This window comes from Electrophorus electricus, chromosome 1 (assembly GCF_013358815.1).
Source record: "Electrophorus electricus isolate fEleEle1 chromosome 1, fEleEle1.pri, whole genome shotgun sequence".
NCBI lineage: Eukaryota > Metazoa > Chordata > Actinopteri > Gymnotiformes > Gymnotidae > Electrophorus > Electrophorus electricus.
The window spans coordinates 17,639,770-17,708,988 of record NC_049535.1 but is presented as its reverse complement, the minus strand read 5'-3'; the positions used below and the strand labels follow the sequence as shown (position 1 = coordinate 17,708,988).

At 43.1% G+C, this 69,219-nt stretch overlaps 7 protein-coding genes and 1 long non-coding RNA gene across 10 annotated transcripts in view; 7 read left to right on the top strand and 1 right to left on the bottom strand.

Annotated features, from left to right (window-relative positions):
* The window catches only part of usp43a (ubiquitin specific peptidase 43a), a 32,952-nt gene extending 28,100 nt beyond the window's left edge, over positions 1 to 4,852 (top strand). Inside the window, exons 12-15 of the mRNA XM_027021929.2 lie at positions 117 to 447; positions 839 to 997; positions 2,955 to 3,116; positions 3,445 to 4,852. Of these exons, the coding sequence (XP_026877730.2) occupies positions 117 to 447; positions 839 to 997; positions 2,955 to 3,116; positions 3,445 to 4,394 (1,602 nt within the window). The 3' untranslated portion in view covers positions 4,395 to 4,852. The remainder of the gene's footprint in view (positions 1 to 116; positions 448 to 838; positions 998 to 2,954; positions 3,117 to 3,444) is intronic.
* A 5,735-nt stretch (positions 4,853 to 10,587) lies between these two features.
* Positions 10,588 to 21,810, top strand: grb2a (growth factor receptor-bound protein 2a). Its single transcript, XM_027021942.2, has 6 exons — positions 10,588 to 10,790; positions 11,223 to 11,456; positions 16,727 to 16,824; positions 17,735 to 17,857; positions 18,225 to 18,393; positions 18,798 to 21,810. The coding sequence occupies exons 2-6, from the start codon at positions 11,379 to 11,381 to the stop codon at positions 18,981 to 18,983; spliced, it is 654 nt and encodes a 217-aa protein (XP_026877743.1). The 5' UTR covers positions 10,588 to 10,790; positions 11,223 to 11,378; the 3' UTR covers positions 18,984 to 21,810.
* A 488-nt stretch (positions 21,811 to 22,298) lies between these two features.
* On the top strand, positions 22,299 to 25,616 carry mif4gda (MIF4G domain containing a). The gene is made up of 5 exons (XM_027021968.2): positions 22,299 to 22,808; positions 22,974 to 23,083; positions 23,364 to 23,519; positions 23,679 to 23,771; positions 24,734 to 25,616. Exons 1-5 carry the CDS (start codon positions 22,730 to 22,732, stop codon positions 24,959 to 24,961), a joined length of 666 nt encoding a protein of 221 aa, XP_026877769.1. The 5' UTR covers positions 22,299 to 22,729; the 3' UTR covers positions 24,962 to 25,616.
* A 23-nt stretch (positions 25,617 to 25,639) lies between these two features.
* Positions 25,640 to 33,537, top strand: gga3a (golgi associated, gamma adaptin ear containing, ARF binding protein 3a). 3 transcript variants are annotated; one of them, XM_027021943.2, is made up of 17 exons: positions 25,640 to 25,705; positions 26,267 to 26,351; positions 26,458 to 26,533; positions 26,627 to 26,725; positions 26,851 to 26,974; positions 27,070 to 27,173; positions 27,577 to 27,657; positions 27,862 to 27,999; positions 28,282 to 28,366; positions 28,549 to 28,659; positions 28,769 to 29,047; positions 29,160 to 29,242; positions 29,499 to 29,716; positions 30,138 to 30,391; positions 30,750 to 30,919; positions 31,744 to 31,854; positions 32,925 to 33,537. In XM_027021943.2, exons 1-17 carry the CDS (start codon positions 25,666 to 25,668, stop codon positions 33,033 to 33,035), a joined length of 2,169 nt encoding a protein of 722 aa, XP_026877744.2. In that variant the 5' UTR covers positions 25,640 to 25,665; the 3' UTR covers positions 33,036 to 33,537. The 3 variants fall into 3 exon arrangements, with proteins under 3 accessions (XP_026877744.2, XP_026877745.2, XP_026877746.2); XM_027021944.2 differs by having other exon boundaries at positions 30,750 to 30,923; positions 32,925 to 33,011; XM_027021945.2 differs by lacking the exons at positions 25,640 to 25,705; positions 26,267 to 26,351; positions 26,458 to 26,533 and having other exon boundaries at positions 26,696 to 26,725; positions 26,918 to 26,974.
* An 881-nt stretch (positions 33,538 to 34,418) lies between these two features.
* sumo2a (small ubiquitin like modifier 2a) lies at positions 34,419 to 36,557 on the top strand. Its single transcript, XM_027021946.2, has 4 exons — positions 34,419 to 34,525; positions 35,272 to 35,403; positions 35,847 to 35,918; positions 36,039 to 36,557. The coding sequence occupies exons 1-4, from the start codon at positions 34,505 to 34,507 to the stop codon at positions 36,099 to 36,101; spliced, it is 288 nt and encodes a 95-aa protein (XP_026877747.1). The 5' UTR covers positions 34,419 to 34,504; the 3' UTR covers positions 36,102 to 36,557.
* Positions 36,558 to 37,160: 603 nt separating this feature from the next.
* jpt1a (Jupiter microtubule associated homolog 1a) lies at positions 37,161 to 49,330 on the top strand. Its single transcript, XM_027021927.2, has 5 exons — positions 37,161 to 37,407; positions 39,055 to 39,197; positions 47,202 to 47,311; positions 47,439 to 47,466; positions 48,589 to 49,330. The coding sequence occupies exons 1-5, from the start codon at positions 37,352 to 37,354 to the stop codon at positions 48,726 to 48,728; spliced, it is 477 nt and encodes a 158-aa protein (XP_026877728.2). The 5' UTR covers positions 37,161 to 37,351; the 3' UTR covers positions 48,729 to 49,330.
* Positions 49,331 to 53,610: 4,280 nt separating this feature from the next.
* zgc:174863 (uncharacterized protein LOC100136852 homolog) lies at positions 53,611 to 60,144 on the bottom strand. The gene is made up of 7 exons (XM_027021970.2): positions 59,890 to 60,144; positions 57,780 to 57,852; positions 57,286 to 57,600; positions 56,654 to 56,959; positions 55,667 to 55,792; positions 55,101 to 55,136; positions 53,611 to 54,599 (listed from the first exon to the last, which is right to left on the bottom strand). The coding sequence occupies exons 2-7, from the start codon at positions 57,844 to 57,846 to the stop codon at positions 54,493 to 54,495; spliced, it is 957 nt and encodes a 318-aa protein (XP_026877771.2). The 5' UTR covers positions 57,847 to 57,852; positions 59,890 to 60,144; the 3' UTR covers positions 53,611 to 54,492.
* A 7,357-nt stretch (positions 60,145 to 67,501) lies between these two features.
* The window catches only part of LOC118242016, a 17,919-nt gene continuing 16,201 nt past the window's right edge, over positions 67,502 to 69,219 (top strand). Inside the window, exon 1 of the long non-coding RNA XR_004776496.1 lies at positions 67,502 to 67,790. This is a non-coding gene — a long non-coding RNA (uncharacterized LOC118242016). The remainder of the gene's footprint in view (positions 67,791 to 69,219) is intronic.

Here is a 69,219-nt window from a genome sequence, read left to right as displayed (position 1 = left end):
ATACTCAAAGGTAATGACCTCTGTGCTTGTTCAGATGTGTAGGACACTTAACTTAAATGAGTGGGTATATCCGTGGATGTGTGCGTGTGCGTGCGTGCCTGCGCATGCGTGTGCAGCTAGCTCCAGACGATGCATGGCGCTGCCCCCACTGTAAGCAGCTCCAGCAGGGCGTGCTGAAGCTGAGTCTGTGGACTCTGCCCGACATCCTCATCCTACACTTGAAGCGTTTTCGCCAGGTGGCCGACAGGAGGAACAAACTGTCCACGCTGGTGCGCTTCCCGCCACACGGCCTCGATATGGCACCCCATGTGGCCAAACGCGCTCACAGCAGCCAGCACAGCCTGGACCCCTGGCCCGCCGCCTGGGAACACGGAGACACAGACTTCCTGTATGACCTGTACGCGGTGTGTAACCACCACGGGGGCATGCATGGAGGACACTACACAGGTAAACACGACAGACTGGATGCAGATGACTGCTTTCCACTGCACTCAGAATGGCTGGAGTGTGCTGAGGTGGAGGTGAAGTAGTGTAGATGCACCTCCACCACCTCACACACATCTCCATCAGCAGTGCCAAAGAGCAGCTCCTTCTGAGGCTTGCACGCTTGCCGTTTTAAAACTACGCATGTTTCTGTGACGAGGACAAAGCGTGGGAATTATGTTAATAATGACCTGACCTGAGCACATGGGTGATAGTTTGTGTGATGCCTCAAAAGCAGGTAAATTGGCAGTGTTTTTACCGAGAGTCACTGTGGGTGGTGTGCTATGCTTATACATTTTATATATATGTGTGTGTGTGTGTGTGTGTGTGTGTGTGTGTGTGTGTGTGTCCACAGCGTACTGCAGGAATTCTGTGGATGGTCAGTGGTACAGTTATGACGACAGCAGCGTGGATCTGGTGCCGGAGGAGGAGTTGTGCACACGGGGCGCCTACATCCTGTTCTACCAACGACGGAATGCCATCCCTCCCTGGTCTGCCAGCAGCTCTCTCAGGGGTCAGACAGCACAACAGCACAGTACAGCACAACACAGCTGTAACGACTTCCTTTAGGAACACGCGAGAGGCAGAATACATGCGCAGGGAGGCAGTTTATTAAATGAGGGAAACAATCACGGAGGGCAAAATCAGCAGAGGCAAAGGGGAAAACACAGAGGCGAGGTAACACATGAACGAGGCAGACGACAAGACAAGGGTGACGACAGTAATAGCAGGCGTTATACTGACACGACGGACAAACCAGACTTACCAAAATAACCGACAACCTAGAAGACAAAACACAGGGTACAAATAACAAGGACAGTTAGGCAGTAAACCGACTCAGGTGAACAGCACAGCACAACACAACACAACAGGACAGTACAGCACAGCACAGAACAACACTACACAACAAACCATCACACAGCATAACACAACGCAACAGACCATCACACAGCACAGCACGACGCGGTGTAACACAATAGACTATCACACAACATAACACGATGCATCACAGCATAACAACACAGCATAACACAACAGACCATCACACAGCATAACACAACGCAACAGACCATCACACAGCATAACACAACGCAACAGACCATCACACAGCACAGCACGACGCGGTGTAACACAATAGACTATCACACAACATAACACGATGCATCACAGCATAACAACACAGCATAACACAACAGACCATCACACAGCATAACATAATACAACACAACACTGCACAACAGAGATCCAAACACAACACAACACAACACATCAGACCACCACTTAACACAACACAACAGACCATCACACAACACAGCACAACAGGACAGTACAGCACAGCACAGAACAACACTACACAACAAACCATCACACAGCATAACACAACGCAACAGACCATCACACAGCACAGCACGACGCGGTGTAACACAATAGACTATCACACAACATAACACGATGCATCACAGCATAACAACACAGCATAACACAACAGACCATCACACAGCATAACATAATACAACACAACACTGCACAACAGAGATCCAAACACAACACAACACAACACATCAGACCACCACTTAACACAACACAACAGACCATCACACAACACAGCACAACATAACACATCACAACAAACACACAACCACACAATGTAACACAACAAAACACAGCAGACCACACAACACGAAAAAAACCACAATACAACACACCTTAAAGCAAAACTGCACAACATATCACAACACAGTATAACACACCATCACCCAACACAGCAGAATACACCACACCATGTCACAAAGTAATACACCACACCACACACAACATATCACAACACATTATAAGGTACCGTGCAGTAGGCAATAATGTTGTTGCCTGTGTGGGGGACTTGGGTTCTGCCCCCTGTCTGGGCAAATGCACCATTAAGAGTCCCTGAACTACACTCCTAACACTAGACTCCCAACACTAGATTTGCCTCTGTAACTTTACAATCGTATGTTACTCTTGGTAATACTATCTGCCAAATGCAGTATAATAATACAGTCAGAGTCCCAGGGCACTACCATAAAGGTGCTTCGTTTAACCTGCTGCTACTGTCAGCCAAAGAACCACACATTTATATATACAGTGCATATTATTATCACATATTATTAATTTATAATATTTTTTATTAACTGCAATGAATTATTCAGTATGTTGAGAAGTAATATGAAAAGTACAAGTAAGGAATAGTCAACATTACCCCCCATGCTAAAACTCTCATCCTTGTTATCCTTCTGCCACTCTACTGAACTGAGACCGTACTGAGACAGTACTGAGATCATACTGAGACTGTACTGGGACTACTGAGACCATGCTGAGATCATACTGAGACTGTACTGGGACTACCAAGACCATGCTGAGATCATACTGAGACTGTACTGGGACTACCAAGACCATGCTGAGATCATACTGAGGCTGTACTGTCAAAACGTGTGCAGGTTCGATCAGCTCGTCCATGTCGGAGCACTGGCTCGTGCGCCTGACCGAGGACAGTAAGAGAGGCAGCATGGCGTCTCACATCTCCTCCTCCTACCCCTCACCGATCCCCAACTTGCCCGAGCTGCCCATCTTCTACGAGGACGCTCCGAGGAACGACAGCGGTAAGCTTTGGGATTTTCCGTTGCAGCCTTTGGAAAATTCCCAGCTGTTCTGCCCTGACGGACAGACCAGCACTCTGGCTATAACATTATGTTGGGATTTTGCCATGTGCTAATCAGTTTTAGTAAAAATGTACAATATCAGTGTGAGTATGTGTATTTGTGTTGTTCTACCTATTTTGTGTGTATGTGTTAGTGTTGTTATCTGTTTTGTATGTGTATTAGTGTTGTGTTACCTGTTTTGTGTGTAAATGTTGTGTTATCTGTTTTGCCTGTGTATGTGTGTGCGTGCGTGTGTGTGATTGGCTCTAAATGGTCTCATGTCTGGCAGTATCGTTGGGAGGGTTCGACGTGCGGCCCGTGGTGCGAGTTCTGCAAGGCCGCAGCGCCAGTGTGAGAAGCCCCTCCAAAGCCAGAGACACTCTGAGGAAAGTTCTGCCCCTGAAGTGGAGCTTCAGCTTCAAAAGCCGCCACAAACCTGCTCCTCCTGCCCCCGCCCCCGCCCCTGCTCCGGCTGCTACTCCTGCCCCTGCCCAGCTGGTGGAGTACCTGGAGTCAGGCAGGAGGCCCCGGTGCACAAATGACAACATCATCACTTTGATGACATCATCTTTGAATAAGGAAGCCCCAGAGGGTCAGAAAGCAACCATCTCGGGAAGCGTCGGGCACCCCGACCCCCCGCAGGTCGCCGAGGGCCAGCGGCGTCCCGCGTCTGAGCCGGCCATGACTCAGAGGGGCAGTGGCAGTGGAAGCCTTCCCCGAGGGAGCACCAGGAAACCCAAACCGGACCAGCGGAGTTCCGGCCCAGGTGTCCCGGGTCTTAGGAACGGCTGGGCGGCTTTGGACCAGGTAGAGAGCAGTGGGGACGACCCGAAGGCTCAGGACAGCATTGCGGTGTACCTGAGGGGTGGCTTCGTCAGGAGAGACGAGGCCCGGGTGTCAGGCCAAGGCGAGCCAGGCCCGGACGCGGCCCGCAGGGCCAGGAGTCTGCCCCGGGCCTCCAAGAGGACTAACGGCATGGCTCGAACCGAGACCTGTCCAAGGGCGGAGCCGACCAATGGCAGGGTGGTTGGGGGCCGAGCTGGCAATATAAAACGCTCCCAGAGCTCCTCCAGCATCCCCCACAGGGCAGAGGGCGACCTGCGGCGCTCTGGCGTCTCCGGGCTGCCGCCCCAGAGTGTGGGCGCAGGGAGGAGTCCCTCCGCAGCCCTGCAGGGAGCACGCTACAGCAGCAGCGCCTCCCTGGGCAGGAGGAGAATCGTGCCTGAATCCAGCTTCTGACACTCTCCTGCCACACACACAGAATGCCTCATACCAAACACCCACCCACCTGACACGCTCGCTCCAGGCATGCTCGAACCACACGCCCTCACACCACACACACACAGACAACACTCACGTACGCGTGCATCAGCATGCCAAACATGGCAAACACACTCGCACGGATAATATTATACACACCCTTCAAAAACATACCAAAAACACATCAACACAGTGCTCTGAAGACACAACACGCACACAAATAAGAACATCACATGCTCTCACTGAACACTACACCACGACTGAATGAGAGAATGGCAGTGGCCGTGACGTGGCACAGACTTAAGGGAGCGTTTAGCTTTCAGACGTGTAGTGTTTCCAGAAGGCCAGAGTGACAGGGTACGATTACCATATATGTACAAAGAACAAACCAATAGATGAAGCTAAGAAGAGTTTTTTATAGTTGAGGTGAAGTTTGTTTTTGTGTAGCTGAGATGAAGTTTTGACACCTGAAGGTGGCTAAGGGAACTGCAGGGACCACCTGCAGCTCTGCTGAACTAGACATTTAACATGAGAATCTTTTCCTTAAAGGTGCAGTCCATATTAAGGTATTCTGACCTCTGACAGGACGAGATGAACACACTGACCACAGGAAGCCCGTACTTAACATTCATGCGCCACCCACGCTGCTAGATTGACAGAGTACTTCATAGGTTTGTAGAAATGCCTCCTTCTAATCAAAACCAGTGTCAAATGAGGTGAATGCAGAACAGGCCGAGCAGAGGAGCTCAGGCTGCGGACATGTGGAGTCTGTGGGCAGGTGTTTCTGGTGAGGGCTTCCCCGAATGTCTCAGTAAACGTTGGCAATGTCAAGGTGGATTCTCAGGGGAGGGGTAAGGCCAAAGGCGGCGTCCTCCTCTCTGTGCGTGGAGATTCCTCCATCGCCACGTAGAAACGCAATAAAGGGCGCAGCCCTCCCTGGTACAGGCAGGAGTGCAGCTGTGTTTTCATCAGTCTAATCGGTGTTTTGGTGTAATGAACGCAATAACAATTTGGATAGACATTACTGATTAAACATCAGATCCAGTTGAGTTTTATCAACTTTTATAGATGCCTGCATTCCTGTGATGTCACTTTTTTCATGTCCTTCAGAGTGGCCTTATTCTCAATGTGAAGGTAATCCAAATGACCTGATGGTGGTTGCGCACTTGGTACATGTATCCTAGTATTTTACTGTATTGAGCTGTAGTTTCTTGTTGCCTGATTCAGTTGCCTTGGGAAATATTGATGGATTATTCCAAACATGTTCACTTGCTTCTGAGAGTTCTGCTGTAATAAGTAAGGAGTTCTTTAGAACTCACTAGATTCTGTGCCAAGACGGGCTACCTTATCTACTGGGTTCATGGGGGTCACTGTTGTGAATGCTGAGGTTGAAGTATAAACTGTATTTCAGGGTAGTTGTAGTCTTTCGCCTTTGATGGTTTCTGAAATTTTGATATATATGCAAGATAATAATGTATTGCATGAAGAATGCAGATTTAGTAATGAAGCCTTTACTGATAGACATCACCACCACCTGACATCACCACCATCTCACATCACCACCAGCTGACATCACCACCAGTTTTTTTAAATGCTGAGCCCACAGGCAAATATTTCAGACTCTGGTCAGATGGGCTCTGGTGGGCTCAGTGAGTGCTAAAGCTGCTACAGTTCAGCCTCCTTCACTAACTGCACTTCACTGTGTCTGTCTGTTAGGTTTTGTAGAGCAGTATTTGTAGCTTAACTGGGTTAATCAGGATGCAAATATCTGTGTAATTAAAGGGCATTTTTATCCCTTTTTCCTTTTTGCAATTTTTGTTGATTCACAAGAAACGTTCTCAATGTTTACCAAAAGACACAGTTCTTTTACAAATATAGATGAAGGATTTATTATTATTCTTCTGTTTGGTTCCTTGGATTTGTTTCTTTTATATACAACTTTTATATGCAATTTGTAATGTCTTTGTAAATACTATATATATATATATATATATATATATATATATATATATATATATATATATATATATATATATATATATATATATAAAAAGGTTTTAAAGAAAGAATAGTATATTGATGATTGGTAAATGTCGATATTGAAGACAGCTAGCTAGATATAGAAATCAAAGAAATCAGAGATTTGAGAAATCAGCCACACACATGTTTACCTGTTCTGAAGATAAGATGGTTATATATGTTGGATATGACCATGTGTCTGGTAAAATGTTCAACTGTTTTATTTTTGTAAGCCTCTATTAAAGACACACTGTTGCCCACAACAATCTTTGTCTTTTCGGGAACAGTAAATGCCAAAACTTGCATAGTGCATTAAACATGGGTCACTACAGGTCACGGTGGGCTATAGTAGGTCACAGTTTCATAATCAAAATCAGTCCAGGAAACAGTACATCAGTCAGATAAGGCTCAGGTTCCAGATCAGTGACAGCACCCAGCATGCACAATAAAAAGGCAGATAAAAAGCTCAATTCAAACGCAGAGCTCAAAACAAGAGTGGTGATGCAAACCACAAATGCGCACAGAATTGCTCACGGAAAACGTTGGAGCAGGACTTTGCGGGGGATTTAAGACTGACTCAAATAGACTAACTGCTCAATGTGGGCGTCACCAGGATCCCATGTGACATGCACGTCGTATTAGGAGCTACTGTTCCTCGTATTAGGTATGTGCAGCTAAGAGAAAGTTATGCTAAGCTATAACAAACTTACAGGCTGTCACAACCTGCCACATACAGACCCACAGGGTACATATCCAGCCATGGTATTCATGAATCACCCACTAAAGGCAAGAAAAACCTTCCAGTCCAGTTCCTCCTCAAAGCAGTATAGAGAGGGCTGGATACTATATCCTGGCTGTGATAAGTAGGTGTTCATCTGCTTCGTTTTAAATCTTAACCATTGCAAGGAGCTGGCTGTCCCTGTAAAATGTCCCTACAACATTCTGTTCATCTGTGGCCTTTCTAATTATTTTGTGCTATTAAGGAATTCTTTTCTTTATGGCTTCATACTGCTGGGAGGGGGAAAGTTTCACATTTGACCTTCACCTTCCAATATTCCTCACTATGAAGCTGTTACAAATAAATGAATAATTCCACTGCTGATGGAGATTTGGCTTCTGGACACTGAAGAGGGATTTTCCTCAGGTCAAATATAGGCAAAACCTCATACATTGTACATATTAGAAGTATTTATTTTAAGTGTATTGACATATTTTAAGTGTATCAACAGCTTTATTTATAAAATTTAATATTTAATTAAAGTCAAATGAACACACTTAAAAGCCATATGTGATATAAAAATTCAGCATAAAATATCCTATATGTTCCAGCTATTTTAATTTGGGTGTAACGTTGCGGCCTGAGTGCCCAAGGGCGTGGTCAGGACGCACAGACTTCCTCAACATGGACGAACATTTATTGAAGTAAAACACAAGGGATGAAAGTGGCAATCACGTGTAAACACAAACAAACACTAACATTTAACACGATATTAAACAAACATAGTCATGACTGATACATATAGTTACAAACAACATGCTACATCAACATTAACACGTCAACAGTGACCAACACTTTGCACACTTGGACACAGGTTTATATATATTTAGATAAACAAGGTGCAGATGTGTGCAGGTGTGGTTACAAACAACCCTCCCACTGCATGTGGCGGGCCAAACCAAGTGACTGTGAGAGACGAGCGTTCCATGATATTGGGTGTCATGGTCGCCTCCTGCTCGAGTCCTCACCATGTCGCTGTGCTGGTGTTGTGTGTGTTTGTGTGTGCTACACACCACTCCCTTGTTAGTCAGCTGTGTGTTACACCTGTCGCTTGTTATTCATCACTAACGTGTATATTTAAGTGCTTGTCCTGTGTTTGACCCCATGCAAGCTGTTAGTAGATGTTCTATTGTGTTTCGAGTCCTGTTTAGTACTTATGACCTGTTGTCTTGTTTACATGTAGTGTCGCTGTTCGTGTTCTGTTTTCGGTTTTGTTATGTATAAGAATAAACGTCTGCGCGTGTTGCCATGGCCTGTCTTTGCATCCTGCCGCACCAACCCTACACTGGGGAGCAAAAAAAGGTTCAGATTTTGTTGCCCAGTGTTATTGAAACACATAAGAGTAGGTCAGCGAGGGCAATGAGGTGGAGCAGCTCCAGATCACGTTCACATCTCCAGTAAACACGTCCTTCATTTAGAAACACCAAGGCCCTCTGCAGATATCCATCAGACAGTCCCTCCTGTGGGCCGCTGTCAGGCTGGGGAGTCCTTCAAACGCATTTTCACAGTTTACCTATGAAAGTAAACCCCACATTTGAATAAGATCGCCTTTATGTGGGCATTATATTGTGAATATTAAAATGGATTCGAGGTCTTGCTGGATTGAGTAAAGTATTGGAGACTGCAGGCCAGCATAGTTATACAGGAGCAGAAACTATGTGATTTAAGTTTTCCTAGACCCAATTCTCTAACACACCAGATTCAGCTTGTGGGCTGTAAATTGCAGAGGTTTCCGTAGTGTATTGTGTTTTTATTGTGTCCACAGGAACACCGCTCAGTACAAAAATCCAAAGGGCAAAGGAAAAAATAAATAAAACCCATGCTTTTAAATGAAATTCAGAATAGGATCAAAAATTCTTGAGCAGATCATCAGTCATGAAGTATTTAAAACAGCAGAGGGTGCATAGATAAGTCTATCTTAAGGAATACAACTACGAATTTATTTCCAAAAATACAATTTAATATAGAATTATCACCTATAATTAGAGTCACAGCAGGTAAGATAATAGCTTATATCCTAAGGAGCATGTTGGGTTGTAGTGGATGCGCTCATATTTAATAATGCAATGCTGACACCTATAGCTGGAAAGGGGGAAGTGCGTTCGTCTGCCTTTTTAAAACGGAAAAAAAGAAAACGATATAGATAGGCCTAATAAACAAACAAAAAAAGCCTTTAAAAGAAAGCGCCTCCGCACTTTATTCAACGACTAATCATAAGTTGCTTGACTGTTTGTAAGATGCAAATCCGAATTTCACGTCGTTCTGAAACTCTTCATTCGTTAACACCGGGTGTCATGCTCATTACTCCAGTTAAAGGAAGCTGACAAAAACCCAACAGAAGATCACATAGGCCTACTGCCTAAACAAAAATTCTAATGAAACATAAAAACCTGTTTTTTTTGTCTTATTTACTATCTTTACTGAAATAAAAACGGTCTAATCTCCTATAAAACTGGATTCATGCAAAAAGAAAAAAAAAAGGAAAAAGGCTTTACAATTAGCCCTGGTGACATCTGACATCTGAATTTTGCTTGAGGTGAAAATGAAGCATAAAATAATCAGATTATTAAAATAGCCTTCTACAGGGACTTCTGGAATTTCATTAACGACTCCTGTGTCGGAGTAGTGGGCGTTTCGAAGGTTTGCTGGGCGTATCCAAAGGACAGTGTGTGTGTGTGTGTGTGTGTGTGTGTGTGTCTAAAGGTGCGGGTGTTGACAGGAGGAGAGTGCCAGCAGTAAGTGGAAGCACGCACGTAATTGCTGAGTGAGTTCGGGTGTCGTATCTGCCGTTCTCCTACAGAAGGACCTAGACTCTGTCCAGTCAGCAGCTGGAGGGCGTAACTAGAGCAGGTCCTAACAAGGACACATTTAACTGATGCCACAAGTCGCCATTACCTCTCCACTGTATTAGCAAAGCATATTATTTTTCCACTTAAGTCAGATCTTTTAATGACCTAATTAGTTTACAAAGTGAGACCAATCCAACATTTAAAAATCAGAACTTCACTGAGATACTGTATGAAGTTCTGTTCTTCAGGTTAATTAAAGGTAAAGAGTCCTTGGGCGCTGAAAGTGAATGTAAGATTCAACCGCGGTGTCGGAATTCGGCACAACATCGACAACCTTTTTGTATCATTATGTGACACCATAACTGACACCATTTTTGGCCCATGGGAGTAACCTTTCGGCACGCCCACATCCCCGCTTGTGACACCCACACTCCCCCTTTGTCACGCCCTCGCTCCCGTGCCACGCCCATATCCCCCTGTACCACGCCCGCACCCCAATTCTGGCACGCCCACGCCTCCCGTCTGCAGAGCCCTGTTCCTGGCGTGCAGTGGGAGTTGCGCAGACATGCCGCCTCTCTCCAGGGATCCAAAGAAAAGGAAGCGGAAGTGCGCGCAGTCTCCCTGTGCTGTGTCCGGAGCGCTCAGAGTCAGTAACGGCGATCACGGCTTGTGGATCCCTGCAGTCTTACCGCTGGCTGCTTTGGGTCGTCAAATGAAGACGTAGGCTACAATGAATCGTTTAATACTACTTCTGTGATGTTTTTGTTTTTGTAAAGTACAGACCAGTGGGTGAGTAACCCTTTTGGTTCGTTCACTAATTTAGCTGCCTAGTTAAAGTGACATTTTGATGAATTATCATTTTTCCCGGCTGATAAAGAGTAGTTATTTGCGAATGTATAAGCGTTTGCGATGAACGCGGTTCCCATGAATCGCTATTTGCTGCAAAGTTATATTTAAGTGCTGTGCCAAGAAAGGAGTGTATCGGTGTTAAGTGTGCATGTCGCAGCGGACACACACACACAGCCCGTCACGAAATGAGATCTGATGCTCACTCTGGAGTATTAACCGAGCAAGAGCTCTAACCCAGTCATACGGACCCCGAGTCCGCTTAAGACCCGCACTACACAGCGGACGCCAACCCGCACACCATCCACACACCGTATGTGTGGCTCTACGCCGCTGCGGGTGGTGCCATCTCGCTGTAGTGTCTTCTGTCCCCAGGATAAAGGCGGCTGGCCTCCCCGCGGATACGGACACTGGAGACCCGACCGGAACTGGAGGAATTCTCCCGGTCTGACGTTGCGTTCTACAAAGAGTGACATCATACGCAATCGCAGCGGGACCGTGCAGCGCTCGAGCGTCTGTGCCGCCTTGACCATGGAGGCGATTGCCAAATACGACTTCAACGCCACTGCGGACGACGAGTTAAGTTTCAAACGCGGAGAGACGCTGAAGGTAAGCTGAAGGCGACGCGCTTTTGCGTGTTGGAACTGCGCGGAATAAAGCACGTCGTGTCGTACGAGTAGACCGTAAGCTTTTGTGCTGTCATTAACGATTCCTACAGTTACCAAAGTGGAACCGTAGTTATCGATTATCAGTAACGTAAATACTAACTGTAGGCAGCTGTACCTACACACCGCACAGCCCAACAGTGTGCCCGTACGCGTAGTGACCAACTCCTGGCACATTTGCAGTCACTCGTGAATCTGACTCGGTTCTTCATCGACAGCACACCGCGTACTGAATTTGATTAACTTTATCTCGATATACCAGCCTCCTTAAGTGGTGCACACACTCAACATCTCTGTAGCCTACTGTAGAAATACTGCGACGAAACGCCCGTTTGCCGACACACTCAGCTTTAATCGAGGAGTGTTGTACCAGTGTCCCCGTGTGCGCGAAGGCCCTGTTTTCTGAATTAAACGCACGTTCTTGTACCCCCCATCCTCCAGCTCGCCTCATTTGGCCGAGACTCCTCTGCTGTTTGAGGCTTCAACGTCTGCCATAGTCTTCCACCCCTGATTGAATTTAGACTGCAGAAAGCTGCGTTGCTATTCCGTCCCCCCTGTTCTCAATGGTCCAGTCCGGTTTGAATCTTTAGTCTCCATAAAGGCTTTTAATTCGTCCCTTTATCGGATCGGTCTCCCTGAGGAGAACATGAGCTCTCCTCTCCTCCTCTGCACTGGGGGACCAGCTGGCATGGCTGCAAGAGCTGATTCAGAGAGGTGCTGTTATTTGGGCTGTGTTTCTGTACTCAGCCTCGTGAGGTGAAGGTGGGAGTGGAGGAGCAGGTGGGTGTGGGGATCCCTGCAGTGAGACCTCTGAGCTTGCAGTTCTGGAATATGTTCAAGCCTGACACCGCCCTGCACTCCACGCCAAACCGCCTTAATTGCGTTTCAGAAGGAAAGTGCTCGTTGGAGCTCCAGACCAGTCCCCGCGCTTCCATACCCATCTTCCGAGAGCATTCCTAGAGTCCTCAAACTTTCTTGGGCAGTTCTCTGAGACTCTAGTAGGAGCAGGAGGGTTCTGAGGTGCATGAGCTCAGTGGCTCTGCCAAGCTGGCGTTTGGGTGCAGAAGGAAAGGGCTTTATAGGGAAAGATTAGAACCTAGAGCTTGGCGACTAGCAGCGGAGAGCAGCATTAATGGATCTTCTCTCTTCTCATGCTCTCTTCCATATGACCGAAGCATTTTTCTTTGTGTGTTGTTACTGGTTCAGTGGTTACCCATTTTCACTCGCCGTGTTTGTTTATGCAAAACTGTAGATGTGTGTCTCTCTTTTTTTTTTCTTCCCTGTCTGCTGGTCTTTCAGCTGATTCCAAGCAGATTTCTAGCCATGAATTGAACCCCAGGTCCAGACACACAGCAAAGGTTGCAATGGATTATGAATTAACTTGAGAACTGTTCTTCAGTCCAAGATTACATTTGGATATTTGAGTTTTATTACGCATGTCAGACTGTCGTATCCTAAAGTTGTTCTCGTCCAATTCAGTTCACTGCAAGATAATTGCAAAAGTATTTGTAGCACATCACCACAAATTTACATTGGATGAATGTTAGGCTTCACTCAGAACGCAATCTTTCTCTAACTTCTGCCCGTCAGAGGGGTGCGTGGGATGGGGGATAGGGGGTGTGGAGGTAAGAAGGAAGTGGTTTGGGTGTGTTGTTTTAGCTCTGTGTTCAAGCCTGCTAAAGAAAACCACCAGTACCAAATTGTCCATGTGGTTGCAGGGAATGTCTGCGCACGCAGGCGCGTGTGCGCATGCACGTCTCAGTGCGGTGTGGGTGTGTTTAATGCGTGTGTGCGCGTGGAGGTGCACACACGTCTGTGTGGTGTGGGTGTGTTTAATGCAGGTGCGTGCATGCATGTAAGTGCGCAGCGCAAGTGTGTGTGTGATGCATGTAGCAGAGCACTGTGTAGCAAGCCTGGCAGACTACATTTCAAGTGCTGAACTGAATGTCTACTGAACTATTAGCCTGACTGAAATTTGTAAAATTCCTGTTAAATGAGCATCCAGAAATTGGGACGAGGCCGGAGAGCTTTGATTTTTTGTGGGTAAGCCCCTCCCTCTTCCTTAGGAAATACCTCTCAGACTGGAGCATGTCTCTGAAGAGGATCTGTGCCAGGTAGCGCTCTAATCACTGTGTGATGGCTCACCTCATTTGAGTGCTGCTTTGAACATTTCACTCTGAAACTCTACCAAACACCCCCACACACACACCACATGCATAGATACAGACAGAGAGAACAAAGTGAATGGTGAAGGTTTATCTCTGTCATGGTTTGGTGGGTTCCCTCGAATGTGCGCCCCGAGTTTCCACATTGGTGTTTCCTGCGTCCCAGAGTGTCGCGTTACTGGCCTACAGATGCGTGACTTTCATCAATTGGATGGGTTTCCTTTCCTGTTTATGCCTCTCTTAACTGGTTCCTGACTTCCAAACTGGTGTCCTTTAACTTAAGCACGCACTCCCACAGACCTTTGTCACATGTATATTAAGATGTGCCTACCATGTTTCTCCCGAGGTACCTGGAGAAAACGACACAGTTCAGGCCCAGAAAGTACCGCAAAGGCATGTCTCTGAGAGTCTCGCCGGTCCCCGAGAGAACAATGAGAAGAGGTGCAGCGTGGGTTGGTTCATTCTTTCCATTTCTGGCAGTAGGAAGACACCAATCAAGATATGACAGCTCAGATGTTACTAAACTAAGTATGTTAAATGTGTCTGTGTGTGTATGTGTGTGTGTATATATAGTGCTGTTTTAGAAGGGCCATCATTATTGGTTAAATGATGCTGGTATTGTAGCAACAGACAAACCTACTAGTTGAGTCAGCATGATGATTCATGTGTGATGATGGGGGCGGGGCTTGGAGTTGCCGTAGTTATGACTTTTCTGTGTTTTCATCCCGCATGACCTGATTCCTGATTGTTTTGGGGTTTTTTCCCCCTCATAGTGGCCTTGTTTTGTTTCAACATAGCTTGGGCAGGCAGACACTGACTAGTTTCCCACCGAGCGAAACACTCACGAGCCTCCAGCTCGCGGCTTTTCTGCAGATCGCCGGCTGACGCGTGCGACCGCGCCCTCCGCTGGGCGGAGCGTGGGCGAGTCGGACAGACCGTGCTGACGCGCCCCGCCGGTGGATCTCCACAGGAGAGAGAACAGAGAAGGGTGGGACAGGTTTGAGGGTTTGGTGGAGGGACACAGTGAGGCACTTTTGCTCCAACCGTGATCTCATCGCCGTCTCTCGTTATCGAGCAGGTGGACTGGAGTTAATCATGCTGCAAGGCTGCGGCTGGAGCTCATGATCAGCAGAGAAACACTAAACCTTTTACGGTGTTTACGAAACTGGCAATAGTACGTCATTATTCTGGTCTTCTTTGGTTATAAGTATAAGACTGTCATGCTGTCTTGGTTGCTAATGACCATTTAAATTTTTCCCTACAATATAATATCCCTTCAGTAATAACCCTACATGGTGATGTGAACACTCTTAGCAGGTTATTTTTTTTAAATTGTTAAATTTATTTATTTTTATATTTTCTATATTTTATTATTTATTTTTGTTCATTTATTTGTCTGACATTTGCCTTTGACGAGCCTGGTTGGAAAGTTTGCAGGTACCTGCACTTGTGTAATAGAAATTCCCCTCATTACCTTGGTGTATTTTCCAGGCCATTCAACTCACACACACACATATATATAACTCTGACCTCTCAACCTCGTCAGCATGTTTTTAATGGGGTTCCTTTTAAGCATGTGAAAGCCGGTGATCCTCAGCTGTGATTCCTTGGTTAGAAATGGCAAACTACTTTTCCCAGCAGCCTGTGGGACGGCCTAATGCCAGTGACGGTGCTTTGTTTATAATGCTGCCTTCACCAGTCATGATGAAGTGTTGCCAAGCTTCATTTTGATTGCCTCAACACATGTTTTTTTGTGTTCTGTTCAATTAATTAAGCTTCATGGCACATTTCTTACCCATTTGTAGCTGATGTGACTGGTATACTTCTAAAATGTATTTTTTATTTTTAAATAAATCCCCCAAACACTTCTCTTGCTCACTCTCTCTCATGCCTGTTCTCTCACTCTCCTTCAATTTGGTTCAGTCTCAGTTCAAATAGCTTTATTTGGTGTGAATTGTGATATGCAGCTATTGCCAAAGCACTGAACAGATATGCTTATATAACGAGTGGTAAAATGTCTTCCTGAAATCTTCTTTGCTGGAAAAGATGGTACTTCCTGCCTCTCTGCCCCCCCGGGACAGATTTTGCATATTTTGTCCATTTTCCTCTCCACCAACACATGGACCCTCTCATCACACGCAAAAAAACAAATAAACAAAAAAACCTGTACTTATGAGAGCATGCGACTTAATTATATAATGTACTTTGTACCAGTGTAGGGCTACTGTACACTGCCCCTCCACGGCTTGCTGCACTCGAGTGCTTGCCAACTTGGTTTGCTTATAATATCGTTGTGTTTGCCTTGCAAATGAGAAGAGATTAATGAGTGTTTGGAGCTGCACTAGGGAACAGGGTCAGGGACAACTTTCCAGAACAAATCCTTCCCTCTTCCTCCTTGGCTTAATGGTTTTTTTTGCATGCCGTGGCTTATAACGGTGGTTTTGGGTGAGCGAGGGCATGCCGACTAGCTGGCACAGTTACAGACAGTGCCTTCACAGGCGCTGTGCGGTATATTCCCATGCAACCCTAATGAAAGCCTGATGTTTCTTGTGATTGAACCAGATTCGGAAGGACAAGCGTATCTGGTGTCTGCTGTGAAGCCTTCGGGTCTTTGGGTGGGTTATTAGTGGCAGGCTTTCCAGTGTATGCGTGGTCATGGTCAGAGGAGTTTTTATGTACACAGGATGTTTGGGTTAAAGCAGAAATGAGGGCGATTTCCTGTGCGTTATTTATAGAACAGATTGCTTGGTTACGACACCACGACCATCCCTGCTGGCCCTAAAAAGCCAGGGGGGAAAAAGCAGAAAGTTTAGAGGGAGGTGCTAAACTGCAGCTTTGAGGGCGGAGCTAAAACGTTCTTTGTTGGGATAGGCTAAACTGCTATTTGCTGCGAGGGAGCGGCTCTGCTACAGACAGAAAATACTGTAAACACATGGACCTGTGGTGGGGAGTGATTAAAACCAACAGCTGGGAGCAATTCCTGACTGTAACTGTAAAAACCTCTGCAAATAAAACTAAAGCGCACAACTCTGCTCTCTTTGTACTCTAGGTGCTGAATGAAGAGTGCGACCAGAACTGGTATAAGGCTGAGCTGAACGGGAAGGAAGGGTTCATCCCCAAGAACTACATCGAGATGAGGCCACATCCGTAAGTGAGCTGCGCCTGGCGGGACCGTTGATTCGACGGGACTATGAACACAGCAGACCATAACGCTGAAGCCCAGCCTGCAGTCTTAAGCTCACTTTTTTTTTTTTCCCTGCTGCACCCAGTTTGTTCTGTTCCTTAAAGCACACTGAGTGTCTGATAGTCAGAGGTGAGAAAAGGGAGTCTGATTTTCCATTTAAATCTGGGCTTCCATCTACTTATGAGGCCCTCATCACATATCTTGCTTAAAAGTACTTTTGTGAAGTAGACACGTTATTATTATTAACATCAACATAAATGATAAAGCTTATTTAATAATTTAGTTAATTTTTATCAGGTTTTAATCTCTTTGCACCTCAGTGTTCGACTGTAACGGTTCCCAGGCTGCATCCACTTGGCTGTGCTGATATAGTTCCCACACCTTTTTTTTTTTTTTTTTTTTTTTTTTTTTTTTTTTTTTTTGGTTGTTTTGCGCTTTGTCTGTGGTGAGGGCGTAGTGTGAGGTCCAGCTCTGAGCTGCCTGCCTGTTTTCACACAGTGCCTGTTTTTGCAGCGTTAGATTTGCTAAAGACCTCTGTTAACAGCTAAACACACCGCACAGGTGTATAAAGGGTTCTGATCCTCACCCCATCAGAACTCGCCTAGCTCAGATGTGAAGAGGACTCCAGCTGTAATGCGACTGTGAGCATGCACGTGCATGTCACGCACTTTTACACTGCGTGTGCCACCGTGTTCTCCTTAACAAACAAACCATCGGGGCCCGGTTTGTCAAAATGGAGATCGAGATGTCTTTTGTGGGCCTTCGGATGGCTGATTTCAGCCTGCTTTACTGTATTTTGATGAGTGTCTGTGCCTGTGGCTCACTGTGACCTGTTTTATGTCCCATCCCCCCCACGCTCGTGCACACACACAGGTGGTTTTATGGGAAGATCCCGCGAGCGAAGGCCGAGGAGATGCTGAACAAACAGAGGCACGACGGTGCGTTTCTCATCAGAGAGAGTGAGAGCGCCCCGGGAGACTTCTCACTCTCCGTGAAGTAAGGCTCTCCGCTTCTGTCGGGTGTTAATTCGGTTCCGTTTTATTAAGCCGTATGTTGTTGCTGTTCAGCAGAAAGATCATTTAACGGTTCAATTAAATCAAGCATTTGTTCGGGCACTTCAATATGAGTAAAATGCTTGTGTAATGGCACAGAAATGGCTGCTGTTGCCAGTTCCCTGGTGCTGCTTTGAGTGCTGAAACTGGGCCAGCACTGTGAATTACTTTCCCAGCTTTCCACACGTGGCTGGAGACGCCACAGCAGTCGCACCGATTTGAGTTATTTGAATACAGTTTATTCTGAGCGCTCCAAAATCCTTCCCACCACGGTGGAGTGCTTAGTCCCGGAACGCGTGTCCTCTCCTCAGGTTCGGGAACGACGTCCAGCACTTCAAAGTGCTGCGTGATGGGGCGGGGAAATATTTCCTGTGGGTGGTGAAGTTTAACTCGCTCAACTCTCTGGTGGACTACCATCGCTCCACCTCGGTCTCCCGCAACCAGCCCATATTCCTGCGTGACATCGAGCAAGTGCCGCAGGTGAGTCCGGCCCATGCTGTAGTTGGAGATTCCGTCTTTCTCACTACTGTTAGCTGATAATAAAATTGGAAATCAGAACTCCTGTAGAACTGTTGTAAACCGATACCCAGGTGCTTACTGTTCCAAAGACTACCTTTACTTAGTGTTAAATTCTTTTACAGAATTCTTTTATGGAAATGAACAATTGTACATAAAAAAACACATTTTTTTCCCCCTGTGTTTTCCTAAAATTTGAAACGCTGACAAACAAATAAATTCAGAGAATTCCTTTTCCGACCAAGTTCCAAAGCTCCTATCAGTTTTATTATTCATTTTATTTTGTGATGAGTGTGCTTTGAATGTGGTCAGTCTGATGATACAGTGAGGAGGTTGATGTGTTACCAGGGCTCTGTGTGTTTCTGTAGCACTCCACGTACGTGCAGGCTCTGTTCGACTTCGACCCCCAGGAGGAGGGAGAGCTTGGCTTCAGACGTGGGGATTTCATCCAGGTGCTCGACAACTCGGACCCCAACTGGTGGAAGGGTGCTTGTCATGGTCAGACCGGCATGTTCCCCCGCAACTACGTCACTCCCGTTACTCAAAACATGTAACTCCAAGCCAACAAAAGAAATGAACGAAAAGCAACAACAAAAAAAAAAAAAAACAAGAACACAGTCAAGTGAACAGAATCTGCCTGTTAAAGCGCATGAGGACTTCCAGCTGGGTTGCCATAGAAACAGGGACCATGGAGAGAAGTAGAGGAGAAAAATGCCGGATTGGTGCCTTGAATGCTGATTGGCCAAGCGGGACGGAACTGTGCTCTGCTATTGGTGGGTGGTGGCAGTTGGCTGGAAGAGGAGCGAGCCTGCTGGTGTGGTGGGAAGTGTGGAAGCTCTGGTGCAGTCTCAAAAGACCTCTAACTGTGCTGCTTTCTACCTGCCTCTCACTGTTTCTGTGTCTCTCACAGTCAGCTACACTAAGCATGAAAAAGATCTTTTACAAATAAACAAATGTAAATTATTGTGAAGGGGGGGATGATGGACTATCTATAGCATTAAGGGGGAGAGAGGCCCAGAGTTGAGATTTGTGCGTGGTGTTGGGCCATCTGACTGAAACTCGGAGAGGGGGAGAGAGGGATATTTGCAGTGTTTTTTTTTGTTGTTTTTTTTTTTACGTCTTGCTGTGCGGTCTTGCAGTCTCTGTTTTCACACGAGTGAGGCGGAGCATCAGTAATAATATAATTTTCATTTTAGCGTATAGATCAGCACGTTTACTCCTCTTAAGATGTCATTAGAGGCAAAGATCGTCAAAATACCCAGTGATGTCGTGAGACCAGTGATGTCATGGGTTACTGAATTTACACTAGAAATTCTGGCTGTTTGAGTAGTGGGACATTAGTGTGAAACCTCAGTGAGGATTAGGAACATGCTGTGTGGTGTATGGTTTTTTGTTTTGTAGTTTACTGATCTCTGTTGAGCTCAGTTGAACAGTTCAGTAAAGCCACCAGTGGCAGGATCCACACAGTGACTAGCTACATTTGAGGGGTGCCCTAGTATGCAGGGATGTTTGTGAAAATGGCCAAATTCTCACTGCCTCTCAACCCCCAGCTGAGATTATCCGAATAATAATGATTTGCTCTTTTAAAGTTTCTGTGGGTGTGACGTTAGTCATTGTTTTTCATAGCGCCAACATCTTGGATCATTTTTTGCCAAGTAAATTCCAGTCCAGTTTTTTAACTTCATCCAGTAGCTGGTTTCATGTCTGTTTTTACCAGGCCCTTCCAGCTTCTCTGCTGATGACTGAAGAGGTTGGCAGTGATGCATTCTTATGCTGCTTAACCCTACAAGTCCTCCTGATTGGTGTTTTAGTAGGTGGAGTTAATTGGGGCTTAATTCAGTGGGCGGAGCTGCTGCTGCCTGCTGAGGTGGTGTCATTTGGCCCAGCTCTGTGCCTTTCCATCACCGCCTGTAAGTACTCTAAGTACTGGAGCACCTTGTAAGGCCATGAGCTCCAGGCTGGTGTTCTATATAGCCTTGGCCATGGACATGAAGATCTCCTATAGATCTTCTGTTTAAACTGTAAGCAGAGAAGAAAGGTTCAGATCTCCAACTGACAACTGACCACTAACCAAGAGGTTTCCTAAAATGTTTGGACGTGTAGTGGGACATTTTGCATATTTAAAAAATGGAACATTTTCAGATTAGATTTTTTACTTATTATTTGAATATATGAAATGTTTAGAGTTAGATGTTCTGTATGATGTATCAAGATGCGATTGAGGGCTGGAGACTTGTATATCAGTTTTAATTATTATTAATCATGGTTATCAATTAATTTGAATGACTGCTGCTGATTTAGCAATCTGCTGTTATCTTTTTATACAGCTGAAAGAAACGTTTTGTGGAGAAAACATTCTAACTTGTTCCGTTTCTTTTCACAACCAAGGACTAAGACCTTTGAACTTGACAATGTTCCATTTTGTCCGTCAAACCATGAAAAAAAATGGTAAATTTCTAATGTCACGAAATGGCCGTCACTGTATCCCCATGCCTTGTCGACTCATCGCAACTTTAGAACCTATGCTCTGATGGCAGATTGTACACAGGATGGAAGGAGTGTTTTCTCCTCTACTGTGAAGGAACCCACGGCCCGCTGAGGACCTTCGGGGGGTGGGGCTTGTAGCACTTGTCGAGCTACAACTCCATGTTTACTCGTGTCCCTTATTCAATAAGTCTGTTATGTAGTAGTCTAGCAGATCTGCAGTAAAGGCTGCCAGTGGTGACCTTGTTCGGGTTTTCGTCGTCCTGGTTCCAGCCCGCTCTGCTACTGTTTTGAAGTTGCGTTCTCATCTGGAAGCTTGTATCGTGTTGCTCTCGTTGGCCATGATTGATTTTGAGTGTGAAACCCACACCTTCGCCCATGGAGTCTGCAGACCAGAGCGCCGTGTCAGAATGCTGACGTCAGCGTCCCTGCCTCTCGTACTGAGCAAAGTGTATTGTGTTGATTTACCCATTTCCCCCCCCCATGAGTATAAAGTTCAATAAAAGGAAGGTGATTGTTTTTGTTTTTCTCTCAGCACTTCTGGGAGCGTCCACAGTTACACGGTACTGTTGTAACCGGTCAAACAAACTCGCATGGTACTACTGTAAAAGGTTGATGCTGAGCATGGTCTGTCTATGATGTAAAGCTAGAGATGGAAAAAATGCAGGAGCATGTTTATCTCTTTGAACTTGTTTGTTTCCTGGTCTGCTATGCTTTCCCCTAGTGACCTGTTTTGTATTTTCCTTCCAGTAAAGCAGTGTCATTCTTAAGTTTGATCTACTTAGTGTAAGGTTTTCATACCCATTGTAACTAATGTCTGTTCATTTTTTAACCGTGGCAAACTGGTGGTTTGACATAATTGCGTTGACATAATAAAACATATTTAAGTCACTCTTACATGGGTGCAACATAATGCAAACGTAAGCCAGGGTTGAGCTAGTGAGAGAATTCTGTTGGTACAAGTCCAGCCGAGAGAGTACAGACCAGAAAAGGGTGTGCCGTTTTTATAATATGTAATAGCATGCACTCAGATGGTGGTAGTGTAATAAACATGACTTTTCTGTATGCCTGCCATGCAAGCAAGCCTTATATAAATGCAGGTAGGTTTCTGGCTGGTGCGACATAGACTGACCTCTCAGCTATTGGTGGTCTATAGCCACGACCTGGAAAAAGACCATGAAATTTGCAAGAGCATTAGTGATGACTTGCATTTTAATAATAATAAAAATCCCATATCGCATCGCACTGAATATTAAAAAAAGAAATTCCTATCATAATCCGTTTGTTGCTTCCCCCTACTGGCAGTTAAAGACCTGTGGAGAAAGCAGCAGAAAATAGAAATAGAAATGGAAATGAACTAGAACTATCGCGCATGTGCACACCCATCCAACAGTGGCAACGTTAACCTATCTTATGAGCTAACGGTAGCTAACTATTCCGAGTGAGTTACTAGCTACATTATTTAGCTGTATGGTTGATTACACCTTTATGATATTAATGTACATGAGCACAGTGAACGTTTTTGTTATGGAACGCATAGGGTGCTGTGAGATGCTTTTATTTTAGCCCGTCCGCATTTACGGCCGGTTAGAAAACTAGGTTTGTGGGTTCATATTTACCCCAGAGAAGCTACCGTTAGCATTAGCATTATCTAGGAGAGGGTCTGAAGTACACAAATACTTTAGCTGAGTGCTGCTAACACTAGGCTGTGTTAAGTTTTTTTTTTTTAATGTAAGCCATAACTATTTTATCTGCGGTTGTTCGCGCCCCAAAGTTTGGGGTTCTAACTTGAATTGCGTCGCCTCTAGTAGCCAGCATGGAGAATATTTTGGAAGATTATAAAATCCAGGATTTCGACACAGAAACTCAGAATATTCTCAAAGCAGCACTGAGCGGTAAGTCTGATTTAGCTAGCTAGCTACGTCTGTGAAAAATATTGTGCTAGTGGCTGCCAAATATTTATTTAACTAACTTATACAACACTGATTCTTTGTGACAAAAACCCAGCTGATATTTTAACTAGCACACTGTGCTTTAAATGTGCTTTCTGCCCCTCACAGACCCTTCCACAGTGGACCTGGGGAAGCTTTCTGAAGCCATTGTGAATGAGTCGCTGAAAGATAGATCCTTGTGTAGAGATGCGGGTCACATCTGTTATGTCTTGGTACAGGTATGGCTTCTTCTGGCCCTTAGTTGTTCTGCATTCATGTGTGCCTTCAGCCTTCTGATCAGCCAGTAGTGACCAATTCTCCTCTGACTGTGTTCCTGTTAGTTAAGCCCAGGTGGTTGTCCACTGAAATGACCACAAAGTTTTGACAGCACACATTGCTAAATTCGTTTTCTCAGACGAAAAGTTTGCCCTCAACTTTAGCAAAGGTCCTTTCATTAAAGAAGTGTTATTTTCTTTAAATGATGTCCCTGGTGTGTGTTCCTAAATATCTGTGTCACAGACGGAGGCAAAGAAAGGCAACACAAGTGTGTTCCGGAGAAACCTGCTCACTCGACTTCAGCAGGAATTCATGGAGAGGGAACAGACACGTGCACGGTCCATTTCGGAGTGGGTCTGCGTTGTCATGTTCATCTGTAACATATTTGATTACCTTAAAGTAAGTCCTCTTCCACGGATTCCAAACTGGGTACCTTACCTGTGCACACACTACCTGGGTACCTAATTTTAGGCATGTGCAAGTTCAAAGCTAAATAGGTGGTGTTGTGTTTTGCATACATAGTAAGTTTTGGTGGTTTGAATTGTGTGTTTTGTGCAGGTTAACAATGCCCCCATTAGCGCACTGGTGGATCCAGTGTATGATTGCTTATTCCGACTGGCTCGGCCAGACGCTCTGATGAATGAAGATGAGGTGAGGCACTGGGAACGTGCTGTGTTCACTATGCTTGTCCCCCTCTCTCTGTACCCCACTCATGTCTCTTAACTCCTCCCTCACCTTGGACTTGCACCCCGCTGACCGCTGAAAGGGTTGACAGTAAGCCAGTGAGCTGGAGCAGGTGTGCTACAGCAGGGGAAAGCTCCTGGACTGGGGTGGAAAACCACTGCTCTGCTCCAAACCTGCTTCTCTCTCTACCCACCCCACCGTTGTCTACTTCTACACATGTTTCTGTACTCCTGTTTGCCTCTTTCCATATCTGTGTAACACAGACAGAGGAGATGTGTTCGTGTGAGTGAGCTGCATTCACTATTCCTGTCACCTAAGTTCACCTGTAAGTGTTCTTAATAACAGACACCTGCATGGTTCTAGTAATGTATTGGCTACTGTTAGTCAGAACAATTATTCAAGCCCATATTTTGGCCTCACCTTGACAAAGTAATATAAATTCACCACCTACTTTATTGATGTAGATGTACAGTTACAGAGTACAGCTCATCAGTTTCTATTTGTTAGCCATCGTCCAGCTCTTCATTAGCTACTATGGATGTACTCTCGGCCAAGGATTGACCCTCACTGCTGTGCCACTACTGTGTCAGTGAAGAGGCTGTAAGAATGGCCTACAGCCACCCCTGGTATGGTGGTCTACAGCTGATCAGCGATAAACAGTCTAGAAGGTGGCTGACACATTGTATATGGCAAATGACTGACTATGGTGTATAACTTTTTTTTAAATGCACCTACAAGATACATAAGCTAGTCTGTAAAAAGGGAACATTATATCTCCCAGTGGTTCTTAAGACTGTAAAGACACCTTTATGAGAACCCAAATTTAAGACTCTGAAATAGAACGCAAGTTAAACCTGTGTGTGTGTGTGTGCATGCATGCGCGTGTGTGTGTGTGTGTGTGTGTGTGTGTGTGTGCATGCATTTGCCAGGTGGACTGTCTGGCATTGCAGCTGCACCGTGTGGGTGAGCAGCTGGAGAAGCTGAACTTGCAGCGCATGGACGAGCTCTTCTGCCTGCTGCGTGACGGCTTCCTTCTGCAGGACGGCCTGAGCTCCATGAGTCGCCTTCTGCTTCTCGAGGTGCTGGAGTTCCGGGCCAGCGGCTGGGCCCTGAGTGCCTCTGCCCAGCGATACTACTACAGCGAGGTCGTGGACTGAGCCAGGCAGAGCGTCGCTCCGCTCCCGGTCGACCGATGCCCCACCTGCCAGCGTCCGGGGTCAGGCATCTCTCTCTGAGGCTGATGTGGACTGGTTGGACAGTGTGTGAAAAGTTTGGGTGTGAGGCCCAAGCACTTAAATAATATGGATACACGAGAGCCAGTTGCCCATGTGTGTCTGATCATCTGAGTTTGGAGGCAGAAATGTCATTCTGTTATATTCTCAGAGGACTGAGTTGCGTGAGACAGTGAGTAGAGCCTTAAAGACCAATTATATCTGGTTGTGGGAAACCAATTGATGCATTATATATTTTTTTTGTTTATTTATTATTTTTTCTGGTTATTTTATCTTCTTTTTTTATTTGACTGAACAGCAGTTTATTTTTGCTGTTGACTGGTTGGTTGTTTTATAATAATTTGAGGTTAATGTTTTCTCAATTTTAAGGAATCTTATTTTAATCTTTGTTTTAAATATTTTCGAGAATATACTCCAATTATATTCTGATCCTCACCAGCGTTGTGAAATGTCTTTTTAAATTGACTTTTGGACGTGTGGGTTAGATTTTTGTACAAAACCCTCTTGGTGTCTGGAGAATCACTTTCAAAATGTTTTGTACCCGTGATATTTGTAAAAATAAACGGATATTTAGTATTCAGTTTTGTTGGGTTATTTTGTAAAGTCTTCCCCTTTTCCGAGTGTCAAACATGGCGGATACGGAAGGCGAGTCATTAGAATCGTGGCTAAGTGAGTAACTGCAGATTTAGAAGCGTCACTTTTTGATAAATGTTTAACTATATTATACTCGCATAAGCATACATCTTTATTCCTGGAAAGGCTTAAGCACCGTGTCTGATAAGAGTCTGAGTGTCTTAAAGTCTTGTTACAGAGCAGTAGTGAAGTAGCGGACGCTAGTGTCAAGCTAACCTCCCCTAGCTGCCTTGTCCGGAGTACTGAGGCCTGGGAGCCGTTGCTCAGACTCCCTTCTTGTAAATAACTCTTAGTGATATTAAAAACTTCAAAGTCCTGCTGTTTTAATTTTGTAGCCAAATACTTCATCAACTTCAGCAAGATAGCAGGCTAGCTACGTTGGCTGCGATTCTTGCTAGCTAGCTGACTAACCGTACCATAAACACGTCCACTAAACCCACAAAACTTTTATTTTGCTCCTTTTTTTTATTCCACAACGCCCGCTGTTCGCCAAACTCGACATTAAAGTTATTAAAATATCGCGTAATATTTATTCATTGTTACAACGAGAATGACTATGATGGTAAGTAGCTGCTCTGATGTTTGGTTTCCGCCTAGACAAAGCCACAAACCCCTCCAACAGGCAGGAAGACTGGGAATATATCCTCGGGTTCTGTGATCAAGTCAACCAAGAGCTTGAAGGGTGCGGATCGAGTTTTCTGTAGTTTTATCAAGTGTATTCCTGTATATTTTGTTACTATACGAAGCTATAGAGTTTTAATTCTCATGTTGGAAAATTGTCTTTTCAGTCCACAGATATCAGTGAGGTTATTAGCACATAAAATCCAGTCACCACAAGAATGGGAGTCCTTACAAGCCCTGACGGTGACCTACTGTTTTGTTTTAATATGTAGATATTTATATGGGTAGTTTTATACTGATTAACATTTGTTTAACTCTGATTATCTGATACTGCAGGTCTTAGAAGCCTGCATGAAAAACTGTGGAAGAAGGTTTCATAATGAAGTTGGAAAATTTAGGTTTTTAAATGAATTGATCAAAGTCGTATCACCCAAGGTGAGCCTAGATGCTTATCTCCTTCTGTAGGCCATGTGATTCATTCATGAGGTAATGCTGCGTTACTCAACTGTGTGTGTTCGTGTGTTCGTTCGTTCATTCTTTTGTTCATTTGTCCTTTGCAGTACTTAGGAGACAGAGTATCAGAGAGTGTGAAAACAAAAGTAATAGAGATGCTTTTCATTTGGTCAGTTGCCCTACCTGATGAAGCAAAGATTACAGAGGCTTATCAGATGCTAAAGAGGCAAGGTATTTCATCACTACATAATCATAACATTTACTTAATTTTCATTTTACTGTAATTGCCATCACCTATATAAACTGTAATCTCTGAATTCCACTAGGTGTTGTGACGACAGACCCAGAGGTTTCTGCTGACAAAACTCTCATTGCCTGCCCACCGGAGAGGCCTCACAATCCCATCTTTGACAATGAAGAGAAGAGTAGAGTAAGGCTCAGATGTAAAGTTCCACCAGGATTAACAAGTTTCAGGAAAACATCCATTAGACGTGCTGCTTTTGCTTCCGTTCAGTGCTTGCTCTGTTCTGACACACCTCGGCTGTCTCATAAAGACCTTGATAATTAGCTGATGGGTCATATTAACTATGTTAAAATGGAAAAACCTTAAAGTCTTTAGTGTCCTGATCCTACAAGACAAGAATGGTATGACTCCATTTAAAGAAGTAGCTTAAAGAGCAAGTCTATTGTTCAGTCATTACCAGACATATAATGAATCTTTCATGAAGATTTTGGTTTCATGAAGATTATTTTTAACTGCTTGGTTTGGAATTCTGGGTGAAATGATTACTTTTTAAAATTATTTCTTTCTTTATTTTTTGTTTAATGTGTAGCGTCTTGCAGAACTGCTGAAAAGCAAGAAGCCAGAGGATCTACAAGAGGCCAACCGCCTCATCAAAAACATGGTGAAAGAGGTGAGGCCAGACATGCTGGATGAGATTTTGGATACGATAATGCACACAACCTGAAGACCAGAGGACTTTTCAAGCCTGTTCAAGTGCATCTTATAATTGCACCTGCATACATAGCATGGAGTAACAATCTAAATAAAACATTGTCATGATTAAAGTCCAAGATATTTAAGTGTACCTGGTTTAGTGCATGTGTGTCTTTTTCAGGATGAAGTGAGGGCACAGAAAGAGTCCCAGCGCACCAGTACTTTACTGGAGGTGAACACCAGTGTGAAACTCTTAAATGAAATGCTCACCCACTTTAACAGAGAGCAGGCCACCCTGGCAGACAGAGAGCTCCTGAAGGTGTGTAACTGGATTAAACGGGGTTTCCCTTAGCTCGTATTGGGGGGGGGGGGGTGTCTGTGAGCCTTTTAGTTCTTGTAAGTAAAAATGTGATAAAACTGGGAAAGACCATAAATCAAGAGTGCAATGGGATTTAGAAGCACATTGTCTAAAAATGATGAGGGGGAAAAAAAAGAACGTTGCTTATTCACCTTTTGAGTTTTACTCTAAATATGAGTGTGTTTGTAGACATATGTGAATATTTATCCATTTATTTATTTCTGTTCTTTTTGGGGGGCGCAGGATCTGCACGATGACTGCGATAAGCTGAGAACAGCAGTGTTCAAGATGGCCACTGAGACGGAGGACGACGACGACGGTAGCTTAGGTAGAAATCTCTGAGCTACACCTGCCACAGTTTTACAACTGCCACTGTTCACATGGAGCTACGCTGTGAACAGCAACGTGCTAATTTATTGATCGCCTTTAAATAATGCCTTCTGCAGCGCTTTGCAAAATAACGCCTCTCAGGATGGGAGCGTCAAGTCGTTCCATCCTTCATGTCCCCAGGTGAAATTCTGCAGGCAAGTGACGACCTCTCACACGTTATTAGCACCTATAAGGCCGTAGTGGAAGGGCAGGATGTCCGTGCGGACACTTCTGGACGTTTGCCGTCAAAATGTAAACACTATGCAGCACTCCTCCTCTCCTCCTGGTCCATTTTCATCAGTGCCTCCTTTTCCTTTTAATTAAATTATTTCCATTTAATTCTTTGTTTGTTTGTGTTCAGGCACCAATAATGCGAATTCGTCAGAGATTTTGATAGATTTGACTGGGCTGAGCGTTCACAGTCCGCCGGATCCACCTTCGCCGGCCCCTCAAACCACACAGTCCATTCCTGCTGACCTCTTCCTGCCTGAGCCTGTCCTGGAAGCACCTCCTCTCTGCGCCTGGTTCTCCTCTGGACAGCCCGACTTGCGGAGCAGTGGGAAGGGCAACCCTAACCATCCAGTCGTGGACAGGACGCCGAACTGCATGTCTCTCATGGATGAAGAACTCCTTTGCCTAGGTAAAGTTAGATTTAGCAGTGAAATGTTTCTGTGAAGATGCTAACTCGTGAAATGACGGTATTACAAGGATGATGTCTACGAAACAGAGTTTTCATTGTTCATATGTTGTAGGTCTCTGTGATCCAGTCACGTCTTCAGTCAATCAGATGCAACGGAGAGAAGACAAACTGAGCAACCAGTGGACATCTTTACAGGTACGTCTGTCATGTCGTTAATACAATATTTACAGCAGTGTTTCCCACATCAGTCTTGCACTATACCTCTGTTCCCCAGTTTAATATTTTCCCTGCTCCAAAACAGGTTACACTAATGTTAGTGTGTTCAGTTTTTCAGTGTTCTATTAAAACAGGACCCAATTCACCAGCTTTCCCTTAATTACTTTCACTTAAAGACCTGGCATATAAAGTGAATTCTTAGTTTTTTTTTTCCTTCTTCCCCCTTTGCCATCAGAGCCCCAATCCAGTAATGGATCCTGTGGGTAGTGCACCTCCACTAGACCTCCTCCAGTCTGCTGACCCAGCTACCACCGGACCTACCTCACCGTTGGACTCCAGTTGCGCTCCGGCATCTTTCGAGGCAGCTGCGGCTCTGCCCCGTCCTAGCCATGCCTCGTCTGTCTCCAGCTCACTCCAAGACATGGCTCTGCTGGACCTGGGGAAGCCTGGCGGGTGGGCTGTAGTTTAGAAGCTGTCGTGAACATGGGGATAAGTGACAATGTGGCTTTCTCTTCTTCAGCCATTAGTCTGTTAAAAACAAAGGGTTAAACAACAGTTATAACCCTGTGATTGGATTGTGGCCTGTTAATCAGAACCTGTGTATGGGAGCATTGCACAATGGACTGTTCATGTATATAGCTGTTTTAAGAGGCTGGGTAACAGTGTGTCCTATAACTACCTTACTGCACGCTTTACTGTACTGTCATATCTGCTGATGTTTTAAATTAGCATTAGCATTAATTGTGAGTATTAAAAGCTTTTTTTCCCACCAACTCCCATGTAAGTTCAATGTAACAGTAACACTGGTGAGATTTGATTTCTGGATCTTTTGTAGTGTCCAAAGCTAAATCCTGTTATTTCTGCTTGATTACAGTGGTCTGTCAAGTCTGAGTGGGAGTGTACTGTGTATGGGTGGAGATAGCACCACCCTGTCCTCTTTACCCATTGGGGTGGCTGGCGCTCCTCCTGCACTGCCCTACAATAAGCTGCCGGACTCCACCGTTTGCCCAGACAGCCCTCTGCTCCAGCTCCTATCATCCCCTCTGCTTGCCAGGCAAGGAACTGCAAGCCCGCCGCCTGAACCCTCCCTGGCCAACGTCTTCGTCCCATTGGATGCCATTAGACCCAGTGAGTCCAAAGACAACAGGGTGACATAGCTTTGATTAGATTTGATTAGATGCGTGTACACAGAATCTCATAAAAAGGGGAAAACATAAATATGTCGCAACTGAAATTGGATTTGGATTATAAGAAAATCTGACAGTGCATATTAATGAATGTAGAATAATTTAAGAAAACCTTATAGTCTTTAGATAATAATACAACTAATTAGTATTGTTTTGAAAATGCTTATATTGCAATAGGGTACCTTGGAAATCTACAGATATTACATATGGCAGGTGTTTAAACATATTTTACTCTGTAATAAAACAACCATTATATTGGCACGTCTATGTGATTTAAATGACAAAGTGAATGTTCCCAGGTAGAGAGAGCCCTGTGACAGCCTACGATAAGGATGGCGTGTGCGTCATCCTCCACTTTGCCTCTGACTGTCCCCCTGGGCGACCTGATGTTCTGGTCATGGTGGTGTCCATGCTGAACACAGCACCTCTACTGGTGAAGAACGTGACACTACATGCAGCTGTGCCAAAAGTAGGTAAGGGCAGGAAGGGGGGTTTGCCAAGTCGTAGGATCATAACCCGTCACTCATCAATATTTATTGGACTGTTTACTATGAGCCTGTTGGTGACTGGTATACTACCTTATAGACCAGCCAGTGTTATGATGAAAACATTTCTGTGATGTGACATTTCTTTTGTCTTTTGTCTCTGCTTTGGTGCGCTTTAAAGTATCTGAGCTGAACTTCATGTGTGTGGTTGATGTACTCACCCAAGTAGGCTAGCACTGCTACCTGTAAGTGGGACACTGCATAGGTGTATTTGATTCGAAAGGTGATGGCAAACTGCCCTGTTAATCATACTGCACTTGACAACAGCCAGTTGTAATAATTTTTTTACCCTTATATCCAGTATATCATGATTTCTTTGAGGCTTAAACCAAAAAAAAAAATCACACTAATGCACCTTGGCCTCACTCTTCTTATATCACACTTAAATATGCCAACTCTGACTTGTCTGTTGGACTTGGCACTCTTTTGCGAGCGTGTTCAGCCATCCTGTGACATTACAGCAGCTTGTAAAGATGCAGTAGCTCCCTGCGATGTCTCAAAGGAAGTACGTTAGCCCTCTCCCTCCATCACTGGGCGTGACGGGCGGGGGGCGTTTACAGGATAGGAATTGGTAAATGATTACTTATGGAAAGTTGGATTAAAAAAAGGGGCATTAGCTTGCTGATTGTGAGAACTTTGTGTGTCATTTTTGCTTTAGTAACACGAGTGAGTAACACAAGTATTCCTGCTAACACTGATGCTGTGTTCAGTCACGTGTTCTTCATCTCTGTGGGTCTGTGATTGACAGTCTATGAGAGTGAAGCTGCAGCCACCCTCAGGCACAGAGATGGCACCCTTCAACCCCATACTGCCCCCTAGTGCCATTACACAAGTCATGCTGCTGGCCAACCCATTGAAGGTAAGCACAAAGTCCCAGGTGGGGAATTTTTCCAAAGTCCTGCATGTTACTGTTCTCAGTTGCTTTTGCTTACACCAAGAGGTTCAGTGAAGTTGGCCATGAATGCATTTCAAAGTACTTGAATATTTGTTAGTGTGAAACTCCAGACATTAAATCCAGTGCTTTTGGAGAATCTTCCTGACTGTGCCTGTAAAAAATAGAAAAATTGGAGCAATTTTTAGTTTGAAGTGCAAACTATTCAACATTCAGTCCTCCATTGATTTCTTGTTTGTGCATGCCTCCCCCCCATTTCTTATGTTTAGTCATTAAAGTGCTACAAAAATATTTTATTTAGATATATGTTCCCACACAGTATAATATAATATATTGGGAGGCAACAGGCTGAAGTGTTCTGAAACGAATACACATTTCTTCTACCTCATTGCTTTCACATTTTCCACATTCGTGGTTTTCCAGTAAAAAGATGTCCATGATTTTTACACCCTCTTATAGCTTATATATGGTAGCGCCAATAAACCTTCCTACCCTCATCTAGAGTTTCGATGATGTTCGAGACTTTGCATACCATTAGTTACGTGTCAGTAGTCACTTTGGTACAAGCTTCAATACTCTGTAGGTGACGAATCAGAGTGATTTGCAATCGCTATGATACCTCAGCATGAAATGTCCCATCCCCGCCTCGAGGACTACGGCACTTGTGTTTAATGAATACCTATGTTCTTATCTATCAGTGATTACAAACGAGATATTGAACTCTGGTGCTGTTGGAGTAGATATTGAACTCTGGTGCAGATGAGCCATTTGCAGATTAATGTCAGCTTGTGTGTGGTTGCAGATGCACAAAGCGCTTAAGACCAAAGTGCTAAAACTAGGCAGAGAACGTTTGTGGCAGCTGCTGGTCCAGACTGAGGATAATCTAGAACATCGGGGGGGGGGGGAAGATGTTCTATTTCTATTTCTAAGGGGAGAGAAGGTGTAAATGTGACCAGTTAAGATTCTTGTTGTCAGTATTAACTATATAATTTTGGATATTATACAGATGGGATAACAAACATGTATTTTGTTCTTAGGAGAAGGCGCGGATGAGGTACAAACTGATGTTTGTCCTCGGAGATCACCAATGCACTGAGACAGGTGAAGTGGATACGTTTCCCCCAGTGGATAGGTGGGGCCGGCTGTAGCTCCTTCTGACACACAGATCCCAAGGCTAGCTGCAAGAGATCCACTCTACTGCAGAGTCCAGATACATCCTAATCCAGATAATCCAGGCCTTCAGAAGAATCTGAGTATAGAGCCAGGCATGTTGGATTAGGGTTAGATTTCAAATGGGCAAGGCATTTGATCTGCAGGGGCAGGTCTTGGCTATGTTACGCGGAGCTGTCTTTAAGCTAATGCACCCAATGGCTGTCTGTAGAGGGGAGTGCTGCAGCCTAGTGTGTACTACAGGAAGTTTGCATCTGAAAGAGCCCTAAACCAAACTACAGTCAGATACATGGGGAAACCATAGCAATAACTTAAAAAAAGGTTAATTTGTCAAGTCAAGTTTATTTACATAGCACTTTTTATAACAGTTGAAGGAGCTTTGCAAATGTCTAAGCCCCCAGAGTCAAAGCCCCCAGTGAGCAAGCCAAGGGTGACAGTGGTGATGAAAAACCCCCTAGAGTATGAGGAAGAAACCTTGGGAGGAACCAAGACTCAAGGGGGGGGGGGGGGGGGGGTGAGACCTGTTTGTGTGATGGGATATTTGCTTCTGGAATTCATAAAATCATAAAACCAAGAAATTCAGGATTTATTTCAGTCCAGTGGCAAAACCATCAGATTGAATCACTTGAAAAAGCAATTTGTGAGTGTCATAGTGAAACCTCTGTCATGAACAAATGTGTCAATGTCTCATCTATGTAGATCATTAAGTTCTGTTAGCATTGATTAGTTAATATGAACATCTGTGATTTATGAATCCCGTTTCTCCTCAGATGTGGAAACTAATGAAGCAGTGTTGAGGATGAACTTGCTGCTTTTTTGCTCAAAATAATTCTGTTTAGAGCTAAATTAATTTTGGGGTTAAGTTAAATATTTATAATGGTATAGTATCTGGCCATTAACTTTGTACCAGCATGCTACCTTTTTAATTTGACCAAACAGTTCTTTAATTAATGCCTGCTGTTTGATTTCATTGTATTTATTTAATATATTTAGAAATGCATGTTCTGAAATTTATGCTGTTCAATTTGGTATTTTATTAGTTCTACAGCTATGTCCTGCAGTCCAGTGAATGACTGGAAACTTCCTGCAGTCTTTTTAGAGTTGGATTGTGTATGTTACAGTATTATCGTTTTTAATGTTATGTTAGGAGTAAATGAGTCAGGATTGCTGTTTGTACATGTTTTTATCGCCTCCACCGTTTTTGACAGTTTTAGAGCAGTTTTTTGTTTTAGACCATTACATTAATATATAATAACACTGCTTAGCTTTAGGCGCTTGATAGCAAAATAAAAGTCCTACTGAACGTCCATGCGCGTGTTCATTCAGCCCCTTCGGAGTTCACTCGCGCTTTAAACACAGGAACTCGCGACGGAACGCGGAAGCGCGTGAACCACGTCATTTCCGGTGGCGTTACGTAGCAGGTTTGTTGAGGGAGAAGACAACAGCGATGGCTGACGAGAAGCCCAAGGTGAGAAGCTGGAGGAAAATTGCCATCATATGTGCCATTGGCCCTCGTGACTGAGCCGTTCCGTCTTTATGAAGGCGTCGTGCTCTGCCTGGGTGTTTAGCAGCTCCTAAAGCCATGCGGCTCGCCCTGTTAGCTTGCTGGCTGGCTATCCTAGCAGGACTCGGGCCGGCTAACTCGCTAGCCGGATTACTTTTCTACAATTCCGATTTTAAATGAGCTGCATCAGCGATTAAGTTTTATTTGGTGCTCAAACGAGTTTGCAAATCGAAATATGTCATGCATGATTTTCTTTTCTTTTTGACCCAAATCCAGAGGGATTTGTTCGTAGTTCCCGGCTTTTGGTAATTGTTTCAACGTCTTGTGCGATTTGTGCGTGTGCTTATGAGCATTACTACTGCGGACGCCTCCTCCACCAGCTCGGTTGGCAGCTTCCTTGCAGTGATTGCCCGATTTTTTAACCTCTGATTGTGATGGGTGTTAATTTCCCGCTCCACAGATTCACCAAATCTCAGCTTCAGGGTCATTTTCATGTTTCTACGCAGCCAGTACAAAATCATTATTTGTTTAGGAACCATGACCTCAAGATTCTGAAATCTCTAATTACTGTTGTCAGATAATTCAGGCATTGAAAATTTCTGAGGATTCTGGAACTCTAGAGCTTGTGTATAATTACGGGAGACTTATTTACTGGCTTCTTCATGGAGACAGACTCTGACTCCTCACATTTATTTCTTCTTATTTTTTAGGAAGGCGTGAAGACTGAAAATAACGAGCACATAAATCTCAAAGTGGCTGGACAAGATGGCTCAGTGGTCCAGTTTAAAATCAAGCGGCATACCCCACTCAGCAAACTGATGAAGGCTTACTGTGAACGACAGGTAAGCGCGCCAGATCAGCGGCCCCATAGCCTCAGATTTATTTACCACTTTTTCTTTAGTGAACCTGAGTTGAGTGACATTTAATTATGGAACAGAATATCTTAGAAGATTGTCAGATAAAGCACTACTCAGAAGAGGTGGTTCACCTATTCCCAGCAAACCCCAACCCTGAACCAAGCCATCAGGAATACTGAATAGCTGGTATAATTGTGTTGGGAGATGGGATTAAACAATGTGCACTTTCACGGATCCCGGAAGGCTTGATGGCTCTACTAGATGCTGTACTGTGATGCTTCTAGGAAACCCCCATCACATTGTGGTGAGGTCTGAATTTCTCATATCGTGACATTAGATGAGCAAGACCTGTCTAATGTCTGATAAAGGTGATCACAGAACAAATGAAGAGTGACGCTAATGGCACACTGTTTTTGACCTTTTTACAGGGACTTACAATGAGGCAGATTCGCTTCCGATTTGATGGACAGCCAATCAATGAGACAGACACTCCTGCTCAGGTATGACCCGTCTGCTGCCGGATTCAGCGTCCAGACCCTACATCATGTTATACTGATGCTTATAGTGCTGACTCAGCATGTGTATTAAAGTGTGGAATGAGTCTTGTTTCCTTCTGACAGTTGGAAATGGAAGATGAAGACACGATTGATGTATTTCAGCAGCAGACGGGAGGTGTGATGTAAAGACGCTGTAGCTACCTCTCTCTCCCCCCTTCCACCCTCCCTGCTGGAATCCTGCGTGTGCTTACCAGCTAATCACCATGCCAAACAAGCACAGACTGAAATGCTTGCTAACAGTCTCAGATACAGACAGTGTTTACCACCCCCATATCTCTCAATCTTTCTTTCTTTTTCTTTATTATATAAACAGTCGAATCCTGCATTTCAAACTACGTGGACCTAAGACGAAGAAATGCTAAAATGCTGTCATTTGAAATGTTTTAAGTTTGTTTTTCAGGTAGTATGAATGATGCTCAAGGCAAAAGTACAGTTTTTTTTGTGTTACAACAGTTGGCTTTTGTATCTTTTATATATGTTGTAGTTCTCTTTTGTACCCAGTCAATTTTATTCGGTCACATTTACAATGTGAGGTGATGATGATAAAGTTTTGTGTTTAAATAAAACCCTTGTATAAAATTACCTGAGGCATAGTTGACTCTTAAATACCCAGGTTGTATCTTAATATGCTTTTTTGTTGTTGTTGTTGCAGATGTTTAAAAAAAAAACAGTTTTCATAGGGCATCACATCTGTCAGTCTTTTACAAGCTCACTGTTCTAGACAAGCTGCATCACCATGGTCCAAATGTGAGTCTGTACCTCACCTAGCACAGCAAGTACAGGAAGATTCTATCAACAAGATCCTGGATTCAACTTCCCGTGATATTCCCAGCACATATAATCTTGTAATGATAGATTTTTTTTTTCGCTCTCTCTCAATTTCTCTTTCTCTGAGATAGATATTTATTTATCTATCTATAAAATCTTACGTTTTGTTTTGGATAAGGCTGTATCCCAAGTATTATATCTCAAAATACGCCCATACTTCCAAACAGCTTATCTGTAATAAACATTATTCTATGAAGTGGTCAAAATGATGTTGAAAGGATGAAATTATGAACATGGTGGAGTAAACGTTCATTTTGCATAGCTGGAGTGAATCGACGTGCTTCTTCCGTCGGTCACGGTGCGAGAAAGGCTCCGATTCCAGCCAATCAGCAGCCAGGGAAAAGCCTCGCCGGTCGTCTCGAGCCTGCGGATGGAACGTTTCAAACCTCCAACGGCATCCTCAGCGCGAGGCGGAGCAGTGTGGCGGTTGAGTGTTAGTATGAAACCGTGAAGTCGGACGGCTAGCGTTAGGTTAGTGACAGGGATTGTTGTAAAACCTCCTGCTTCGTCTCAAGTAGCCGTTTTCATCCGAGATAAAACAATTTAAAATGACGACCACTACCACTTTTCAAGGCATGGATCCGGAAGCTAGGAGTAGCTCCAGGTAAAAAAACAAACAAACAAAAAAACCCGTCAAGTAGCTTCGAAGTGCTAACGTGCTAATAATGGGTGGACGCTGTAATTTACAAATACTCTAATATGTATTTCCGAATACAAACCGAGCGCCGTTGTCCAATTTAAGATTGTGAAGGGGTTCATTGTTAGTACCGCTGGCTGGCGAGATCTGACGGTGCGAGAACACTAAAATAAGCGTTCTGACTGAAAGACTGCAGTAGGCGGCCTATTTAAATCTAAATCAAACTCGACACATTTAAACGTTTACAAGTCACGTTAAAATACCGAACCATCGGTGAATTGCCCGCTAAAATCTCGTCCGTACTGGCCGAATGCTTTATTAGTTCTACTGTATCGCTTAATAGGCTTCCCATTGTCCACGCGCCACGCGCGCGGCTGTCTGCAGGATCCGCGTTTTCACGATTATGCACACAGCTCGCGAGCTGCCATCATCTAACGTTACGTTTCTGCATTTGGGAGCATCATAGGTCCGTGTCTCTGTAATGAGGACGTAAATATTTTACTCTGTCCAGGAGCTAAATGAATTAATGCGACTCCGTTTTTCAGGACGTTGCTGAATGCGACTACGCTGCGAGCGCGTGTAGTGTTGTGACTGGGTGGGGTTCAGCCTTTGTCGCAAGCTGGTATTTTACCAGTCATCATTGGGCTGGTGTATTACCAGTCATCATTGGGCTGGTGTATTACCAGTCATCATTGGGCTGGTGTATTACCAGTTATCATTGGGCTCATGTATTACCAGTCATCATTGGGCTGGTGTTATACCAGGCATCATTGGGCTGGTGTTATACCAGGCATCATTGGGCTGGTGTTATACCAGGCATCATTGGGCTGGTGTTATACCAGGCATCATTGGGCTGGTGTTATACCAGGCATCATTAGCCTGTCCTTGGCGTCCTAATGGCCGACCTTATTCAATAAAGGTACGGATCTGTAGCCACAACGGAACGCAACTGCATGTTTATCGACGTGCAGTCATTTGTCTGGTTGGTTAGACTTCATCGCGGTTTATCTCGCCAATCGCGCTGCGCGATGACAGGTGCGGTGACAGGTCATCTGTGTGGGTTTGCCCTGGCATTAAGTGTTTTAATCTGCTATGCTTACACTGTTTACATGCATGTATTTTTCTTCAAAGATAAAGTGTGTGTGTGTGTATATATATGTGTGTGTGTGTGTGTGTGTATATATATATATATATATAATATATAAAAAACGCTACAAAAGTATTTCCTTATAAGTCAGTGTTATTCTTATTTAAATATATTTATTTCAAATGTAAGTTGCTTTTTCAACAGATTTTGTAATTTATTATATTTATATTTTCTTTTATTTCACCTGTCTTTTCCACTTTTCTCCCAAGTTTGTCTTAGCCATTTTCCATTGTATTTGCTGTTCACTAATTTGCACCATGGCACCACAAGGCTGGGATACTGGACGCGTGACATTGTTGGGAAGACCCTGGGCTTTTCACTGCCAGCCATGGGACTGCATGCATTGCACATGTTTAGGTTTCCCATTTCTGCCAACCTGCCTGACTTAATTATTGAGTTAGAATTAGCTGAGTTGCTCTGACTCTCGGGACTGAATGCCTATGTGCCCCTGTGCGTCTCTATTCCAGAGTGCTTCGTCCACCAGGTGGGGGATCGAACATCTGCTTCGGTACAGATGAGGAGAAGCCCTCTACTCGCAAAAACAAAATGGCTTCCAGTATCTTTGCAGAACCCGAAGATCCTCATGCTCATAGAAGGAACAATCCACCAGGTAGGTGAACATGGAGTTAAACAGGTTCACAACCCTGCCCCTGGCGACCTGCTACCCTTGGAACCAACCTGTGCAGTATGTTCCGGTCCATGTGGTTCTGTCATGCTGGCAAGTGCTCTGATTGGCAGGAGAATTCAAAATCTGTCTGAAAGTCCCTCTTGCTTATTTGTTTGAAGTTTTGATCATTTCTAGATTTATAAATGCTAAAATTGGACTTGCTAACCATTTTAACATAACCCAGTCCTGGTATTGTACCATGAAAAATCTGATGTTAATTGCTATAAATAATGTACACATCACTCAGTTAAGGTATTCAGCCATAAATATCTTTTGACTTGGGCGTTAGCACATTGGCAGTTATAGTACTGATATCACTAAAGCATGTAAATTATATCTCTAACAGTTTTTTACTGCAAGCATCCCAGACATTCCCAAAAGACTGTGACCCTAAACCAGTTTTCTTCTATGATTCATAATTATACATGGAGGGAAGATGTCTCTAATGAAGTGGCCATTCAGTGTGTGTACACACACACACACACACACACACACACACACACACAAAATGGCCACTATTAGAGACATCTTCCCTTTCACAATTGGAGCTTCCCTGTATAAAAATTAGATGTGACCTTTGTAGCATAAAATCAGATGAGCAAGTATTCTGGGGGTCAGTTGCAGTGCAAATCCATATTAGAATAGGAAAACTGAATGATCTTGGTGATTTCAAACAAGGCATGGTCATCAGTGCTAGACTAACCAGGGCTAGAATCTCAAAAACTGCTAACCTCATGGGCTTGTCTCATGCAGCAGTACACAGTATACAAAAAAGAGTGTGATCGAGGGGGAAAAAATCTAGAAAAAGAGGGTCCTGTGGATGTAAACAACTCATTGACTAAAGGGTTCTGAGTAGCATCTTTCTTACGAAAATGCGGTGCAGAGTCAGGCAAACTGCAACCAAATACAACGTACGAACACACAACTCATTGTTCCATAGCATGGATGGGTTATAAAGGCAGACGACCATTGCTGTCTAAGGTAATCTGAAAGGCAAGACTGCAGTAGGTAAAAGAGTGCAAAAATTGGATCACTGTGCAGTGAAAAGACATCAGCTGATCAGATAAATAGAATTTCTGTTGCGCCATGCTGATGGCAGGGTCAGACATTGGTAGAAGCAGCATGAATCAATGAGCCCTTCCTGTCTGATGTCAACAGTTCAGGCCAAGGGAGGTGGAGAGTGGTGTGGGGAATGTTTTCTTGTCACTCCCTGGGTCCTCTGAATGGATGTTTGGACATTAGGACTTTTCTAAGCATTGTGGCCAACCAAGTCTATCCCTTCATGGCAGTTCACCATGCCACAAGTGTGGTATGGTCATAGATTGGTTCCAGGGACATACCGTGTTTCTCTTGCTTCCCTGGCCATCAAAGTCCCCAGATCTTAATCATATAGAGCATCTTTAGGAGAAGATAAAATGGGCTGTTTAGAGCACATCAGTACCTACATCAAATTTGCAGCATCTGTGAGCAGCTCTCCAGTCCGCATGGGGCAAGATTTCTACAGAACAATTTCAGCATCTAGTGGAATCTATGCCACAATTAATTGCTGCAATTCTGGAAGCCAAAGAAGGTCCAACACATTATTAAATGAGTGTCTCTAATAAAAGTGTCTGTGTGTGTGTGCGTGTGTCTGTGTGTGTGTGTATGACTGTATGAAAATATTATAATTTTTATTATATGTTATATATAATCTATATTATAGTATAATAAAAGAATTAAAAATACAGGGGTTAGCATGTAACCCAATTATGATGTGTTGACTCTTCTGATATAAACCTCTAATTATATCAGGTTATACAGAGTGAATAGACCCAACTTGGACATTTTGAGGACAATCTTCATGAATGTAACATCAAACCTGCACATTATTCAGTGTTACATGTCACATTACACATTATAGGCTACAGCATCTTGATTTTGTCCTCACTGGAAGTGTTTTTTTCCCTTTCACATTGATGACTATAACATGGGGCCTATCATTGCTGCAGTGATGTACTTGTATATGCAAAAAGTAGGCCACATAGCTTAATCAATACTCAATTGTTTTCTGTAAATGTAAGTATACACAGGATGTCAGATGTTCTGCTCTGAACCTTTGGGGTTTCTCACCCAGCCCACTCATTTCACTAGTAATAAACCTCTAAGAACCTACTTCCTTACAAGCTCCTAAAAGAGGTTGTCAGATAGGAGTCTCCCTTTGTCATTGTTTCACTGAATTAAGCCCATGACCTCTTCAGAAGGCTAAACAGTGAGGTCTGATATCCCAGACTCACATATCACTTACCGAACGTTAAGCTTAAACCCACATTGGCCTCCCTAGTGATTAAGGCTGTTCCCAGCCACACCACATTATTGTTAATGTGATCAGTACCACCAGTTATTTATGGACTTTATGCACTACAACAACAGCACAAACTGAATTAGCCTTCCTATATTTAGCCACTTTGCTGCCCCCATACTGCTACTCTGGCACTAAATCATAAAATCCATACCAGTTTAGGTGACTAAGGCCTTACCCAGCCCCACTGGTAGACTTCCCTACAAATCTGCCAGTACCTGTCTCTACTGTATATGACTGCCACCCAAAGTTACCAAATATGCATTTAAATTTAAATTCTTTTAGACTCTAACAAACTCATTTTGTGATATACATTAACACAATTAAATTCCTCAACTAAACTTGTTAGCAGTAGCTCCAGCAGGGGTCTCTTCTGTATAGAAGGCATCAATTTTCCTTATTTCAGAAAATATACCTAAAGGAACGCTTACCCTCCACATTAAGAAGGCTTATAGACCTACACTGCACATGGCATTCTTCTCTTTTGGCATAAGAATACCCTATGCTCTTTGCCACTACTTTGGGATAATCCCTTTCTATGCTATGAGCATCATCTTCCATAAAAGAAAACAACGTCAAATCAGTTGCGCTTTATGCATAAAAAACGGAACGCTTTTAGGCCCTGGTGCAGAACCAGCCTTGCACCATGTCTTGTATCTTACTCCACTTAGGTAGGCTAACATCCATTTGGCACTCATTGGTCACCCAATCAGGGAATTTCTGCTGACAGCTCCAACTCCTTTGCCCTATCCTTGTCAGAGTACATGCTATAGAAATACTCCTCTGAGTCCTTCCAAAGTTTTAGCCTTCCACATTTAACTTTACTAAATAAGGCCATTAAAAATGGGTTCCTAAAGAATGTTGCCTCCAGACCTCTGCTCTCCTCAATATCACCAACCTCAACTCTTTCTGGAATATATTAATGTCCCCTCTTTCCTCCTCACCTATGTACCTACCTGCTTTCTGAGTGACCTTAAACATCTGAATAAGTGTAACTGTCTCTGCCTGCACACTTGACTTCATTAGGCCTAGTGTCTTAAAGAGGGGATGAGCCCCACCTTTTGAGTCTTGGTTCCTCAAGGTTTCTTTCTCATGCTCTAGGGAGCTTTTCCTTGCCACTGTCACCCTTGGATTGCTCACTGGGGGCTTGGACATGGACATTTGTAAAGCTGCTTTGTGACCTCTGTTGTAAAAAGCGCTTTATAAATATTTTGACTTGACTTGCCTATCACTTGGGATTGCTACATCTATCACTACAGCACGCTTCTGCTGTTTGTCCACCATTAGCCATTACCATTTTTTCTGTCTGTATCTAGACATCCTACAGGATCTTAGCATGGTCACTCTCCACCACCTTTGGGGATGCATCCCACTTCAACATCGGAACATCCAGCCTGTGCTCGGCAAAGATGTTTCTGTACACTATGTCAGCCACTTTGGCATTCCATGTAAGGTCTGCCTGCTGGCATCTTGTAGCCCACTGTTATGTGCTGGATTTGTCTCAAGGACATCTTTGCACTGCAATGCATTTGGGGTCCTGCCTGGTAGATCCAAGACTCTATTAAGCTTTCAATCCAGTCTTTTACAGCCATTGATGGGATTTCTCCATATCAGCCATTTCCACTATTTGCTGGTGGTACATACCATGCAGGGGTTTATCCTCCATGATGGGTCCTGTTTCTCTTCATTCCCATCCTCCTCAGATTTCTGCTGTCTGAGGTACTCACTAAGCACTTTGTCACTTGGGGACATTATCCTGGTGTACTCCTGGATCTTGGTTGTTTAATTCTGGATATTGGCTCTGATGCTTACTAGTCCTTAGCCCCCCTTCTTCCGCTTAATGTACGGTCCAGAGTGTCTTGATGTCCCTTGCTTCTGTCTCTTCCTTAGGCCAGCTTTTTATGCCAGCAGGGTATCTGATTACTTTTAGTACATAGGTGTTGATGGCCTGGATCTCTTGTTCTTCCCGTTCTGCTGACTTCTCAGGACTTGTCTCACTATTTGTAGGTATTTGGCTATAACTGTTTTCTCTGTGGCCTCTTCATGATTCCCATTTACCTGTGGGACTCCAAAGTACATGTAGATTCCCTCAACATCTGTTCTGTTACCTTCTAGTAGTACAACCCCCTCTGTTCTAGCAACCTTATTTCTCCTAGTAACCATCTGACCACACTTTTCTCCAGTCCAAATGACACTCCAGTGTCATTGCTGTATATCCTGGTGAGATGGATTAGGGAGTTGATGTCACATTCACTTCTGGCCTACAGCTTGGTGTCATCCATGTAGAGGAGGTGGCTGATGGTCGTTCCATTCCGTAGCCAGTATCTGTAGCTCTTTGTCATGATTTCACTTAAGGGGTTCAAGTCTGTGCAGAACAGCAGCGTTGATGGCATCTGTCTGGTAAATCTCGCACTTGATGGTGACTCGTATTTGTTTTAAAGTTGGCCTCTAGAGTTATCTTCTACAGCCATTAAGCATTCCAGGATCCCATGTGTGGGGCACTGAATCAGGCTTTCTTTAGTCCATCAAGGTGGTGCACAGGTTGGTCTGTCTGTTTTAACCTAAAATATTGTATGTTTAGTCATATATCCGACAAATTATCTTTTCTCCAGCTCAGGAGACACCCCTGACACAGTGGCTTATAACTCTGCTGATTGAACTCTCAAAGTCAACAGGAACTGCTTACAATGATGAACATGCACAAACTTGGTCAGTTATTGAGCACATTTATGGAATTCTAAAAGGTCGTTGGATGTGTTTGGATGCAGCAAGTGGTACACTGTTGTACAAACCCTGTAAAATAATACCGACCTGCTGCGTCCTGCACAACATGGCAAATCCGGAGGACCCATTCCCACCTAAGCATAACATTCTGCCTTCCAATTTGCCAAACTCCAATGTGAGCATGCCAACTGAAGCGGTTATGCGACGGAAATTAATTGGATGTTTCTGAAATGACGTGTCTTCTACTCAAATGAAACATAAACACACCAGACAACGTTTTTTTTCACTATGCTGGATTTTCGATTTCATGGCATATTTCTCTGGTATTTATTTCTTTAAAATGATCATTTATGCACAACATTGCTTCATAAATGTTCTCTTGTTTCTCCAGACTGCTTCAGTCAGAATTTTGTTTCCTTCATAGGTGGCACCTCAGCATGGTGGGTTACCCGGTCCAGGCGGGTGAACTGTGGTAGTGGGGGAGGAAGATGCTACTTGTGGCGGGTCGTCTGAGAAATACATTTTAAAAATACAATGTAAAAAAAAAACCCCAAAACAAATGAATCCTTCAGTGAAAATGTTGTGTAGCAAAGAAGCCAAGTGACAGTTGTTCATTTTTGATAAATATATTCGTTTAAGCAAAGCATGCTATCTCTAATTTCCACTTGCAATTGTTTTGGAAAACCAAAAAACAGCATACATGTATATAAAACCTTGTGCAGTGAGCCAGCACGATCATTTTGGCTAAGCAAGGTGAAAATGGAACTAAACCTTTATTCTTAACTTACCATCAGATTTGTTTGGAAGTTCACCAGCTGCAGATCACTGTCACCACCAGGAATAATACCTCACAGAGGTTTCACCGGGAATGCTGGTGATTCCTTCATCTGCAGCAGACAGACTTGATGATGCGCGTGGATTATGGTAATTATATGCTAATTGTAAATAAATGTATACGTGTTCCCAATTTGTGAACATTTGGTATTCATGAACATGCACCCATTCTGATAATAAATCTGCTGTTTAAGCAGCATTTATGAAAGGTGGAGAGTGTTCAGGAAGGTCCATTTTACTCCATTTATTTGCAGTTTGCTCATGTTTTTATGAAGGTTTCATGAATGAAGCACATGAAGAGCTATTAGCTTCTTCTACCAGTAGGCACGGACCACATCAGGGCCTGGAGCTGTCCAGTTCTTCAAACTTGAGATATGTGCTAGTGTGATGGTTACTGGCTCATGTTCAGGGACGTTGCTGTGGTCTCCTCTCAGCTTCTCTAACCACTGGGCATTGTCGTTGTGTGATGCCTCCTTCTCCCATACACCTTCCAAGTATTATTCAGTGTCCGGCTATGGTGGGTTTGTTCTTATTCTATTACTTTGCCCCTGAGAGTACATTTTGGATGGCTCATGGGAGAACATCATGTTTGTTCTCCTGGCTTCTATTTCTCTTCTCTTCAGGCAGGCAGCCAGAGTTGTTGAGCTTTGCTTGGCAGTCTCCAAGGCCTCAGGTATGGACAGCTTGTTGTACTTCAACGGGTACCTTCATTGTGCCTTTCCGCATTTCTGGTAGCTGGCTAAATTCTCTTCCTGTTTCCCTTATCTTGGCCTCCAGTCTCCTTCTCCATGGAGGATACTGTTTTTTGATGTTCATCTTGTTGCCAAGCATCTCAAGTATCAATGTTGCTGTGGCGTATATCAGTTGTTTGGTCTCCGTGATGGTCACAGTAGTGGCAGCAGACTTTCCGGTACTTTACTTGGCCTTGGTAGTCTGTCTGTCTAACTACACACGCGCGCACACACTCACACACACACACACACACACACACACACACACACACACACACACACACACACTCCTTCCTGGGTACCTGTGCTGTGCATAGTAGCAGAAGTACTGATATCCTGTGAACTGTGGTTCTGCTTGCAAGGTTTTCACAGGTGTAGGCTCAGATAGGCTTCTCCCTTTGTCTGTGTTTCACTGAATTAAACCCATTACACCTACAGGAGGTTCAGCAGTGATGTCTGATGTTCCAGACCAACCGCTATCCAAGCTCACTTTTAAACCACAGACCCATCACCTACTGAACCTTTTAAAATGTAAAGCCACGTTGACCACTGTTATGACTAAGGCTGTGCCCAGCCCTGCTGACACTGTTAATGTGTGCTCAGCACCTCCATATGGCCTTTATGCACTAAATCAACAGCACACATTGAATTAAGCTCCTTATGTTTATGCATTATTTTTGTGCTGTTTCCCGGGCATAAAGAGAAAGAAAAATGCAATGTTTTGGACACTGGTCCTTCATCAGCTGTGCAAGCAAAGTGCTATCTCAGAGTAGGATCTCTGTGATTGGACCAGGTGCAGAAACACAGAACTGCAAGTGATGAATTCATGCTTAATCCAACAAGGGGAAATACATGTGCTTCTTACCAACATAACAGCTGGTGCTGTTTTATGATTTGTAAAGCATATTTGAAAATTAAAGTATGTGAACCAAATATTAATGATGTTTGTGACCAGTCAGTGCTTAACATTCAGTGTTACTGTGTCTATGACCAACCTGCTGTTGGACTGCAGAGAGCAGCCTGCCCGGCTTTTAGCTTTTAGAGAGTCCTCAGTGTTAAGATGACCTTTTACCCTTATCCTAAACTACTTTCAGAATTGGAAGAAAAAACCCATTAGAATCCATCACTCAGAAAATCCATGTGCCAAAACAATTCATCCAGAAATTGTACAGCAGAACAAAAATCGCACAAAACATGACTGAGTGTTAATCGGTCATGAACTGGCCCTGCATCAGAGGCGGGTGTTAAATGACGACAGATCCTGAGTGCTGATTCTCTGCATGTCGTGTGTGTGTGTGTGTGTGTGTGTGTGTGTCTCAGGTGGGAAGCCCACAGGTGTGCTCTGTGGGGAACCATCAGCCCCGCTGAGGAGGTGTGCCACTCAACCTGTCGATCAGAGCAGTGCTGCAGCAGACGAGCCTTCATCTGTGGTAAGAAAGGAAGCCAATGCCTAGCTTCAGGAGCACATGGAATTGTTGTTCTGAATTGCCTGTCTGACCAGGTGCCTTTTGTTTTTTTTTCTTGTTACTTTTCTGTTTTGTTTGTTTTTCTTCACAGAATGGTGACAATGGCACAGTGAGTTCTGGTAAGTACCTAAGGGAGGTTTTGTGTAAGAAAATAGTTATTTGAGAGACTATGAAATTCTACAGTAAGCTAGAGTAAGTATGTACTTTGAAGTTGTTGGAATGAAACAGATGAAAAGGCTTTACGTAGTACACGTTGAGTTACATTTCTGGTTCTTGAACAGACAAACCAAGTTCATGCCCATAGATATGTAATACAATCAAATAAGTGACAGGGGGAGCACTTTTGCACCCACTGCTCAAGGAATAGACTTTTTAGATTTGAGGCAGCTCAAGGACCTGGACTTTAGCTCACTGTGTTGTACACATTCCCCTGCACATTCAGCCGAAATTCTTCACTTTTAGAAAACTTAGTCACTACTTCAAGAGAGCACTACTGGCACTCTGGTCACTCTAGTCATTTTTATGTGCTGGAAAAACATGATGCCGTATGTTTGCAGTCACAAATCAATGTTTACGTCATTATATTAAGCAAAAGGACTTTATCAAACTCTTACATGAGTCCACAAATGCAGGGCAAATTCCCTAGGAGCTCTACAATTACACTCACGTGATCTTCTCAGCTCTGTCTCTGGGCTGAAATATGAGTTCACTAACATCTTGTGAGGCTTTTGTGAACTAAGAATGAGTGATTCTTAGACTTTGTAGGCTCCTAATGTCACATAGACATTAACAAAATAGCCTCTTTATTTTAAAGTTGTAGTGATGTAAGATTGTAATGAATAGGCATATTAAGGCCTATTAAGAATTTCACTTTATACAGTTAATTTTTCCTCCAGTGTAGTCGGGCTGGGTTGGGGACAAAGAATACAACAGGGTATGGTCAGTGGAGCTGTGCATCAGTACATTGTGTGTTCATGTTTTCTAAAGGTCAAAATAGCGACATTTATCTTTGGGGAATGTAAAATAATAGGAAAAAAGTAAATTCTTAAAGTTCTGAAGAGCTTGCAGGGCTAATAAGGTTTGTTATGTATGGCAATAAAAGTATTATATAACTGATCTGAGAAGGGTATGTTAATCATTCCATAAATATTACCTTCTTATAAATGTTCCATGGGGTTTCTGAACTAATATTTCACTAAACAGTAAATAAAAATCTTATGAGTGAATTTTCTCCTATTCAGAGAGCACAGAGGATGTGGAGACCACCCAGGAGCAGACAGAGAAGGCCGTCCTTCCTGCCCCAGGCGAGGGATCTGCTGCTGGGGTTGCCTCTGGCCGCAGAAACCCCCCTGGGGGCAAATCCTCTCTTATCCTGGGCTGAAGATCTTCCTCTTCCTGCTCCAACATTCAGAGCCATGTTCACAAAGTATCTTGGAGCGCTGTTCCTGGGTCAGATTTGCCTTTGTAGTTCACCTTGACCAGAGCCTGTGTGGATGGGAGTGGAGGTGGGGAGAGGGTTCTGCAGCTGACTTGATCATTCAGATACTTTGTAAATACAGGCCTAAATCCTGGCTACAGTGTTACCTTGTTCCGTGTTTTTTTTCTTTCTCTTATTGCTATGAGAGCATTACTTGCTGCATTTGTGCAAGTGTGAGGAATTTCTCCACTTCCTTTCTCTCTTCCTTCTGATCTGTTATATTGGCTGGTGATATGCGCACAGATTAAACCTGATATGCATACTCAATTAATTGTTAAGCCCATAAAGGGGCTTCTTCCTTGAGAATTGAGTCCTGTACTGGGTTTCATCTGTATCTGCCATGTTTGTATTTCAAGCACGGTACAGTTGAACCTGTCGTTGCCCGACCCAGCTGTTGAAGGCATGAGGCTTGTTACTGTTTGTCCTGTCCCTAGGTGTAAATGATTTTACAGACATTTGTGTTATGAATTTATAATTACAATAAAATATTGTTATGAAACTGGTAACTGCATATGTCTAATAGAATTTTTGTTTGATGTAACGTAAACACACCTTGTGTTTTAGGTTGCAGAGATACAGAAGCTATGCATCAGCAGTCTTCAAAGTGAATCGGTCACATGTTCCGTTATGCTTGGTGATATGTTTACAGATAAAAGTTTTGAAGTGCATATTTTTGTTTTCCAAGTGTACACACATTCCAAATGAGCAGTAAAAATATGTATTCTGTAACTGAAATAAAACTAAAAACATATTTTAAATACAAGAACTACATAAAAACTATAATGTTAACTACAACACAAATGAAAACAAAACAGTTGCACAGAAAAAAAAGTTTTTGTATTTTAGCTAAGGCATTTATAATGGATTTATGAATTCTGTCAAAAACTTTAAATTGGGACAGTTCGGCAATGTGCCTTTATAAGAAGAAATGGTGAAACCAGTGATTATCTGCATACATTTAACAGTGGTTTACCTGATACCAGCAGAAATCGAGACTCCTGGGACCAGGCAACGTTTACCAATCTTCAATTTCCAATTTTGGTGAGCCGTGAGAAGTTGTAGACTCGGTTGCCTGTTGTTAGCTGACGAGAGCGGCACCCATGGTGGCCTACTGCTGCAGCCCATCTCCTTCCAGGTTCAATGTGCATTCAGAGATGCTCTTCTGCATACCTTGGTTGTAATGAGTTGTTATTTGAGTTTCTGTTGTCTTTCTATGTGTTTGAAACAGTTTAGCCATTATCCTCTGACCTCTGGCATCAACAAGGCATTTTCTTCCACAGAACTGCCGCTCAGTGGATATTTCGTCTTTTTCATAAACCCTCGAGATGGTTGTGCGTGAACATCCCAGGATGATTCGATTAAATGTGCGTTAATGAGAAGTTGAACAGGTGTATCTAATAAACTGGCTGGTGAGTGTATATTTGTGCAAGCAAAACAGCCTCTACATATTACCATCTAATATATAAAACATTGTGGTCATCATGATCTCTAATATCTCTCTGTTCCAGGCTTCCAAATCCACAAAGTTATCTGGCTTGCTAGCAAACAGTCCCCTGATAACTTCATGCACAACTATGAAGTTAGACTTCAACTACGAGCATGGCTTTGGTTCTGCTTACTGCAGCAGTACATTGCTCCTGATGTCATTTCTGGTAGTCACAGCAGAGGAACCACGTGGGGTGAACTTGCGAAATTTGAGTTTGGCTGTAGGATTTGGCTGTAGGATTAATTTGTGTTTAAGGGTAATTTTTCCTTCCTAATTTTTTGGGAGTTCCTTTTTCCTTTTTTAAGGGAGTTTTTCCTAGCCACTGTCACCCTTGGCTTGCTCACGTTTGTAAAGCTGCTTTTTGACAACAGGTGTTGTATAAAGCGGTATATAAATACATTTGACTTTGGCTTAATTTTGGTTGAGGGCTAATTGATCATGGTATGGTTGTGGTTGGGTGTTATTTCCTTGATGGGGCAGTTGCTGTTAAGGGGTATTTGGGTGTTGTGGTTAATTTTGGTAGAGGAGTAGAAAGCTGTTAGGCTTATGGGGTAGGTTTTGAGGGTTGTTTTGCAGTGAGGGCAGTTTTAATTGAGTGCTAATTGGTCATGAGGTAGTTGTTTAGTTGGGGTATATTTGCTTGATGGGGTAATTGATATTAACTGGTATTTGCTATGGGGGTTAATTTGTTGTGGGATAGTAGCTTTTAGGCTGATAGAGTAGTTGTTGATGGGTATTTAGTAGTGGGGTAATTTTGATTGAGGGCCAATTGGCTGTGTATTAATTGAGGCTGAGGGGATGTTTATCTGCCCTAGTAGTTCTGGTTGAAGGGTAGAGAAGAGGGTCTGTACATATAAAATATGTAAATCGAATAATAATCAGAAGAAATAGAAGAACAGAATGTTTGCTTTTGGCAAGCCAAAATGATCAGGTGAACAAGACCAAAGTGTAGAAGTGAGTTTTGAAAAGGTCCTTCATCAAACTTGCACACCCGTGTTCAAAACGTCCTGTTTCTCTGAAAACATTCACTACAATTTTGAATCAATCTCTCTCTCTCTCTCTCTCTCTCACTTGCAAATTAATTAGATATTGCCCTGTTTGCCCAGTTTGTTGTTTAAAACAAGGGTGAAAAACATTAATATATATATTTAAAAAAACATGAACTATTTCTTATATATCCCTTTGGGGTTTTGCAGCTGTGGAAATACCCCAAAAAAAACAAGGAAATGACCCAGCTACTCCCACGTTTTTACAGCTGCCTGACAGTTATTTACATGGCAGGCAGAAAGCGTGGTCTGTAGAGTTCACATATTCTCCCTGTGTCTGCAATTCCTCCAGTGTCCTACGGTCCAGAAGTGTCCTGGTGGGGTGGTGGGGGTCTGAGCCTTGCTGCACCCCCCTGAAAGAACACGGAAAACCTCTTTTTCTCTTTTGCTTCATGGAAAATTACCAGGATTTTGGTATTGTGCACTACTTTGTCGACGTGTCCGTGAGGCACGTGGCTTGGCCGGCCACCTGCAGTAGGAGGACCTTCGTTTGTGGCCACGCCTGCACACATCTGCAGCTCGTTTGCCTGTGTGTATGTAAACCCAGGTCAGGGAATGCAGCGTCGTTGGTCATTGTCGATGTAACGTGTCAATGTATCGTTTAAATGTTAAATGGTATCGTCGTCGTTATTACATGTATTCCCGGTTATCGTGTCTGTTTATTGTTAACCGTTTCATGTTCCGTGTCTGTAATACGTGTGAGTGCCGTTTGTGTTTATATGTTTCCATTAAATGTTCGTCCCTGTCGAGGAAGTCTGTGCGTCCTGCTCCACGCACTTCGGCACTCGGGCCACAGTGCTATTCTTATCTCATGTGTTGTTTTTTTTTGTTGTTGTTGTTGTTTCTGGGCATTGAACATTCCCAGGATAGCGAATTCTACCTTCGTAATGTGGGTTTATGTTGGATTTGGTCTAAATGCATGTTGGTAAATCAGTACATGCCACGTATGTTTGCTCTCTCTGCTGAGCTGTACTAACTGATAGCACATTAACAGCTTTCATTAATTAGGATGCACCATCTTGACAACTGGCAAGGGTAATGTTTTTGTTTTTGTTTTTGTGGCATCTCAATTGTATTTTTACCATGGCAGAACAACTTTATCTCGACAATCTCATTAACTCATGACAATATTTATCTCATGATAATCACCAAAATGAATTGAGATCTTGAGAAAACAAGCTAAAGTAATTTTACAACTGGAAAACAGTAAATAAAATGTCCATTACCTTATAAGGTTTACATACAATTTTTCTATTTTATTTATTTATTTATTTTATTTTCTTACAAGCAAAATTACTTGTCCTGTCCTGTTCCTCATATCACACACTCTCCATCTTGTCAAGTAGATCAGTCACCTGTAACGCTTTCTACATGCTTACACTTCGGTTTTCTCTCGGCTGTACTGTTATTCCTGAACCCATGTCAGCTGCTAGCAAGACTGGCTGATACAACGGGAAAAAAAACCTGGCTCAGCATTTATGTCTGGGCATTATTCTCATGTCATACGCTCCACTTGTCGCCATTGGTTACATCATTACCTATGCTTGCGATTTTGAGCACTTTCAACAACGTCCCTCCATTTGTGACGGGTAGCGCACATTATAGCAGCTGCATGAAACACTGTTGAAGAACAAATGCACGAATTTTGCAGGCTTTTATTTTGGCCTCAGTCTGAGAGAAATCTAAAAGTAAACATTACAGACACCATGCAGTAACTTGGTAAAACAAACCCACGACAAGCCCAGCTGTTAAAATCTGTGGGGAAAAGCCAAATCATTTGAATGATCTTAATCTCAAAATGCTCTGGGTTAAAATAGCTGATTATTAGGAAACGATAAACATGAGAGACCTACAAGAGTTGGGCTTAAATGTTTTGTCTGTGCTGTTTCACATGCCTCAGACCTTCAAACCTGACCCATTCTAAGCTTGAGTTTATTGAATATTTCTGTTCCTGAGCAAACTCCAAAACTTAATTAGCCCAAATCCAGCCCTAAAATGTAAATACAGGTTCTGTGATTGCATTCTACGTAGTTCAGTCTCTCCCACCCTGTAACATGCGTAAACGTTTAGTGCCTGTAATTTGAATACCAATTGTTAATGATTCATATGAGTTAACAATAATTACGGTAAATGGAAGCCATACTGCGTGTTTCAACCCGGAGATGGACTCCGTAAACCCTTACTGGAGTTTTTAGCAGGACGGAAAGGGAATGAGGAAAATCAAGAAACAAAGAATATCAAGAACAAGTTTTTTTAAAAAAATCTGGATTTATTTTGTAAAATAAAAACTTTGTGATTATAGACAGTAAGTAACAAAAATCATTTAAAAGTGACTAATGCATTCACTGCAGTTACATCGTACATGTTCCCAATGTAGCAACCACCAAAATTTATAATGACAAGCTGAGAACATTTCCTCTTTACAGTCTAGCAATGCAGACAGCGTGTTTCTAGTCTATACGCAATACAAAATTCCATCTGTCATCCATCTAAACAAGCAGATCATCAAGTGTGTTCCAAAAAAACCACCACAATGCACTTTTAGAGTGTTTAAAGTTTCTGTAAACTGCCAAGTTTTACTTCCAGAAATCAGCTATCCAGAAATGTTATCATGGTTCTTCACCGGCTATTCCCAGTATATTATATGCTTCCTTGTATTTCGCAAGCTGTTATGACTACACGAAAAATACCTCGTGAATACATTGCCACACATAACATGCCCTGCAATGTATTAAAAATGGCTGAACCCTTACTGGGTCATTGTGAAAGTCAGACTTGTATTCTTTTAGTTTTGTTTATGCTTGTTGGATCACATGAATGCCATTATCTGACATACTAACAACACAATAAATGCTGTAAATAAAGGTTACAGTTGCATTTAGCAATATCAATAATGCTGTCATCTTAAAAAAAAAAAAAATTGGAGTTCTCAGTCACATTCATTGTATGCACTCGATAGGGCTGACAGAGGCTCTATATTCACTATAAGTCCCGTTTTAGTTTGACTTCGGTTAAAATGTCGTCCAAAGCAGGCGAGATAAAACTGAGGCAATTATATGCCTAAAAAAAGTATACTCCAAAATATATAGAAATATGCCCATAAGACGTCTTCCAAAGTCATTTTATTATTTTGTGATTAGATATTTAGTTCACAGTGTAAATGATTTTTTCTTTGAAAATCTCTTAAATCTTCAGTAGCTTTAGTATCTGTCTTGCTCCGATTAATTCTTTTGTTGTTAGAACCTATGAAAAGAAGAAAAACAAGTGTCATCCCTTTGCTCACTGCCACATATGGCCGGCGCTGAGATCGATCTTGGGTGGGAGAACTACCCTGAGAGGACCCCAAGCCCCTCCCACAAACCTACCTGGAAGGGATTAGCAGTATAATTAAACAGACGCCGAGCGATATTTACAGTCACCAATCCGTGTGTAGGTTGATGCCTGTTTGTGATTTGTGCGACGTTTGTGATGTCCTAGCGCCAGGGCTGCTTCAATGGCAACGTATTTTATTTTACACTATATTTATTGTATTACAGCTCAGAGTAGATGAGAAAGAAGTAATAAATAAAAACAGGAAGTGAGAGATTTGAGTGAGATGGCAGATGATCTTATCACAAGAGAACTATCAGATAAATCCTGTCATAACTCGCGAAGGCAAACACTTGTTATGACAGCTGCCTGCACATTACCTGACAGCTTCACTGGACTAAACTATTTTGAGTTAAATATGTGCATAACAAATACCTTGTTCAGAGTCAGTGATGGCCACAGGAAAATGTTCTAGGGGGAAATAAAACAAAGGTTAATAAACAATCTATTATAGGATACGTTTAATTTGTGCTTAATTTCTATCTAATTTCTATCCCCATCGCTGGAAATTCAAGTGAATGAGAGTCAGGGTTGAAAAACAACTGTCAGCCATACTTGTGCTCTCCCACCCCCTGATATAGGGGTGTGGTACAATATAATGTGTTATACAGTTCACTGTTTTGATATGATCTAAATGATCTGCGATTAGTGCATATAACCCTCTGACCACAGCTGTGAACAGCTGTGCAGTAAACCATGGAGACAGCTGCTGTCTTCCATGGCTCCGGCTTTGGTGGCAGTAAACAAGCCAAGATGAGGCTTTGGAGAGTGTTGACTTTTTAAAACATTTTACTTTTCACTTCTGTGTTTTGTGGCTGGACTGCTGGGGTCTTTCTTCTCTATGTCTCACAACATCATGTTTTTAAGGAGCCAGGTATTGTGAGGAAGAAACGCTATCCTGCTTGACAGATGCCCTTCAGCTGAAAGTTACGGCTACTCACGACGAGCTCGTCTCCTGCACAAGAGGAGCATGAGCAGGAGCCCCACAATCAGAGAACCGATGACCACTGCGGCAGCAGCAACGTTCACTGTCTGGAAGTTAGATGGAGAATCATCTGGGATGCCGCCTTTAAGAGACCAAAATAAAGAAAAAAACAAACACAATTCTAACAAAGCTTTTCCAAATATATTGTTGTTATATTCGTTACCCAACACATAACATAAAGTTGCCATCCACCCATCAGGGCCCACGGCCTCACAGTCTCTGAAGCGATGGTGGTGTTGCGATGGTGTTGAGCGGTAAACCTAACATGGCGCTATCAAACACCTGGCTGCATTTTATCCTAGTCACATTACAGCCAGAGCTGTATAACCTGAATCACTGCATAAACATTGTCCTCTGTGGCCCTACTGGCTATAAGCAGCTGATGGCATGAAACCGACATAGATGCAATATCTTCTCTTACTTCACACACAATTTATTGTGAACTCTACCAGTGCAAATGCAAAGCTTTAAACCTAATAAACCTGTTCGTTCAGTATATTCAGCATATTTGATAAGGTCTACACTGACATTCAAGTTTAAATCTTCCTTGTACAATCAAACTATTTAATGACTGGTCTGAAATGAAAGACAAGCCTTTACTCCGGTCTTGCTGTTAAAAGAAAAAAGCAAACATGTTCTTCCTGTTTTTTTTATCAGTTTGTAATCTGACTGACCTGATGGTGTTGGGAATCTCACATACTGAGTTGCATAATCACACAATGAGTTTCAAAACTCCCTCTGTTCTGGTCAGTGACCACACCGTAACTGACCAGGGACCCATTTCCCAAAAGCAATCTCATGCTGATCTTTATGTTATGAATGCTTTTGGGAATGCTTTTGGGAATGCTTTTGCTCAGCTCATTCCACCACACAGACTAATCGCCAAACTGTTCACATAACAAGCACAGGAGAAACTCCAAAGCGAAGTGAATGAAGTAATTACCTTCCATCTTCATGTGAAACATGCTCTCTTCTTCCACCATGCCCTTGCTATTAAGAACCACGCACTTGAAAGGTATCCAGTTCACATCAATGTTGGTGAAAGACAGTTTGCTGGATAGGAGCAGGAGCTTGTCCTCGCCCTCTGTTCTCACCAATGTGGAACTAGATGTCCAGTTGGTGCCAGTGTGGTCAAACCAGTGAATGGTTCCAGCCGGGTAGCCGCCACTAGAGCTGCAGTACAGGTCAGCCTTCTGGCTGTTCTTAATTTCTTCTGGCACTGAACTAATGACTGGAATGTTAAATTTGGCTAGAGGCAAAATATACAAAACATACAGAGCCTTTTATAAGTATTTAGAATTTGTGTGTGTTTGTGTTTGTGTGTGTGTGTGTGTGTGTGTGTAAGAAATGTGCCTCAAAGTTTTAAACGATTCCATAGATTAAACTGGTGGAACTTCAATATGAGCATTTTACTCCATTAATCATATCAAACTGCCATTGCTGTGTCTAAGTAAAACAGAAAGTGATGGTATGTCAGCAGTACAGAACAATAGAGGACATTTTCCTCTGAGAGCCTGACACTTGCATGTTATCATCGATGTGGGAAAATGTGCTTTAAAAGAGGTCTATTCTTACCTGTGACAGTGAAGCCGAATGTTATATCTTGTACAACACCCCTGTCTGTTATAACCGTGTACTTATATTCACCTTCGTCAGAGACTGAAGTGTTGCTCAGAAGTAAGGATGGTTTATTTTGAACTGCAACTTTAAATCGAGGGTTTATAATTACACGTTTGTTTGGGGGAAATACAAAACATGCTTCATCTCCCTTCTTTAACAGCAAGGTGTGAATAGTAATATTAAAATCCCCAGAAGTCTTGAACGAGCAAGTGATGTGTGTGGTTTGACCAATGACTCCCACTGCAGACTGGCATTCCATGTCAATAATCTCTGTAGAAGGAGAAGAAGTAACACCTCAAATGCACCACAACCAGACTATAAAAAAACAAAACCAATTAAACTGTCATGAAATGAATGTTGCTTAGAATTACACCAAGGAAATATGTCCTGTCACAAATCCTCAATTTTTCAACAATCAGAACAGCTGATGACACCGCATAACAACTTACTGTCAGATGAGTTTCCGAAACATATGGATGACAACATCAGAAGACACAGGAACATCACAGAACCCATATTATTCTAGAATAAGTTAACAAATGAAAGTTAATTAGTTGAGTTTTAAAACATTTGTAAAACTCCTCCTTTCCACTTAACATATCTATATATATCCTCAAACCACGTGCCTTCTCCACCCACTCTGTCTCACACGCAGCGAAAAAAGAACACAACTTTTTTCCTCACCTACATCCCACACCTACACCCACAGATGAAAATCATGCGAATCAGATGCAAATCTAGGCTGCGATAAAGTTTAACACCCTATGACTCCTGAAGCAGCGTGTGACCCCTGAAGATAATGTATCCAACACCGTTGAAGGTTAGAATGTCGACGGCTAGAGAAAGTTAGCGGCTGTCCTATCTATCTAACTTGTGCCAAACCTGAAAGTGGATATCAGCACAGTGACTTGGCTCTAGTGTCTTGTTCAAGAGCTCAGTTTTATTCTTTCTATTCTGTAAATGGGGAATTACTCATATGAACCACTGTGAATGCCCCATGGACCAAAATAACAGAGAACAAACAAGAGAGCGAAATCACAGTTCAATGATTGTACTGCAGCGAGTTTCAGAATTGCCTTATTTTCTCTCCATCAGAGATATAATTTGGTAATATTCCAGTGAAAAGGACTGAAAAGATACTATGCCTGTATTTCTATTGTGTGTCACTATGTTGCTTTTTGTGACAGTAAACAAGAGCAGGTCTATTAGTTAGAAAAGTTCACAACTGATTTTATTGCCTGAATTAGTTAAATGACTGAAACGAATAATGACTGAACCGAACATTTGGCACTGCCATTAACTGTACTGTTCCCATTTTCACATGATTCACATTTGCTGAACCTTTTGTGAAAAATGCTCATATAATCACATGCTGCACCATGTACTCATTTTGAAATCACTGGCATTCAATTTCATCAACTCAAATCATCACAGCCCAAACCCAATTACATATAGTTCCACAGGTGGAAACACGGTCAATGGTCAAAACGATCAGAACCTCAGAATAGACAGAAAAAAATGGTCCTGGGTCAGTTCACATATTTTGCAACAGTGGATCCAAGAAGTAAGAGGACACAGGAAAGGAAGAGGAAGTGTAATTGAAAGAGGACGGGCAAGAAAACAGTTTCTAATTAGTTTCAGATAACTCTAGCTGACTGTGGCCGTGTCTGTGGGATGTCACTGAGGGAAGATGAGTCTGAACTGCTTCATAGTGGCCTACGTAACATACTGCTGCCTATTGTAACTCGGGAGTGCTGTACTCTGCACTATACAGCACACACATGTCCTGAGGGTGCTTACTCCATAGTATCGTATGCTGTCTGAAATGCATATAACATACAGTTAATGCGGAATTTCGGTATGTCCCTATTATAATATGGATGGTTATCCCATCAGGTCCAAGAGACGACCACCTAAAGGAGGCAGAAGATGGCTATTTTCTGAAGACCAAGAGATGGAAATCAATATGGTCATAGCTGACATGACCAAATGACATGCTGCCTATTCTTCTGCTGGCTTTCCTGAATGGTCTGTGAGATCATGTGTACTGGGGCCAGAGGGACCCTGCACAACGAGAGCAGCCATGCAGGGTTGGCATATGAACAATGTCAGTTTCCATCAAACTGCTGTGTGTTGTGACTCAACCCACAACCCACAACTCATAACACAACCCAAGAATCAGCCATATATTTCTCCCTTGTATATAATTTCAAAGTGTAAAAATGTTTTGTAAATAAATAAATAAATAAATAAATAAATTAAAAAAAAAAAAAAAATAAAAATAAATATATATATATATATATATATATATATATATATATATATATATATATATATATATATATATATATATATATATATATATAAATAAACATGTTTCTGCAATGAGTAATAGAAGGCGCAACTAGTTTTCCATTACTGCGGCAGGGTTTGCCTTGTTAACGACAGCAGTAAAGTCCAATTTAACGTAAACGGCTATGAAAGATGAGATCGAATTAATTAGCTACAGAAGGATTCAAAACAGAAATTACCGAAGAAATGTTACGTCTCACTACTTACACAAAGGTGTTGAGCTGGGAGACAGACGAGCAAGCAGATTCGTAGACAAGCGCGTTACACGACTGGGCAATACTTTCGGTTTACCTATGACTAGTGCAGGCTCTGTCTGCTGTCTCACCCGTAGTGTTCTCCCGCAGAAAATGCTTTACTAATCCGATAGGAGTACCCACCTCCAGTCAAGAAGGAACAGAATCACACATAACTCATTACTTATTACGAGGGTACTGTGTTAGAGCAGGAGTTCGACACACCTCTCTAGGAGAGGGTTGTACAGATCATTATATATGTGTACTTATTATATTTGCCTGTGTATCTTAGCACTCACACAAGAGCTAACGTTATGTACAACAAAACCAAACCTTTACACATTTATTAGGACACATTATTACAAACATTAAAAATCTATTGAAAACACCTTTTGGGATAAAAAATCAACTTCACATACACGAGCAGAAATCTACCACTATTATACCGAGAACGTTGTTCTTCAACGTTAATACAACATTAATTAATATGCGATATTCTGCAGCTTCATCAAAAGGAACGTTATCACCAAGGCAGCGTGTCAACATTTTCCACTGTGTGCTAAATGGGCATTTTACGCCGGTTGCTGCTAGGAGGCATGGGACCATTTTAGAGGAAGCAGTCTTTTGCCTGGAGCACAGTCTGTGCATGAAGCCACATACTTGGCCACGTCCTTGTGCATGGCAGGCCACCAATATCTTGCGCTTAAAAATTGTGTCGTGCGCATTGATCCCAGATGTCCCATTCCAACTGAGGTGTGAGGTCTCCACGATATTTAAATGGAACATATAGCCAGTTCAGTGGACAGTGAGGATGAGGGTTAGCGGTTTCTCACGCTGCGGTCTACGTCCCAGGTAACCGTGGCCAAGAAGCATGAGGAAGAGAGAACCGGCTCCTGACTGGATGACTACATGTGACACGAATAACAAATCTGCAGAAGAAGAGAGACCACTGAGCCTGCCTAGAGTAGTAAATCGCCTGTAGACGTTAGCGAATCCTAAGAAGCGTTGTAACTCCCGGCGTGTCTGGGGTTGTAACTCCCGGCGTGTCATTGGCCAGCCTGCCAATGTTTCTACCTTGCCCGGCTGCATGCGTATGCTACCCTCTCGTATGATGTACCCCAAAAAACTCACCTCTCTGCAGTGAAATTCACATTTCTCCAGTTTGCAATATAACTGGTTACTTAAAAGGGTACGGAGAACAGCGCAGACGTTACACACGTTGGTCTAAGGAGGAGGAATAGATCAGGATGTCATCAATATAAGCAACCACTGATCTACCCAGAAACTCCCTTAAGACCTCCTTTTATGTACGCTTGAAATATTGAGGGGGCTGTAGCCAAACCATACGGCAGGACCAAATACTCGTAATGACTGGAGGGTGACCGGTTTTCCATGAGTCTCCTTCCCTGATCCTTATGAGATTGTAGGCACTGAGTAGGTCTAATCGAGTGAAATACCAGGCTCCCCTCAGCTTCTCAAGTGTAGTAGGCACAAGGAGAAAAGGACTGGGATATTCGATCAGCAGTTCATTAAGTCCTCTGTAGTCCTCACACGGCCTCAATCCTCCATCATCCAAGCCGGCGATGTGGAGGGGCGTATATAACCCGGCGCTGAAGCCTCCATGATATACTGCTCCATGACACAGGTACCCCTCCTTGCTTCAGGTTTATAGCACAGTCCCACTCCCGATGGGGGGCCGGGGGCAGGGGGGTGAGGTGTGTAGCCCTTGCTGGACTAAACACTTCAGCCAGGTCTTCGTACTCCCGAGGGATGGTGAAGTCCTTGTTAGTGTCAGGGCCTTCAATCGAGGTGGACTGGAGAAGCACAGCCCTATGAGGGATGCATTCCTTACTGCAGGAAAGCGCCCACTCGAGGGTGTGGTTCTCGGACCACAGCAGGTGATGGTTGTGTTTACATAGACAAGGAAGATTTAATTTAATGGGGTGAGAGAGAGAAGGGAGCAAATAAAAGGAAAATTTGCTCTACGTGATCCCCATTTGTTTCAAGGTGAACACGGGGAGTGACATGGGTGATAAAACCAGAGCCCACAGGACCCCCGTCAAGTGCTTTTACACTCAAGGCAGGGAGATCGCTTTTATCCCCGGCCTCTTTTCAAAGCTCTGGTGGTGATATTACTGAGGCATTGCCCGAGGCTGTGCACCATAGAGTGTATCTCTCTAATCTCCTGCCTCTGCTGCTCACGTGCAGCCATCTGAGCAGTGAGCAAGTTTGCCCAGTCAGGGCTGCTCGCTGCGCTCCCTGACGGTTGGGCATTCTGTGACGGCGGCGGCACAGACGGAGCAGGAGACGTGGCTGCAAGAAGGTGATCTTTATTATCCCTAACAGAATGAAACAGAATGAAAACAAAAGCTGAATGGACTTGGCATAGCTCTCCAGTCTCATTACTTCAAGGCGTAGTCCGCTGTGGGATGAAATAGCGAGGGAGAGAAACAAGGAACAGGTGAGCGGGATTAGTAAGTAGGTGGTTGGGAGCGGAGGGGCCTTCCCTCTGGAAGCCACATGAACTAATCTGCATCATGCATAAAATCGTGTCGTAAATAACATTAGTTTCCCTTGTAGGTAGCAAATATCCTACCAGCAATATTTGGATCTCTAGACATTTCTAATGTTTGTGTTAATAGTGTGATTGCTAATATTACTAATATTTTTCTGAACAAAACTCGATGCACACTGTACCTTTTATCTGAGCGTATTAGACCTGCAACTAATGATAGTCATTATTAGTCTGTTTTAATGCCACTTTGTGTTGTTATATTGGGTTGGTTGCTGAAACTGAGTATCTCATAAACAGCCTCACCTTGAATATTTTTCCTATTTTGAGTGACATTGGTTGGTGTAACGTCGAGCGGTAAGGAGGTGGACACGTGTGGAGAGGAGCAAGATTTAATAGGAGCAAATCCAAAACCAGAGTCATTTAGGGAGTCCAGGGTCATAGAGCCAACTTGGAGAGCGCGGGGAAACATGATTAAACAAAACAAACACACGAAGGCACACGGGAAAGCAGGCTATAACTAAGGCAAGGGGTACAAAGAAACAACTAAAACGAAACACATTCACAAATTCAATAATCCAGTCACGACCAAGGGTTTAAATACATGAACTAGAAACGAGGGACAGGTGTAAGCAATCAAACAATGTGAGGACAAAACGAAACTATGGAACAGAACTAAACACAAGACTGGGAAAACACGGAAGATGGAAGGGACTGATCGTGACAGTAACCCCCCCCCCCCCCCAAGTGCGCAACACTGGGGTGTGCAAAAACAAGAAACACCAAAACCAAAACAAGACAAGGACAAGACACCAACAGGAATAGAATGGGAAAGGTGCAGAGCAGAGACAGGACCCAGACGAGACACAGGAGCAGACACAGAAACCAAAGCAACGGGAGTGACAGGCAAAGAAGTAACAGCAGCAGCGGACACGGAAGCGGGAGCAGAAACAGATCCCACAACAGAAACCAAATGAGGACGAAAAAGGTGCCAGGAGGGAGGCTGAGGAGAAACAACAAAAGACATCAAACGACGAGGTACAACCGGAGGCACAAAAAGAGGAAGAAAACAAAAACGCAATAGACCTGGCCAGGGACAAAGGAATAGGAACCAAAACAGACAGGGAAACCGGAATGGGCACAGAAACGGGCACAGGAACAGACAACACAACAGGAGCAAAAACAAAACCAGGCAACGGAGAAGGCAGCAGCGGAGACACAAAAGACACAGACCGAGGCAACACAGGCGGGAACCCACAGGAGGAGGCAGTAGAAGACACTGGCCGGGGCGGGACGTGCGGGAACCCAGGGGCGGAGGCAGCAGGAGGGCTTCGAGGAACTATGGCATCCACTATGCTGGGAACGGGAACAGGACCGGGATCAGGACGGGCGGCGTCTCTCACGTTGGGAACAGGACCATACTGGGTGGCTTGTGGGACAGCCACAGATACTGGTGGGGTGACCCTTGTGGTGGAATTTTGAACAAACAGCAAGTCAGACGTGATTAAAAGAGTAATTTAATAAATAAAATAGAACATACAAAACACAGCTGTGTGAGAGCTAATGCTCTAAAGCGAAAGCTCTAAAGGGGTAGACTGACTCTGCTCCTTATATCTAAACTTCACATCCTGGAAGGGATGGTCTGTCATCCTGTTTACCCATTTCCTGATCCTTATCGCGATAAACACTCTTGCACATACCAGGATGCTCTGTTCCACCAGGACGGACACAGTTTGCTAGTTCCTCTTTATCAGTATTAGTCGCACGACACATGCAAGATCACGAAGCAGCCGATTCAGCAGTTGTTTTGTACACACAATATACAGAGACAGAGTGTGCAGACTAAACTATTCATACAGGATTATATAATAAAAGGATTAACATGATTATATATGAATCACATGATAATACATGATCGAATAATATTTTCCATCACACCCTGGAGGAACACACAGACACAGAACCCTCTTGGCGGTTCCCAGAGTGCACACGGGCTATGGGGAGCTCACATTTGCGCTTGAGCACCAACCGAGTGCCTAGAAACGGGTTATCTGCACATTCACTCTGCCTACTCACGTCTTGCGCTGCACAGTTGCCTTCAGAACAGTTTTGAGTTCTGCTTTTGCACATAAGATTTTGGGTTTTTTTACATTTTGTTTCCCAACTTTTCGGATTCCCCCTGTTGGACCCATCTGTTGGTCTGGCTTATTCTTTTCACCTCCTTCCTGCTTATTGATTTTGCCTTGGTATTATAGACTTTGTACCTTAAAGTCAGATTAATTTTACACCTGCGATTGGTTCTTCTCTCTCACACACCTCACGGAAGCCTTTGCTGGTAATGGAGCCAGTAGGTTCCTGTAGCCATCCTGAGCCTATCATGACCCTGGGACAGTTATTCAAGCAACACACATAGCTGCTGATTACACCATGGACCTTTGCTTGCTTTAGATAAAAGCATTTTGGCAGTCAGTAGCAGATGCCATTATGCCCAGTGGACAGACTGTCCCACAGTCATTTAAGGCTAGATGGGCAGTGGTAGCTCAGTGTTTAAGGTGCTCGACTAGAAAGCAGAAAGCTCCTGAGAAAGGCCCTTAACCCTCAACTTGCTAAAAAAAAATTGTAAGTTGCTTTGGATAAAAGTGTAAGATGAATGTAGATTTGTCATTACAGAGTGGCCAATTCATGTCACTTCCTGTCCCTGGTCCCACATAGTGAAAAACTGTCACTGCTTTTCCCCCTCATAAGGTAACACTCCCATCTTCACTGTTGCAGACCTGCTTTTCTAGAAAAGTTAGGTTTAAAGCCTCTGCTACCTCCTATCTTTGCAACTGCTGAGCACCTGTTCCATATATGCCGTTTCCAAGGACATTTGTAGTGGAATTTATTCCCTAATCCCCAGTTTAGGAAGGACATACACCATGCTTGAGTGAGCAAAGGCTTTTCTATTCAACAAGATCGGGGATCCAAGCTGCAATAAGTCACAGCAAGCAGCACTTCTTCACCACACGGACAGTACATGCTTCTTTTTAGAAACACATACTGATGTCACCACTCTCTAGTTCCCCATTTTGTCAGACACACTCATTTCTTCAATTCATTTTGCACAATACCTATAAAGCTTAACTTTTTTTTCTATTTGTTTTTGCCTTTTCTTTCCTTTTTCTGTGAAATTCCCTTTCGTCTGTTTAAATATTATGGAATTTTGTCCTTTTCTTCCTTTTCCTGTTCCTCTTTTTTAACATTTTCCTAGAAACTCCCTTTCGTTTGTTCACAGCCTGGGAGAGATTAATGTTTAAATAATATGGAATTTTTCAGGGCAGTGTCCTGCATCCAGTACTGATTCTGTTTGTGTATTCTTCATGTCCCTTTTGAACGGAAAATCTTTTACTAGAGTGAAGTTGCCAGAGGAAGGTGGAGGCACATTGTTCTTGTTCGTCCAGGATCCAGAGAAACAAACTGGCTACCTTCACATTGACAAGAGACCTGAAAAAATATTGGAAAGCCCTTGAGAGTGGTGGCTGTGTTGGTAGCGTGATGAGAATGGACATGGACGAGAGAGAAGTGTAGGCCTGCACTTCTGCACTTCTGCCCAGTGCCGGGGTTAAACACACAGACAAGATTTGCTTCCTAAATATGGCAACGATCTGTATTTTGAAATATAAATCTTACACATGCATAAATACTGACTGAAGTGGATTTAAAGACCTGCTGGCATGTGCAACAACTGATTCTCACACTAAATGTGGTATTCTTCTTATATATCACAGTTATCAACACTATCAGTGTTTAACCTCTTCAGTATTGCTTCTAATGTGACTTTTACAAAGGCAAAGTGAATGGCTTAATGGAGTCACCTGTAAATGTCACATCAGACTGAACGCTGTTTGTATGCAGGGATATAAATCGCCAGATTTTACTAGGGAAACTCCGCTTGTTTTATTTCTCCAGCGCTCGACCAAATCTATCGAACTGTGAGGTAGAGAGCTGCACAGGGTTGAATTTCTGTCTCCACTCCATCCCACGTGCTTCCACACTTTCCGCACCCCATACTCAAGTTACCCAACACCATTCCCTCCACATTCCCAAGTACATTATCCCCATCCACGTGCACCACCAGTTTTCACTACTCTCCTGATATGTCATTTATTTATTGTACAAATGATTTTTTACACTTGGGTTGGTTTTATATTCATTATAACTACATAAATCTACATTCTTATATGATATAGAAAAACACAAATATAATTAATACTTTTCTAATGAATGGACCGCCACCTTAGAATCCGCGTTCTGCCTAGTAACAGATGACTCGAGAGTTGCTAATGTCAGAACCCCCTCCTCCTCGACTCTTCCTCATGTCTGTGTGACATCTTGGTGTGTGTTCGTGAGTGTGTGTGTGTGTGTGTGTGTCTGTCTCCTCATCGCCACGCCCCTCCCTTGTTTATCGGTCATTTGTCACGGCCGTCCGAAATTCTCGTCCTTGTTAGTGTGTGTATTGAAGGTCCTGTTGTGTGTTTAACCCAGTGTGTGCGGCTATGTTCAGCGTCCTTACTGTGGTTAGAGTGCGTTATTCGCTTGTCACAGTTTCTAGTTTTGCTTTCGCTCTGTGTTGTGCTTCGTGTTTTGCTTTCGTTTTTTGTTAAGTGTTAAAATATACGTCTGTTTCTGTTTGAACTCAGATATGCTTCAATCCTATGAAATGAAAGAGAACATGTCTTGTGCTGTATCACATGTGCAAATACAGGAAATTTCACATCTGCTGACCTTGTGATCTGAAGAGTTTTTTTTACTATGCATAAATATTTATGTCTAATGTTTAATGAATCTGATGCGTGTTCGTGTTCACAATTTCATGCATAAAAATCAGATGGTGTCCTATTTCTACAGAGATGGAACATTTACCCCAAAGCCACCATATAATGGCAGATTAGACTCAAACAAAAACTTGCCCAACTTCACTTTGTCCATCCACAATGTGACAGTGAGAGACTCCGGTGTTTACTGGTGTACATTTAACAACGAGGAAACAGAAAGTTTAAGCAAGGACAGGTATCTGTTAGTAGATAAATGTTTTTATCATCATAAGTAAAAACCATGGATGCATTGAAAATTTAAGTTTTTCTGAAAGCTGTGTACAGTTTTTTGGAAAGACGTATGCAGTTCTGTGCAGGTCTGTGATGGATGTAAAAAAGTGTCTTTGTTGTGACACTGAATGTCCTTTGACTATATAAGGTTTCCTGTTTATAGATAGCAGTACTGCTGAAAGGTCATGCATGTAGCAGATGTGATGGCGTCCTCTTGCACGCACATGCTGATTCTACACGTTCTACTCTACGGCTTTGTCTTCACGAGCTCCTCCGCAGGTAGGTCTCCTTTAGGCGTATCTTTTAAAACAATCTTAGTAGACACTTCACCTGTGACAGGTAGTACTATATCCCTCATATAAGAGAACTGCCATTATGCATTGAGTTGAACATTTGTGTGGTCATTTTTAAGCTTTTCAGAAAGTAACGCAAGTGGTGTGTTGTTTTAGTAAGAAGGCTGTGCAGTTTGAAAATACTGGTCCAACTGACTCCCAGTATAACAGACTGATGCTGGGAACTCAGAAGGTCCAGTCATAAAATCCAAGAATGTTTTGGATGAGAACCCTCTGTGTTACCACTCATGATAAACAGCTTGTCATGTAATTACAATGATAATATTAAACAATATACTATATATATAATATTTAACACTTTTACTGTAATTTCACAAGCTTGTTTGTTTTTAGCATTAATTCTAATAACAGAATAACTGTAGACTAATAATGCAACACAAAAACAGTGATGTACACATTAGGTATGCTGATTTAAAACATACCCTTGACATAATTTTCCAAGATGACACTCTTTGCATATGTGTTTTAATCACAGGTCTTAATCACGTTAACCATGTTAAAAAATAATCCATTATTATTATTAACATCTAATCAGATGAAAGTTTAACCAAATGATGTAAAAAATCTAAAGGCCACAGGCATTAGCAAAAACATGAAAAGCAAATAATGATTTATGAGCTAAATCTCTTTTATCAGAAGTCCATAAGGACGAATTGCACTTTCCACAATGTTTTTCTCCAGCTGCGGGTCAGCATCATGTGGTATTTCTATGAGTCAGTAGTCTTTGCGTTGACAGACTTTCCTTATTTCTGGATTAATTCTGTTTTGCAAGATGACCTTGTACCTCTGCCTTGTCTTAGTTTTATATGTTTTTGCATAGTATTGTTCTGCCTCAGATATATCTGGAGTTGAGTAGATTCCATGGCCATATTTTGCACGCTGACCAGCTTTGTAGTGTGAGGCAATGATTTTTTCAGTGGCCTCCTTGCTGGTGCCATGGTAGGAGACTGGCCACTCTCCAGGATCAGACTGGTTCCTCCATCCACCCGGCCCCAACCACTTATTCCCATCTTCGTACTTATCCAGAACCTTTAGGGCACATCGGTACCATCCACACGGGCGTGTGTATATTTCACTTCCACGATAGGCCTCAGCTCTTTTAGCTGGCAGTTTCCTAAAATCATAATCATACTTTGGCTCAAAAAACTTTGGCTCAAATTCACAAACAGTTCCTTCTGTGGTCCATACCAGTCACTGTCAAATGAATCATTATTATCAGCAGAAGTGGTAGAGGGATCAGACTTGGTCTGATCTGCAGAATCAGGCTCATAAGCAGTCTCAGAAATGGTCAAGTCCTTAAAAGAAGACTTGGTTACCTCTTGTGATAGAATTTCATATTTCATAATCAGTTCTGT

Excerpts from the sequence above, each read along its gene's own strand:
- jpt1a (XM_027021927.2), top strand. The coding sequence starts at position 37,352 with ATGACGACCACTACCACTTTTCAAGGCATGGATCCGGAAGCTAGGAGT. Across the intron at positions 39,198-47,201 it reads TAGAAGGAACAATCCACCAG|GTGGGAAGCCCACAGGTGTG; the intron begins GTAGGTGAACAT and ends TGTGTGTCTCAG. Across the intron at positions 47,312-47,438 it reads CAGACGAGCCTTCATCTGTG|AATGGTGACAATGGCACAGT; the intron begins GTAAGAAAGGAA and ends TTTTCTTCACAG.
- zgc:174863 (XM_027021970.2), bottom strand. The coding sequence starts at position 57,846 with ATGGGTTCTGTGATGTTCCTGTGTCTTCTGATGTTGTCATCCATATGT. Across the intron at positions 57,601-57,779 it reads TTTCGGAAACTCATCTGACA|AGATTATTGACATGGAATGC; the intron begins GTAAGTTGTTAT and ends CTCCTTCTACAG. Across the intron at positions 55,793-56,653 it reads GTTTCACATGAAGATGGAAG|GCGGCATCCCAGATGATTCT; the intron begins GTAATTACTTCA and ends GGTCTCTTAAAG.
- mif4gda (XM_027021968.2), top strand. The coding sequence starts at position 22,730 with ATGGAGAATATTTTGGAAGATTATAAAATCCAGGATTTCGACACAGAA. Across the intron at positions 23,084-23,363 it reads TCTGTTATGTCTTGGTACAG|ACGGAGGCAAAGAAAGGCAA; the intron begins GTATGGCTTCTT and ends TCTGTGTCACAG. Across the intron at positions 23,772-24,733 it reads CTCTGATGAATGAAGATGAG|GTGGACTGTCTGGCATTGCA; the intron begins GTGAGGCACTGG and ends TGCATTTGCCAG.
- grb2a (XM_027021942.2), top strand. The coding sequence starts at position 11,379 with ATGGAGGCGATTGCCAAATACGACTTCAACGCCACTGCGGACGACGAG. Across the intron at positions 11,457-16,726 it reads AACGCGGAGAGACGCTGAAG|GTGCTGAATGAAGAGTGCGA; the intron begins GTAAGCTGAAGG and ends TTTGTACTCTAG. Across the intron at positions 18,394-18,797 it reads ACATCGAGCAAGTGCCGCAG|CACTCCACGTACGTGCAGGC; the intron begins GTGAGTCCGGCC and ends GTGTTTCTGTAG.
- sumo2a (XM_027021946.2), top strand. The coding sequence starts at position 34,505 with ATGGCTGACGAGAAGCCCAAG. Across the intron at positions 34,526-35,271 it reads TGGCTGACGAGAAGCCCAAG|GAAGGCGTGAAGACTGAAAA; the intron begins GTGAGAAGCTGG and ends CTTATTTTTTAG. Across the intron at positions 35,919-36,038 it reads AGACAGACACTCCTGCTCAG|TTGGAAATGGAAGATGAAGA; the intron begins GTATGACCCGTC and ends TCCTTCTGACAG.
- gga3a (XM_027021943.2), top strand. The coding sequence starts at position 25,666 with ATGGCGGATACGGAAGGCGAGTCATTAGAATCGTGGCTAA. Across the intron at positions 26,534-26,626 it reads AGTCCTTACAAGCCCTGACG|GTCTTAGAAGCCTGCATGAA; the intron begins GTGACCTACTGT and ends CTGATACTGCAG. Across the intron at positions 26,975-27,069 it reads TCAGATGCTAAAGAGGCAAG|GTGTTGTGACGACAGACCCA; the intron begins GTATTTCATCAC and ends GAATTCCACTAG.